This window comes from Mytilus californianus, unplaced genomic scaffold (genome assembly GCF_021869535.1).
Source record: "Mytilus californianus isolate M0D057914Y unplaced genomic scaffold, xbMytCali1.0.p SCAF_12, whole genome shotgun sequence".
Classification (NCBI taxonomy): Eukaryota; Metazoa; Mollusca; class Bivalvia; order Mytilida; family Mytilidae; genus Mytilus; species Mytilus californianus.
Genome location: NW_026262604.1, coordinates 21,319,755 through 21,391,843, shown reverse-complemented (window position 1 = coordinate 21,391,843; position 72,089 = coordinate 21,319,755). Strand labels below are relative to the sequence as shown.

The 72,089-nt window shown below is 30.5% G+C and overlaps 1 long non-coding RNA gene across 1 annotated transcript; it reads right to left on the bottom strand.

Moving 5' to 3' along the window:
• Positions 1–50,428: 50,428 nt before the first annotated feature.
• LOC127721541 (uncharacterized) lies at positions 50,429–55,927 on the bottom strand. The gene is made up of 3 exons (XR_007991299.1): positions 55,886–55,927; positions 51,977–52,171; positions 50,429–50,637 (listed from the first exon to the last, which is right to left on the bottom strand). It is a non-coding gene; the product is annotated as an uncharacterized LOC127721541 (long non-coding RNA).
• Between the last annotated feature and the right edge of the window lie 16,162 nt (positions 55,928–72,089).

Sequence of the window (72,089 nt, the reverse complement as noted above, 5' to 3'; positions counted from 1 at the left end):
TAACATGTATTATATCAATTCTTGTGTTGATTATGTGTAAGTACTTTTGAACAAAAAAAAAACATATAAGGGAACATTTTCCAGACTTTTTTTTATCAATTTTATTCAATGATTATCTCCCTTAGATCATTACCTTTTAAAACATTCATTTTTCCAATATTGTTATATTTCTGTTACCCTTTTATTATGGTAACAACGGTTATATGTATGCTATTACAGGAGGTGTGCGCCTTACCAATACATTTTAAAATTTGTATGCGTTGTATAAAGGAAAAACTTTTAAACTTTGTTCTTTTCAAGTATATTTATATGGTTAAATTCAAGTATACATTGGCAATGTCATCTTATTTATTACAATGTACTGAAACTGATTTAAATGTAAAAGAAAAAAAACCTACTTGTTCTATTCGTACATATTTATTTTTTCATACTGATCCTTATTTCAATAACTAATACTTTTGATTAATGGATAAACACGGGTGTTCCTATAAATGTACTGATATAATTGAGAATGGAAATAGGGAATATGTCAAAGAGACAACAACCCGACCAAAGAGCAGATAACAGCCGAAGGCCACCAATGGGTCTTAACGCAGCGAGAAAATCCCGCACCGGGAGAGGGTCCTCAGCTGGCCCCTAAATCAAATTGTGTACTGGTTCAGTGAAAATGGACGTCACACTAAACTCTATAACATATAAAGGAACTAAAATTAAAAAAGTACAAGACTAACAAAGGCCAGAGGCTCCTGACTTGGGACAGGCGTAAAACTGCGGCGGGGTTAAACATGTTTTGTGAGATCTCAACCCTCCCCTATACCTTAGCCAATGTAGAATAAAGAAACACATAGCAATACGCACAGTAAAACTCAGTTTAAAAGAAGTCCGAGTCCGATGTCAGAATGGGTAACAAAAGAAGCTAAGCAAAATGACAATGATACACAAATTAACAAAGGACTACTAGCAGTCACTGACATGCCAGCTCCAGACCTCAATTAAACTGATTGAAAGATTATGTCTTCATCATATGAAAATAAGGTACAATCCCTCCCGTTAGGGGTTTAGTATCATACCATCATAAAATATATGAGAAGAACATAACCCGTATCATGTTTTAAGATTTTGTATTCAAATCATTTAATGATATTTCGGGTAAGCAGTTTCTTCTTCTCTCAGGTTACACGTCAGTTCAAAACCTGTTATAAATGTTGATGTCAATAGTAAAAACATTACCGGTACCAGTTTTTCTGCACCAGATGCGCAATTCGACAATTTACATCTTTTCAGTAATGCTAGAGGCCAATATATTTGAAAATCGAAAAATTACTAAAACATTGTAAAACAATGAAGAGCTTATAAACAAAAAAGGACAGAAGGTATAAAAAAAGCAGGGATACATTCCTTACTCTAAAATAATAAATAGATGTGATTAAATGACTTTTGGTGTTTTTAAATTTCATTTAAATCGGTCGACAGTGACTTTTCCACTCTTTATACTACACTTATAAAGCCTTTTATCTCAAACGAGAAAGGTAAATATTCTAGATATACTTATTGGAGGTGTTAAACCACAAATTCCTTAAAACCTTTACTAAATTATTTCATAGATACAAAGAATTGGTTTACAAGTTTGGCTGTACCTGTAAAAAACTTATTTCAGACGGAATAGCACATCCTACAATTTACGGTGATGTTGTTTACCGAGTCCCGAAATTTATATACGATCAGGGAAAACTTAGCAATCCTTTAAATAAACTTATTCTAAAATGTTACCTATTCAACACTATAATTAGAACTTTGAATATTGGTATAGATACTGATTTTGCTATCAGTAAATCAAAATCATCATGATCATACTAATAGTTTTGTTATACACATATGCACTTTAACGGTACTACAATCTGTCGATCGTTTGGAATTTTGGCATTGCACAAGGTCATGTTTTTCTCTGACTGTTAATGACGTCTTTACACCAAATTCATTTGATGTTGGATGTGTACTTATTGATATTTAAGTCTTAGATACACGAATTTTTTATTAGATGTTATTGGCTTTGAACTAGCTGTCAGTAACTGTGACTACTTAGTGTCCTTTTTGTTGTTAGGGATGAGGGATGGATAAATATCCTGCCACGTCCGGTCTGATGTTTTCTGCTTTGTATCGATCTGATTACTTAAGCCTTTTTCAACTGATTTATATAGTTTGTTCCTATGTTGTGCTATTACACCACTGGCTCAGGTTAGAGGGAGGGTCGAGTGCTCACAAACATGTTTAATTTCTTTTGTGCCTGTCCCAAGTCAGGAGTGTGTAGGGCAGTGGTTTTCGTTGATTCGTGTCTTTTTTTTTGTTAATTATTCTGTTATAAATTAGGCTTTTAGTTTTCTTATTTGAATTGTTTCATATTTTTCATGTCGGGGCCTTTTATAGCCAGCTATACGGTATAGTTCTCATTGTTGAAGGCCGTACGGCTGCCTATAATTGCTAACATCCACTTTATTTGAACTTTTGTGGATAGTTGTCTCATTGGCAATCTTACCTCATCTCCTTATTTTTATACAGCTTAATTACATAACAAATTTAAAACAAAAAATGGCTAAGAGGGAATATACCGTCAATGTGGATAGATTTTCATACTCTGTCTAATACATTAAAAGTAGAGTCTTCACATCTAACATGGTGTACAGGTTCGAAATTATTTTAATTTGACCTCAACCTTGATTTGAGTAATTCTTTAATTATACCACAATCAAGGTTAGAAATATGCGAGTATACTTTCACCTAGATATTTGTTTTATGTCTAAACTTATCAGCTATTTGATGCAAGTTGTCTTTTTTTATTTTTTAAATACGGCCCAACGGTCATTATTTTAAATCTTTTTCAATAGATTTAAACAATACTTTTACATTCTATAAAGATTATTTTTGACTGACTGGTTTAAAAAAAAACATACATGTATTTGTGACAAAGTAATAAATAAAGAAATACATACCCCCAGATTAATCAATGGTTACAGGCAGTCATCGTGATTTAGACAAGTATTTCAATCCCCAAAATTTTCTTTTCATCAATTGCGTACGTTACATTTTTAACTATTGACAGCAAGTAATTTGCATATCTCTTTTGTTTATTGTTTTCAGAAGCTCATACATGAATATTTGGCCTAAGCATATGAAAAAACTATAAAATTCCTTTTTGCTTACCTAATATATGTTATCAATGATGTTCAAAAGAAGGTTAACAACACGTCAGCAGTAATCTTCTCAACCTTTGTTGTTCCTCCTCAAAGATGTCAGCACTACTGCTCAGTTAAGAAAAATGAAATATTTGTTTTAAGATGCTTCAAGTAATGCAAGTTTCCAGAGATGAGCAGTCAATTCGTTCTGATAAACCAATTTTCTTTAGTTCCTATAAAATTAGAAAATATCATGTTTAATACTTTTGATTTTTTTTAAATTTTTCTTCCGACATTAATATATACTTATACTGAGTTTGATGTTAACAACATGTGCCTAGCGGATTTATAGTTTCATCTTCTTGACTGGCATCTGTGTTTGCGTGTCGCTTCCATATTTTGCTAGTTTGACTATTACAAATATATCACTCACAACACATTGTTTTGTTCTTTATGTTGCTACTTCATTGATGTGTATCAATTTCCATTCCGAATTGCGAAAAGAGCCATGGAGTGCCATATAAATAAACTCATCATAGATACCAGGATTGAAATTTAATATTTGCGCCAAACCCGCGTTTCGTCTACAAAAGATTAATTGATTGATTGTTGGTTGCTTTACGTATAAGTGTTCGTTGGACATCAATAAGCCACATTTTATGATGTTCTATATGTTTGGCTTTCCCAACTGTTTATCATTAGTGTACATGTTGAAGACTATTCCAGAAACAAATGTTATGCGCACAGAAATCGTATCACTCGATATTGTTATAACCACTGTGTCGATAAGTGTTCAGTAATTTAACCCCCCCTTTTAGCCATTAATTAGCATGCTTTTGCACAGTGAGCTTTTCCTATCGTTTGATCAGAGTTTTTTGTGTAAAAAATTGAGATGTTATTGTTATATGTATATGCACATGGCGTAAATGATGATCAGACGATGATGAATATGATGATGTAACATAACAACAATAAACAGTTGTTATTGACGTATACACGGAATTACCAAGTATTCATACCCTTCATTTTTCTATGCACGTATACAGCATTATCTTATATGTTTTCTATTTCATTATTTCATACTTTGATCATTAAGATAACGTGATAAGTACAATGCCAGCTGTTGCATATTAGATTGTCGGTCAATGTTTACATTTTTTATTCTTTGATACTTGAAATTCATTTTCTACTTCAATCTGTACGTCATAACTGTTTTATAACGGATCATTTGTTTCCGTGTGACTACTTTTCAACCATTTTTTTCCGTTCATTATATTTCAAAATTTATGACGGAAACTAATAAACTGACTAATTTTCTTATACTTATATATGTACAAGTGTTACTCTGTGTTTAAACGATTAATACAATCTCATCATAATTGACAAAATCGTTAATTTTTTTAAATAATAATCCAATCTCAGACTCTAGGTAAAAAGAATAATATATGAACATGATGAATGACAATTAGTCATTATTTATTATTAAATAGTACATTGAATTCGATTGTCATAATTCCTTTTATGAATGTCGCAGTCTCTTTTTTTTAATTTTCAGATGGCCGAGTGGTCTTAGTAGGTCTATGTGGAAGGTCGTCTCCAATCATTATTGTTTTCCTGCCAAAGGTTGGTAGTTTTCCCGAGCACTCTAGTTCCCTTCGCCAATAAAAGCTGAACGCCAAAACTAACTGTTAGTGATGAAAGTGGTGTTAATCACAAAACACCAATCATTTAATAAATCTTTTTTTTATGCACAACTACATGAAAAAAGAAAGATGTATTGTACAAAAATGTAAAGATTTTTCTAAGATCATTTACATAGAGAAAAAAAATACTAAAAACAACAAGTGCTTTTAACATGTTTTAACGTGTCAAGATAAAGTACATAAACTAACACTCAACGTATTATGTGTTAGAAATTTTATCATAGTTTTAGGTTGGGAAATGACAATGATATTAGGAATCTCAGTAGGAAGTAAACACTTCATTTAACATTGCATGATGAAATGTCATCCCACACAATTGAATTTATAAATGTACATCTTCTAACCCTTAGAGATTACCAAACGTAGTATATCAAGAGGCATTTGTGTTTATGTTTTACTGAACTATAATTCTCATAAAAGTATATATATATATATATTTTAAAGTATGATGTTATCACTATTCCGTTTCTATGTATGTTGGCATTTGTTTTTGTTGATGTTCAGTGTTTCTGTTGTTCCGTTGTTTTCCTCTTATAGTTGATATGTTTCCCTCGGTTTTGGTTTGTAACCCGGATTTGTTTTCTCTCAATTCATTTATGACTTTTTGACAGCGGTATACTAAGCTGCCTTTATTTAACTACATTAATGTTTTGTAAAGATTTTAAGACATCATTTATGTAATGTAATAACTTTTAAACAGTTATTGTGAAAACAAAACTTGCATATTTTCATTTAACAGTTAACAAAGCAAACTCTTTCATTTATTTTCATACAAAAGAGATCAAATTATTTCATGATTGTGACCGCAGATGATCAGTTTTTCCGTTAGATACATGGCAATATTATCTAGATGTAATCTTTTAAATAAATAATATTTCAACAACATGTATCGTTGTTTATGTAAACACTCTTTGTATTACATATTTCATAGTACACAGGACATGCTTACCTTTTATTACAATACATTTCCACAGCACATACTTAAACAGCATCAAGACAAGTTATGTAATGTGATGAAGACGAATTGAAATCACCAGATTATCAGCTGGATTTTAGGATGAATCACTTCCATGTGTACTATCCACAGAAAACGGAAATGTTTATATTTTATTTTTCATATTGTATTTTGTTGAATTAAGTTTAATATCATCAATCTTAACAATTGTTTGCATGACACTTACTCCGCAAATTTTACTATCCGTTGTCAATTTCAGCATAAGGAAGCAATCATAGTTTTGATTATAATACCACTACACACGCTTATAACTTTAAAACATGAAATAAAACTTGAACTACATGCATATAATATCTGAAATTTTCTTCTAGTATACAAGTATGTTCTTCTTACTGCTCACGTATGAAGGTTTAACTTGACTAGTTTCTCCTGTTCGACGATATAAAATTGTATTTGAAAACAACTTATTGAAAATGTTTACTTTTAATATAATGTGTTATATTTATAATTTCCGTTCTTTTTATACATGTATGTTATTATTGAAAAAAAACCTGTAAACCTGACACAGAAATTTTAAAACCAAATAATCTGATTTTTATTGAAGTGAATTTTAGGTGGCAATCGAACAGGAAGCACATGTTGAATAGTATTTGCAGCATTCTTCTTAGATATAATTTGTTTTCACGTTTAAATCAATAGTTTGTTGAACTAGCCTTGTATTTTGTCGTTTCCGCATGTCTGTGGTTAACAAAAAAAAAAATGACAAACAAGTTATAAGCTCTGGTTAGTTTCAGATTTTAAATATTGCGTAAACATTTTTCTATTGTTGAGGACCGTATTGTATTGATATTGTCAATTTGTGTGTTGTTAGAATGCTTTTTTCAATGTGAATAGTGAAAAATAATAAACACATCGTATGATAATGATATGATTTTTTTCTGTTTTTCAATTGGTATTAATGTCTAGATTTTTCCGAGCGTTGATTTTAACATAAATTGAAATAATGATAATAAAACTAATAATGTGTCATCAAACATCAAACTTTAAAAACACCAATATTTGATTAAAATTGTTATTGTTTTATCAATAGAAACGTGTTTCTTTGTATTAAACTTTTATTTTAAAAGATCGTTCCTAAGTCTGACTGAAGTTCTTCTTTCGTCCTAGTTTGCATATCATTTGTCTTTTCAAAAAGGCTTATTGAGTACACAAGCAATTTAAGATTGTATTAACATTCTACCAGTGTTGTTTTAACAGCTGCATCCAAATCCTGCAAAAAAGAAAAAAAAGATTTTTACATTTGTGGTTTATTTTCAATGCGACAGCTGGTGTATACATAGCAAAATACTAGTATTCTTGTTCTATCAATACCACGTGTTAGATTCACACAATGCACCTAGTTGTCACTCCTTTGTTTTGAATTGTATATATATATATATATATATATATGCTTCTAATATATTAACCAATTAGACATTTAACTTACATACGGAACCACACGCGAAAAAAATGATGAAGAAATCGCTTTCGAGATCCGTAAATATCTGTGAAATCCTACAATAAAATGTCTGCTCATAGATCAAAATAAAAATCTGTGTTACAAACTACTGCTGAAATATGTACATTGCTTTAAAATAATCGATAAACGTATTATTCATTTAAACATATTTTATATTTTATTATATATAACAAAAAGGATCAGACACAAGTTATCACAACTAAGATAGTCCTCTCCTAAATATAACAAGTTATAAAATATAAATATAAAGACACGCAACAACAACATTAGATAATCATAGATTTGTACAATGGTTATAGAAAAAAAAGAGTTCACAATTGCCTAAATAGATAAACAACAGTCCTACGTCCAAAAGCTTATTCATCGGCATACTAAACAATATCAGTTCAAAAAAAAAAATCAAAGAAAAACATCTTTCTAGAGGTCAAAACATTCACTTTTCAGAAGAAAATGAAAGACTTCTTTAATTAAGGGTGCATTTTGACTAAGATTTAAATTTTCGTTTCCATTTAGTTAAGTTCCAAGATCTAAAGACATAAATTATGTTGTTTAAAAGGTGAATTCTGATGTTTGCAAAAAACGGACATTCAAAGAATAAATGAAATCTGCCTTCAGTCAGACTGCCGAACCGACAGCTTTGGTAATTTATTATATTGAATCTAAAAAGGTCATAATTTAGTCCTGAACATGCATGTCTAAGTCTTGTTAAAATAATGTTTGCCCTACGTTCTCCAACATTATAGTATTTTGGGGCTTTAGATTTCTTTCGTGTGGAATACTTAAATTTGGAGATGGAATCTACATTTCTAACAACGCTATCGGTTTCATTCCATTGCCTTATAATATAGGGAAAATAGGAATTTATTGTCAGTTCTAATCCACAAAATGGTACTATGAGGTCAGGGTTGTTTCGAAGATCATATCCAGAAATAGTTGATACATGAGGTTGTATTAGTGTTCGTAAATACTTAGGAGCTTGTCCATTATAGATATTGGAAAATAACGGGTTATTCTATCAGGCAAAGATTCCAAACCCGTTTCAGAATAAAAATCTGTTATAAAATAGCACAGGATAAAATATATTAAAAGCATGCACTGCCCGTGAACTCCAATCAAACATTAATTACCTACAGTAACAAAAGAAATACGTAATGTTCCAATTCCGTCTATATGCATGTTGTCTGTTCAGCATCTCCACCTAAACAGAAAGAAATTTCTTGAATTTTCGCTTACATGAAAAAGCCTCGTGACGTCATAATCGCGCGAGAGACGCACGCGGGACCTGAAATAGAATAAAAAGTTTCCAATCTAAATATAGAAACTTAACCAAATCAAGAATGCAGACCTTTGTATGAATATGTGAAATTTGGTCCCGCCCCTCTTTTTATTTCGATGGGGGTGGGTGTCAACAAACCTTTTTTTTTCTCTTTTACTTTATCTTAATAAATAGGTAGAGAAATATCTCTTACTGGACGGTAAATCTCTTGTATGGGTTTTACTCGTGCTTTTTTTCTCTCCTTGTAATGTAAACAACTGACTGGTAAACGTTGAGATATTAATTGAATAAATAAATAAACAAACAAAAACAAACAAACAAACAAACAAACAAACAAAACAAACAAATTAACAAACAAACAAAGCAAGCTAGCAAGTACAAAAAAAAACAAATAAACAAACAGAGCACTCAATCAATCATGTTTCGAAAGGGGAATGACCGTTCACAATTGCGTTTTTAAAACAATTGATTTATATTATCAATTTGCGTTTTTAACCATTCTTATGTACCGTTCATATCATAAAATATCTTCCTTTCCACCTTTTTTTCCCTTCACTCCCACCACTTACACCTCTGAAATTAAGCTGTATGCTATCCTGTCAAAGGAGAAGAACTACAACTCTATCCTTTTCCATTAATTAAGGTCTTTCCTTCGTAATGGAAAGACCTTAATGTATTTCGTTTGTTTATTATTATTATTAATTTCAAAGTCAAAAGTAAAAAAAAATACGCGACATATTGAAATGATCTTTGGTACCAAGTACCGGGTTACTAAAATCTTTCTTGTGATTAGGGCACCACATTGTACTAATTACCTTATAAGAGTTATCTCCCCAATCCCAAAAACAATGTTATTGCTACTCTTCATAAACTATAAGAGTAAGCGAAAACATTTTTGTTTGAAATGTTCGATGCCACATGTGGTAAATATAAAACATTTTGACCGAAATGATCCGTTGACTTCTTTCGCTACTTTAATATTTTACCTAGGGGTGATGCTGAGGTATCTTATAAACAATAAGCCGTACAGACCTGGGTCTTCAGATTTGAGACCCTTGGACCATAAATTGGAAATACAGGTCAAGGTAAAAGGTCTAGGTCATGTTTTAGATTTTGACATTTCTTTATTTTCCTTATTGTTCTCAAATGGTTATAGATAGAGGAGATTTAAACGGTGAAACTTCACTGGGTCTTTAAGGGGCAACTGTGTTACTTATAACTGTATTGTTTTTACCATTCTGTAATGGGCATCATCCCAGTGTACAGTTTGTTAAAAGACATTATTAGACATAACTCTTGAACAAAAGGTCCTAGTCCCAAAATCTTTCGCAATGACACCAAGGATCAATGACCTTGGGAAAGGTCGAGGTCATGTCTTACAATGTCAAATTTGAGGGTTTTTTTTACCCTATTTTAAGGGTTTCATGCATGTTTAAAATCTTTTTTATTCCTTCTGCGTTTATTTAGATATATATTACTTCCCGTAATGTGTATAAATCCCATTGACGGTGTGCAAAAAGACATTATTAGCTATAACTATAAAACCAAATTTGAAATGATATTAACGATTAATACCTTTGATTAGGGTCAAAAGGTCCAAATTCAAGGTATCATCCTAGGTAATGAACTTTGAGTTTCTGACCCTATTTTAAGGGTTTTATGGGTTATCTTAATGTCTTTCAAAGCATTCTTAGTCCGAGGAAAACTTTTCAATTGTTCCGGGGATACTATCTCTGGCGTTCAAACTTCTTGGATGTCAGAAACACATTATCATATAATAAATTTTCCAATTTTCATTGGTTACCATTTAACTTTTTTCTGAAAATCATTCAAGCAACTATGCAAATAAAGTTTATAGTTTATGGTAACTATAAGACATGTGCGTGCCTATGTGAATATGGAGATAACCTGTAAATTTGGGTGTCTTTCCAGCATGGAGATTTTAAAATTATTTTAAATGCATTGCAAATTACGCAAGCAAATGTAAGTCCCTGATACTTGTTATAATATATATCTTACGTTTTCACTGCGATCATTCATAGTGAATGTTAGACTCAGGAACATGACTCTTCCATTTTGAATTTTCCTTGGAGGTCGGTATTTTTGTTATTTTACGACCACTTATGTGCACTACTAATTACAATTTGGAATGATTCATTTGAAAGTTTCTGCGAAATTTTAGTTTTTTCTTTGAAACAAGCTGACTGAAAATTTTGCTGTGTCATTTAGTGTGGATTTTGGAAGAGTCCATAACAACGGTTATGTTAGGCTATTTCTGCTGCATTAATAGCATCCTGTTTTTTCTCTTACTGAAATAAATTCTTATCATGTTTACTTTCAAAATCTTGCTTTATTACTGTGCAATTTATATGGTTTTTTATTATTAGAATTCAAACAGACAAGGTACTCTGTGAATATTGTTGCATGTGTAAGTATTTTTTATCATATATTTTCATTAATTGAATACAATAAAACTATAACATCCAATGAAGACCTTTTCAAATGATAAATGAAATGTAAAGACGATATTATGTATTCTGTATTTACCTTTCGGATTGGAGTTGTATTCCCAAGTTTTATGTGGATCTCCTCAGGTATTATCCATGGGTATGTCCCTTTATTTTGGTTCTTATGTACAGAATAAAACTCCCCATCTGGTATAATTAGTACTGTTCTACCAATTCTGATAGAAATGCTGTTAATTCTTATCAATCTTCTCGCGCTTAAACAGTTTCCATTCTGAAACAGAAATGTAAAGTATCATTTATTGAGGGATGATTGAATGTAGTGGTTTAACTTTTATTTATCGATATATTCAGTTAAAAAGGATAAATAGATTCTTAACGAATATTTGATTTTGTATTTCAAATGAAAAAAAAACACATATACATGTAATCATTAAATTTGTCATTTTAGACCAGGTACATATAGAAATTCTTCAATGTCAAATGCCCCTATTTGCTGCATACATGTATACAATCATAACATATAAAGGATATGGTATGATAGATAAGAGAAATAACCTAGCCCTAGATATTGAAGAAATAGTAAAATTCACTAATTCTTCCTTTATTTTAGTAAATATACGTAACTAAAAATAAGAATAAAGAGTTGGTCATTTCACACCTAGTCTTTAATAGTGGTAAGTAATCGTTTGACCTCAAGTTTAGTGTTGTATGTCATGCTAATAAACACGTGATTGATGATATCTTTGTCTATTCTGAAGAACTGTGCTTACATTTTAATATATTGTATTCGATAATGTAGAAGTGTAATAGAAAATGTTTCAATTGTTTATCGATTGAAATAATTTTCAACGTTTTACATGATATTACTTATCAACGGATTTCGACGAGGTATTGGATTAGAAATTGTCGATATTTCATCCGAGTTTAGTCCGTGTTTTCATGATGTTCTTTTTGCTGAATCTTTGTTTTTCTGTGAAAATGTTCTTTGTTGGTTGTTATTTCAAACTACATATTTACAATTTTTGTTAACTCTTCCAGCTAATACTAACATAAAAAAAGAGATGTGGTATGATTTCCAATGAGACGACTCTCCAACAAAGACCAAACGACGTAGATTATAACAACTATAAGTCATTGTACGGGCTTATTTTTGTTTTGTTTCTGTGTATCATATTTGTTTTTCGTTCATTATTTTGTACATAATTTAAAGCCGTTAGTTTTCTTGTTTGAACTGTTTTACATTTGTAATTTCGGGGCCTTTTATAGCTGACTATGCCGCATGGGTTTTGCTGATTGTTGAATGCCGTGACCTATAGTTGTTAATTTCTGTGTCATTTGGTATCTTTTGGAGAGTTGTCTGGTTGGCAATTATACCACATCTTCTTATTTTTTATATTTTATGTTTATATGTGCACCTGGATTTGTACACTTTTAATTTGTGAACGTTTACATTTGAAGAGCATAACAATATGTAAATTTCATTATTTACGTTTTCAAACGTTATTGATCTGTTTTGTCCGTGATGTCTATATTTATACAAATAATGAGCACTTGGAAATTATGTTACTTTTTTTTATTTGTAATACCATAGAATTTTAAATATAGCGCGTATTGTTTTTATATTTGACTATACTTAATTGAAAAATAAAATTGAATATCCAGCCTAACAAAAGAGAAACAACTCAAACTAACATATACAATAAAGTAATTGAGCTACGCTTTGGTTAGAGGTTTTACACTATAAATATATCATTGAACAAACGACATCGGTTACAAACGCTACTGCATCCAAAAACTAACCAATTTCCATTATATGCCGGGACCAATAAAAGTAAAATATTGAAATTTGTGTAGACTTTATCCATCTCCAAATAGCTCCTGAATTTTAACAGTCGACGAACACTATCACGCCCTTTTTAGAGTTCATACAACTCTCTCGGGTTTTGTTTGATATTTCATTTATGAAATATGACCACAGGTAAACTATGGTTGCCTACATTTGTAACACGTTGTTTATCAAAAGTTGTCATCATATTTTAAGAACAAATAGAAATATTCTTCAAAATGAGGCTCAAATAGTTCGGCTAGTATCCCATTACAATTAATACTTGTTAAGTATCTTTAACATCATACAAGACAGCAAAACCTGAACAAAACAAAATATCACAAAAATACACATGTTGGCATAAAAGGTATAAAGTTCTAGTGAAATTCACCCAAAGAAAACTTAAAACATTACAATGCAATTATGATTGCACACAAAACAAATGTACCATATCTCAAGGTAAAGTAATAACATTAAGTCGTAAATCTATAAATTCTCTTTTCCTAAAGTATGAATATTTGTATAGTATAAATACTTAATTAAGGAAATTTTTTGAGAGACACAAAAAAACTAAAACTAAAAATACGTTACCATATTAAACATGTTAAAGACTATTTAATTGTATTTAAAGGATAATAAACAAACCATGGTATGTGTGTAGGTCGCTCTCCCAATATCAGGTAAACCAATTCTTATTTCGTTCAGTTTTAGAATCAATGATCTAAATGAATGTTGTAGTGCCCATAAAACAACTACATAAAAATTATTATATTTAGATTAAAACAAGAATCCTCAACATCAACAGACAGTGGAATGATTGGTTTCCAATTTCCGTATAAAATTGTATTTGGTTTGATTATGATGATGAGTTGTGAATATATGTCTATTAAAAGAAAGACAAAAGATACCAAAGAGACATACAAACTCATAAGTCGAAAATAAACTGACAACGCAATGGCGAAATAAGAAAATGACCAACAGACAAACAGCAGTATCCAAAACACAACATAGAAAACTAAAGACTGAGCAACACGAACCCCTCAAAAAAACTGGGGGTGATCTCAGGTGCTCGGGAAGTGTAAGCAGATCCTGCTTCACATGTGGCACCCGTCTTGTTGCCCATTTTAGTACAAACCCGGTAATTTGTCTAATTCGTTAGGTCATACTCGGGAAATGTTGACGGAATTGTTGTTACGATTTGTGGAGCATATCAGCTATCATCTGTGAAACAAATATTCCATAATGGTCAACCAACTAGTTATGGCGTCGGTAAAATTTACGAAGGAATGATTTCAACTTCACCACTTGGAACTCTTGGTTTAATAGCTTCTTTATGAGCATCAACCCTCTATCAAGGTAATCATGATAGGAAATACCAGTCCTGCAATATCGTATCAACTGGGAGATATATACTCCTTATACAGGCGATGCTGGAATGTTGCTACAAGAAAATAGAAAGTTCACAATTGAGAAGCTGAAATCATCTCTTTTGTCGTAAAGTTTTGTTTTCAACCGACCCTCATTGTCCATTTCTAGATGAAAGTAAAGATATGAAGCAGACTTAATTGTATCTGTTGTATCCTTAATCTCAATTTCGATTGGATGTTTTTTGAAATGATACATTCCATGAACTAATTAATGGGGGGGAGGGGGGGGCGGAGGGAGTGATTCCGATGCCTTTTTCCAGGGAGTCTTCGATTTAAACTTTAAAAATATTTCCAGGCAGTTAAGTACAGTTATATATTTATATATATTTTAAAAACATTGCAAATTATGCAAGATTGAGCTAGGTGTTAGACTTGTCTAGGGCTATTAAAAGCAGTAGAGCCCACTTGGTACAATCATTACCACAGTGGGGGTCCAAAAGTGCTCCTGATTTTTTTCGAATTCGACAAGATACACTCCTTAGAATCTATAGCACGAGACCGTACGAATGTTTATTAATTTGTGTCTTACAATATGATATAAGTTACAACAACACAAGTATAAATCAGGCATAGTAACATTGACATCCCGTTAACGGTCAAATAAAGTGTTAGTTCTCTGTGGTCCAGTACATACTGATTTGAGATAAACAAGAATTCCATTTGTTACAATGATTCCTTGATTAGTAGATGTTTGGTTTTCATTTAGTTGCAGGCGTTCATGCATTTTCAGGACGAGAACAAGTTAACAAAAGGTACGTTTTGTAAAAGTGGTCGTTCGGGATGCAATTTGGATTGGCATCGAAAAATGAGTGTATATGGTATAGAACAGAAATGTCGACTTGCAACATGCTACATAGGGGCCACTCAAAGAGTTGTTGCAAGGGTTCTTATCATGCAGGGAGTGAAAAAAAGAGGTATTGGATTTAAAGTCCCAGTTCTGAACGGACATGACTGCATATTTACACATCCCATGCAACCAAACGAAAGCCTAACTGTGGTAAAAGTTTAACTGCTGGTTGAAAGAAGACCACAAGTGACCATACTTCTATTCCCAAGTCACCCTTGGTGTTCCATGTGTTAGAACAGTTTACAACAGTTAAAATATGACGACTTAATTGTGAGGCTAATATGAGACAGTATATATAAATGCCCCAAAAATAAATGTATATTTACCATTTTGATTGAAAGTGTTTCCCTAAAATTGCCGCGCTTTTGAATGTGTACTCTGCAGTAAATGAACGTAGTTGGTTTACCGAGAAAATAACAAAAGTCAAATACAAATATTCTCAAGATTATTTAGAGAACAAAGAATTTATAAAATGCAACTTAAGAAAGGTGTCTTATTCACTTTATCATGTTTATGAAAATATATTTTATTCACTTGATGACAATTATAATAATAAGAGGGCGCCATTTGCATTGTATACTTCCTGTAAATGACGTGAACACACGTGGTCCTAAAACGAAGATGATATGGGAATTTTATCATAGTTTCAAATGTTTAAATTTGGTAAGTAAGTACCATTTGACAATAGTGTGTTATAGCATTAAATACCAATATCTCAGTACGAAGATGAGGTTTCTTGTTTGACGTTCGCACATTTTGCATTAAAAGGGCAGATGGAATCGAGATTCATCCTTAAAGACTAACTACTACAACGAAGAAGAATAATAGTGTTTATCTAAAATCCGAAAGAAATGATCCTGTTTAGATTTAAAGACAAAACCACTTATACTTCTTTTAAGATGCATTATTCATAATATGGTATGTCTTTCTTTCCCTTCAGTCATTTGATTCAACCTCAACTCACTTGATAAAATCAAAAACTTAATTCGAAATTCATAAAACTAAGAATTAAAAAGCAATTGTCAAATACAAATTTGCAGGAACTTGCATGGTCGACAAAAAGCAGACATTAAACTCAACAAATGAAATCAGGAACAGAACATAGAACCTTTGAATATGGAAGAATAACAAAACACAACTATTACCCGAACCACATATTTAGTTGATATATGGTGACAAAAACCAGTATTACCATTTTGATGGAAAACAACGCTGTCAGAACCATGGTTTAATTCTTGAAAAAAACATATACAGAATGAATTACTTTTAAAGCTTTCTCCCTTCTTAGCGTTCTCCCTTCTTAGTTTGTTTTTGCTTTCAATGTATGTTTTATTTCTAAACTTTGACCTATAATTGTTAATTTTTATACATTGTGACTTGGATGGAGATTTGTCTCGTTGGCACTCATACCACATCTTCTTATTGATATTGTTTATTCTAACATCAGAAAACATATCATTGATTTGCATTCGAAATTTACATGCTACTTAGGATGACAAAACTAAATGAAAAAAGAAAAAAAACAAGAGTGTGTTGATACAAACAGTTTATGAACGTCCAACAGAAACATCAACAAGTGTATGTACTCATGTTTGTATATTATCCCTGAAGTCACAACAATGCTCAGGTGATCTGTTTGCTAATGAGTTATCGAATGCAGAATTGTTCACACTGTGTTCTTGGATTGTGCATAACAAAAAGCCTAATTGGTACAATTAAATGCATATATTTTTTTAATTGAAAATGTGATCTTATATTTACGATTGTACTGTTATTGGTGTTACCACAATATTGGCGCGAATTTGAATTTGTATTGTAAACTCCATAAAGACCAACAAAGATATTTCCGTAACTGATACTATTTCTAAAATGAAATTACCCACTCTTATAAATTCATCATGATACCAGGATTAAAATCTTGTATGCCAAATGAGCGTTTCGTCTAGAATTGAATATGACCTAATTATAAATTCAAACAGACAGTGGTACACAAAGGTATAGATAATAATGTACATGATGCAATACACAAGGTTAAAGTTTAAATGTATCCATCTAAAAATCTATTTATAAGTCCTGGTGACACATTCCTCCTTTCTACAAACAAAGAGGCAACCACAATTTTATTTTCATAATAAACAATATATTTTCATGCGTAGCTATTCTTTTAGCATGTCTTCCTTTATCACTTATCACATTTAACATGCCGACTTTGGAATAAGAAAAAAATGACAATAATTAAATACGGTACCGTTGCTATATTGGTAGTATCAAATGTTTCAAACGTTTAATATCATTTAATTTCACTTCATAATTTGAAATCTTGGCTGTTTTCGATGCAATATATTGTTTTAACATGAATATTATTTTTGAATTATGTATTTTCATAATTAGTTGTACACCATGTCTTAATGTTGTAGGTAAAACAAAATTACACCCCCTTCAAATTTTGTTTTTTCTCTTCGTTTACATACAGACCGTGTTATACATTTATACGGTTACCACAGCATAAGGTTTCAAGATTTTATATTGTCCTCAGTTAATTCATTGAGTTATTTCGCTTTGAAGATTCAAATAAAATTCAGTTGAATTGCTTCCTTGGACTTACCAAAACAGTTTTGTTAAAAAAAAACAATAGTATTACACGACTATGAAAAATTTCATAATATCAAGCTCATTATCAGAACAAGCTGTGTCATTTTTTTAATAAAGTAATTCTTCTGTATTCTGAACATCAAATGAAACCCACAACAGTCAGTGCAGTGTCCATATGCCATTTTGTTTTTCTTTGCTGACATAATTGTATGTTTTATAGTGATTAAGATTATAACACATGGTTGACTGCTGTACTCCATTTTTTTTACCCTTTTACCTATTATGTCTGTTTGTTTTGCTCACACATTGATGTCTATATAATAAAACTCTATGCGACTGTCATACAAGTGAGAGGTTAAAGAGAGGTGAAAAGTACCAAAGGGACATTCAAACTCAAAAGTCAAATATAAACTGACAACACCATGGCTGAAAAAGAAACAAACAACAGTACTCTGAACACAACATAGAACACTAAAGACTGAGCAACACGAACCCCACCAAAAACTTTGGGTAAGCTAGCAATAAATCCAGATTTAATCCACCATTTTTTACAAAAGGACATGCCTGTACCAAGTTAGGAATATGACAGTTGTTTTCCATGCGTTTTTTGAGCTTTTGAATTTGTCATTTAATAAGGTAGTTTCCGATTTGAATTTTCCTTGGAGTTTAGTATTTTTGTTATTTTACTTTTTTTCAGATATGATTATGTAGATTATTAACATGAATCAGGTTTGTATACACTAACTTTTTATTGGAAATAATCATTAAAACCAAGAACATTGCAGTTACTATGTTGAGGAAGTTATAAGATAATAACTAATAGCGCCAATTTTTTAAATACAGAATTACTGGCTCAGACAATAAGCATATGATAGGCAGATAAATAGGATGGTAATTGGTGTCTTACTGTATGCCAAGATAAGATCCAATTACAAAATTCTTCAAAAGATACAATAATTTAGCAAGAAATTTAAAAGCAATTTAAATGTCTTAAACTACTTACTTACTTTTATGACAATAAATTATCCAATTAAGAAAAATAAAAGTTTCCAAATTACTAAATAAAAAGAAAAAAATCAATAAAATCAATTAACAAGACCTAAGACCATTACTTTTTTGTTCAATGTATTTCGTTTAAACTTTCATTAACTCGTGATATGAATGGTAAAAATGTCGGTTTTTAAATAGCTTTTCTTACCTTTTTCTTGCTTTAGAGACTGTATGTGATCGCTTAGTATTTGAATTTAAATTACCGCCATGATTGAGAATGAAACAATCGTTTTGATTGGTTCATGATCATTTGAAATACACATATGTAATCCGAAGATCATTTCAATATTATTTTTTAGAACAGATTTACTTTATAGAGGGCATCTAAAAATCTATAAATATGCATACATATTTTTTCTGTATTTAAATGTAATTAATTTAACAAATGGACACGTGTTTCTGTTTCATGCATCAATTAATACGACCATTTTCCATTATTTAAAATAGATATTGATAAATACCGAAATTGCAACGGCTTGAATAGCAGGAGCACAACATGCTAATACAAAACAATACACGATAGATTATAATTCTATATGACAACACCAATTCACAAGTTAAAAAGACCTATCTTAAACTAGTTGTAGGAATTACACGTATTGAATTATGTATATTCTACATACACAATGTTAATCATTATTAGATAAGATTAATGCGGAAGCAAATACATGTAATTAATGTTTAAACGGAAAATATATAACAATTATGAAAACTTCCTATCCCTATTAATACAAAGAGGTATGATTTATGTACACACATGTCTGTTGCATAAATGTGGTTCACCCAATGTTAAAAATTATAATTCAAATCCATATAAAACTTATAACTATCATGTGTCATTTTTCGAATTAAAGATTTTTATACAGATTTTTATCAGTTGCGTTTAAAAAAATATAATGTAAAATGTTTTTTTTAATATACTATCCTTTGTCAAATGTCCGGTTATTATAAATGTAGGCAATTTCCTTGATCAAAATTCGAGTGGTACCTGCAAACATTAGGTTATAAATTTTGAGATGGTAAGAACTCTAATGTTGCAAATATAGTCAAGTGACACTATATTTCTACAAAGTAGACTCAAAAAGAATAAAAAGAACCTAGCCCTATTTATTTAAACGACATCATGATTTGGTATACATTTATGAAACATATGTGGCAAAAATTACCACATATATGTTCCAATTGTAAACGTCATTCTTCGTTTGTGATACCACCGAATAGTTAATGTGTCTGATAAAGCTGGTACATAATCCATACCAAACATATATTGCAACGGTTGAAATGACACAGACTTTTCGACTTCAAGTATAAAGAGTATTTTTGTTAAAGTGAGTTTCTTTTTCAATAAAATAGGTAAAATTCGGCTTGTCACATTTAAACTGATGATTTTAGTATTGTTGACAGTGTCCCCATTAAATGCGTAAGAAAAAATACCGATATATGGTAAATAACCTGAATTCTTCCATTTTATACGTCATTTATTTGTCGCAGGTTAGGGGGAGGGTTGAGCACACACACATGTTTAACTCCGCCACATTCTTTATGTGCCTCTCCCAAGTCAGGAGCCTGTAGTTCAGTGGTTGTCGTTGGTTCATGTCTGTCATATTTTTTTTTTCGTAATTGTTTTTGTAGCAAATTAGGCCGATGGTTTTCTCAATTGAATGATTTCATATTTTTGAAGTCGGAAACTTTTATAACCAACTATACAGTATTGGTTGTTCTCTTTGTTGAAGGCCGTACGGTTGCTTATAATTGCTTACATCTATTTCATTTGAACTTTGGTGGATAGATGTCTCATCGGCAGTCATATCAAATCTTCTTATTTTTATATGTATTGTCTTGCGAAAAAAAGAACCACATATATTTATTTAAAACAGTTGAAGACTATCGGGGATTTTGAGAAAATAATAATAATCTGAACATATACATATTGACTCTTGCAACTGATTTTCAAAACGCCATATGTTGTAATTAGACTTCTTCATATAACGGAGATGGATGCTGACACTTCGTGTGACTAACATGTACCTTCACTACTAGAAAGGCATCTAATATTAATCTGTTTAAATGTCATGTTGAGTCGCAATCAAATATTGAGGACTGATTATATCATCCCTTATGTCTTTACCCGATTATATAATAAACGACGTCAAAAAGAATAAATAGAACCTAGCCCTAGGTTTAACTTGTCACTACATGATGTCCTTCCATTAAATTATCAAAAAGTGTTTATGTTAATCACATCAATATCCTTGAACTTTAGATAAGGTATCACAGCTATACATGGTAAGGCTAAGTCTTCTCCATAGCTTGACTTACAATCTTTGGTGAATTCCTATATTTTTATCTTCCTCGGTTGAAAACTATATGTCACGACTAAATAACTATAAATTATTATAATTTTCGAATTGCAACCCTTTCAATTTAAGTTAACAACATTGCAGAAGCGCCGTCATATACAATGTATTTCCTAGTTGATAAGAAATGTGCATTCCCTATCAAGATTCTAATAAGGGAAATTTGCAAATTACAAAGAATTTGTAGAACAAACTTTGAAATGATTAAGTTCATTATAATGTCAGCTCATTATTAAAACGACATCATGATTTGGTATATATTTATCAAAACATTTTATATAAACGACTTCAGGATTTGGTATACATTTATGTATTATCTGTGTCAATATTAACCACATATATGTTCAAATTTTATACGTCTTTCCTCGTTTGTGACACCATCGAATGCTTTTCATCATTGACCAACACTACAATGCCAACAAGTACTGCATACATTGCTGAGCCTTCCTATGCACATGTTACATATGCATGGGTTCACCTTATTTTTATAAAGGTCTGTGCTTGAAATTTTTATAGTTTTTGTGTTTTGCTATGTATCAATAACTGATTATTTTATATTAATGACGAGCTTTGGTATGCGTTATTTAGAACATGTGGGTTTTTTAAACTTTCAGTTTGTATATAATCGGTCATGATTAAGGTTAGATAATTTTCATGTGCTATATTTGGAACTGTTATAATGTCTGACAGGATACATTTACTGATCCGTTTTTATGATGCCATAACAACGAACATCTGTCATCAATGGATTTTTTTTGGATATCAAACAACTGTTGTCACAAGTGCATTAAGACATTTATACAACTTTGCATTAATTAATTGTTAGTTTAGAAAGGACAACATGTTTATCATGTTTATACTACGTATAACACCACATTTCTGTGATGTCTAAAAAGTATGCAATATATATATTTAAAAGTCTTTACCATTAACTAAATATAGTCATAATGGAGTCCTGTATATACGACAAGATAAACTATAGGTTGTGTAGTGTTTATGAAAAAAAAAAATGAAGTGTTGTATGGCTTTTTGTCAAAATGTATATGCTTCAAACGTCTAGAGTTTGAGCTTATACTAACACTACTACTCCTTCCTTTACATTGATTCCTTCTGATAATTTATTTGTCCACAATCCAACATTATATATACATATACAATTCTCAAGTTGTGTCTCTATAAGATAAAAGATGGGGATCATATCAATGTACCAGTAAGTAAACAAAACCAAAAATATATGAATATTAAGTATCTACTCAAATGAGGGATATTGTGTGAATCAGCTTTTTTTACAGCCGATTATTTGATAACACACTAACTTTTGCGATAGATATGGTATATATAAGTGTCTTGTGATAATAATGAGGACAATCAAATACCTTCGACAATTTTTTTACAAATGTTTTATGACAGCAAATGGTGTTTGAACAACAAAGTAAAATAAGAGTTTCCTTATTCCAATAGAAAATTAAAACACCTAATGGTTCATCAAAAATTAGAAAATATTGAAGTGAGAGTCATCATTAAGAATAGAAATTGTAAGATACTCAATTGTAATTGGACCCGTGCTTTTCAAAAGGTTGATAAATGTAAGTTATGTAGTTTGGGAGAAAATGAAAAACATTCATTACACTATAAACACTTTGATCATTTCCTTTTCCTATTTATCGACCAAAGTTTTAGTTACTTAGAGATATGGGAGTTTTTGAAAGTATTTCGTCTCAGAATTCAGTAGATTACTAATAATATATGTACATATTTCATATACAAGTTTTCAAATAGACTAGACTGTCTTCACGGTCTGCATTGTTTAGCTTCACAGATAAGTGGGGATTTAAACTACAAACTAAGTCAAATATTTTCTACAGATCACATTTGACTTCATAGTTTTTCATTTAATTACTTTGTGTGTTCATGTGCTATTTTCATTTTCAAGGCAACGTGTAAGTTTTTAAATATAATTAACAAGTAATTATTAAATTCCTATTATCAAACCTGTTTATTCAATTAACATAGACACGCAATGATATAACATTTACGATGAGAAAGGGGTTTTATTTGAAATTCATATCTGTATAGAGACTACTAATGGTTTAAATGCTTAATTGGTGCAACAAATTATTAAAATTCAAAATATGTCTCCTTTTCGAGAAACTACATTTTAAGGTATTGTCTACCAAAAAACAATTATATCATCACAGCAAATATAATATCTTTTTTTAATGATTTAATAATTGAAATGAATTTGATAAACGTTTTATCTATATATCACTGGATATGTTAATGACCGGAAATTGGAAAGAACGTGATCAAAGCGAAATAAAAATAAAATTCTATTAAGAAAGTTTTATATTCTCCTTTTAATGCATCATTTCTTGGATTTGAATAAATATATATTTAGAAAATAAGACATTGACAACGGAAAACAATTGCATACTTTACTGATACTTCACTGATATAAATACAATCTTAAAATCAAATTCTGATTCAGCAAAACAAATTAAAGGTTGCACTTTGTAAATACAGCTGTTTCTCAAACCACGCTTGTTTTGGAGAGATATAGAATATTCATAGATAATTAATTTTGTTTACATACTGGTTCCCAGTTATGATCTCTGTGTTTCGTCTCATAGAGACATAACTTGGGAATGTGACCAGTAAATATACATATGCATATTGTTTATATTGAAATCTGTGGTAATCCTACAGTTAAGGTAGGGGTAGTTAAGAAATTTAGTGTTATTTTAAACTCTTAGAAATTCGGGGCATATAAACGTTGGAAATATGCAGCACAGCCCTATATTTTGACCTTTGAATAACATAGTAATGCATATGAACTTTCCATTCTAGGATATGATTTTTTCAAAACTTCATAGTAAAAGTGGTACAGTTTTAGCTGTAAAAGGAGTTCCTACGGGAAATTGCATTGTCAATATTTACAGAAATGCAACCTACATTGGGTGGAAAAAGAGAACATACAGAATTTTACCAAATTTGGTTTATTTTACAGATTTTAATGAAATTCACTCAAATATGAAGTTTTATAAATATTTCATAAAGATTGAGAAAATCCTGGGCATTAACTATGATGACTCAGCATAAATTCACAGTTTACAGTACTCATAGTTTTACTTAAAGTCCTGAATGCAAAATAAACTCATAATATATGCATATTTGTAAGTTAAAATGTTTAGAAGTGCTTATATTTGCTCTTCGCAGTCATTGAAACTCATAGACCTTTCCTGAATATTATTGGTAGGGTGTTTTTGTCCTGTCAATAACCCAAAAGTAAGCCGTAATACCTAAATCTACTTTTTTGTCACCGCGACATAAAAAATACAAGCTAGAAATACAAAAATATCTCAACAAAACTTAAAATAGTGTGTCTTTTATTGAATATGTACTAACTATTCCATATTGCTAGAAACAGCAGAATAATTTAGAAAATTTGAGGCCCCAGGGGCAAAAACAGAGAAAATTGCCTACCCCCTGGTTTATAAAACAAATAAATTAACTTGTAAATGCTATGATTTTATGATTTTAAAGGTCGTTATATAGAAAACAATAACTGTGCTTGGAAGTTATGCAAAAATCAGATGTTAGCAGTCATTTCTATAAAATTTTAAGTGAATTTGTACGTCAGACTGGTATCTGCATACATACAACTATTGCAAATATGGCTTTGTTTTAACACTTGTTGTTCATATATAAGCTAAATTATGTCAAATATATGGTTACAGATGATACTGTTGTGACAAAAATTCTAAACTGACCATTTGAAACAGAAATTGTGAACTTTCATTGACAAATAGGCATACAGTAAGATGTGGACTGGAGACAGAGGTAGGATTGGATACTTTATATAATCATGAATGTTGGAATGATTGCCTGCTAAACATTTCATTTACAGTATTCTGAAATGCTTTCAATTTGTTATCATAACAGTTTTAAACAGACTCTAGGCATTTTATGTCAGAAAACATGCAAATAGGGTAAACTGGCAATAATTAACGTCTTGTATTCAATTCTTTAAAAAACTGAAACAGTGGAGGGGGTATAAAATGTACAGTAAAAGAAAACTTAGAGTATATGCAGTGATTTCGTTAAGGCTATATTTCTGATGAATAAGTGTTAATGTGCGAAAAAGTGTTTTTATAGAGTTTTCTTTTGAATAAATGTCTGTATAGGTTGCAATTTGTAAATACAGCTGTTTCTCAAACCACGCCTCTTTTGGGGAGATATAAAATGTCTATAGATAGTTAATTTTGTTTACATACTGGTTCCCAGTTATGATCTCTTTGTTTCATCTCATAGAGACATAACTTGGGAATGTTACCAGTTAATATATATATGCATATTGTTTATATTGAAAATCTGTGGTAATCCTACAGTTAAGGTAGGGGTAGTTAAGAAATTTAGTGTTAGTTTAAACTCTTAGAAGTTTGGGGCATATAAACGTTGAACATATGCCGCACAACCCTATATTTTGGCCTTTGAAAAAAATAGTAGTGCATAAAATTATGAACTTTCCATTCTAGGATATGATTTTTTTCAAAACTTCATAGTAAAAGTGGTACAGTTTCAGCTGTAAAAGGAGTTCTTATGGGAAATTGCATTGTCAATATTTACAGAAATGCAACCTATAGAATTTTGATAACAATCAGATTAAAACGTCTCATTCATGTGGACATTTTTTTTGCCGAAAGACATGAAGGAAAATAATTAAATCTGCATTATATACCTCATATTTTATCTGAAAATACAGTACAATGTACACCTAAAAATATTTTTAGTTAGACGGAAATGATTCAGTTGATCACGCCAGGTTTCAGTTCTTAATCACGTGATTTCAATTAGTCGTTATGACATTACGTAACTTATAAATAGATAAATAGTGTTGAACATATGTTCTAGATAAATCAACATCTAAAGCGGTAAGGTTTTGTTTTACTTATTGTATAAAGACTTGAGCATGCTCATATTTTGTAAGTCAATGACTGCCAATATGACACCAGTCAGAAAATAATTCTAACCATTCTTTATATAATATCAAAGTTGTTTTACTGATGCCATTTTCTTCAATATCTATCGTCTTCAGATAAAAAAGGCGATGAAGACGATAATGATAAAAAATCAACGAGTAAAGTAGATGGTATATTTAGTGTAAAATGAATAGTTTTCTGACAACAAAGTTTTACCGGACTTTCATATAATTTATAATTTAAGCTTATTTAAAAAGGTCATGTGGTAAGAGTCAATCATTCAGGATCCAAACAATATGCATTTGGTCATAAATCACATAAAATATGTAAAACATAGATTTAAAACTGCATTTTTCATGAAATAAATGTATCGAATGTCAAATATTTTTGAAATCACACAATTATTATTATGACAAACATCATAGTATAGATATATACATTTACACATGTATGTGTTTTAGGAAGTACATTTTGTCAATCTTTTAGGTACATCTAAATTCCTGTTTTATAAATAATATTGATGATTCATAAGTCACAGGGAATGACAGTTTTATAAACATTCTATCACAACACAGGTTATCAAGAAATAAAACCTTAAAGACTGTGTGTAAGTGTCGGTGAATTCAAAATATATTATGTCAAAAAATATGTAGCAAAATATTAGTAAACAGATCACTTAATCTTATTTCATTTGAGAAAGTGATTTATTACTATCTGAATAAAATGGCTAATATTTTCAAATAAATTTCTGCAACTGATATTTGCTTAAATCAGCATGCATTTGATTAATCATAGTTTAATTTACTGTCGAATCCATTCGCCGTTTGCAAAATTATTTTCACAATTCCTTCTACTGTAATAGATAACTATGTTGATATTTTCGTCAATCTTTATTTATAGAATCTAGCTGTTAAGCTTATGTTGTTTATGTGAACTTTTTTTGAATGAAATAAAAACATATCGTATTTTAAAAGACAAATATTTTGTATGACATACACCATTATACAAACGTTTATGTGCGTGTTAAATTGTTTCCGATGTAAATTTTGTTAACATTTTAAATAGATCGAAATAAACTATGACACCTGCATTTGCGTTTTATAAATGATTTGATGAATCATAATTTAATTACACGAACAATGATATAAATATGATAGCACACGAAACGTTATTAGGAAATTTCAATTATTTTCTAAAGTTCTTGTCTTTTGTCTAATTCATTCGCTGTTTATGATAACTGTCTTGATATTTAAGATTGTTTTTTTTTACTTGTAATTAATGCACATTTGGCAATGCCGTTGGCGCACTATTTATGAGATAATTATGCATTCTTGTAATGTCCAACCTCTTTTTACTCTTTTGTTTAACAGTTGCGGCTATTTGTCACTATATGTATATTTTTAAATAATTTTAACTCCATTCAATTTCGCCTGCATTGAACAAACCATTCCCATTACTATGTTATATACAAAATGCTGACGCAAATTATTTTGATATCGATATGGTACAATATATTCAATACTTTGTTCCTCCTTAAAATAAAATAATCGTCTTATTCCAAAAAAAAAAATATTTATCTCTGCTTATATTTGCTGACTTATTGAAAACGATTTTTTTTTATATATTCATCATTCTTATTTCTACTTAGAAAAATTAAAACTGTTTTTACTACAGCCTAAAGAGAAAATTATCTATGTATATCTGAAGCGTGTATTTTTAATAATAGATTTACTTATTTCAATTTTTACGATGATAATCCTGTAGTTTTTAATCTTAAAAATGGTGTGTAGAACTCAATCTGATTTAATTGGTAAAGATTTTTAATGTGTCGCATATTGAACAAAAGTCAAATATGTTCATTCATATAACTTAATTATACCAAATTACAATTTATCACAGTAAACATGGATCTTATAATTTAAATGTACCTATTTGACGCCAGAAAGTGTACTTTTTTCCTTACTATTAATATTCATATTAATCGTGTATTGAACTGTACGTTCCTTAAAATAGAATATAAAATTTTACTGACTTTTGAGAACTGTTAAATGTTTCCTCAAATGTTATCGTCTGATAATGCAATAAAATAATTTTTAAAAAACCTGCGATATGCTTAATTCTCGGCTGTTGAAGAAAATTAGCATTATATATTTTATCTCATATTCAATTTTAAGAGGCGTTATATAAGATTTATCTTTTAAATGTTATTCTTATTAATCAGAACAATTTCAAATAATCGTTGATTGAGGTGTCTATGATCATGACACAACGATTTCTATTACTTTACATCAGTATATTAACCACCTTCCAACAAACAAGTCTTAATTGAAGTCTGGAGCTGGCATGTCAGTTAACTGCTGGTGGTCTGTTGTTATTTATGTATTATTGTCATTTTGTTTATTTTCTTTGGTTACATCTTCTGACATCAGACTCGGACTTCGCTTGAACTGAATTTTAATGTGCGTATTGTTATGCGTTTACTTTTCTACATTGGCTAGAGGTATAGGGGGAGGGTTGAGATCTCATAAACATGTTTAACCCCGCCGCATTTTTGCGCCTGTCCCAAGTCAGGAGCCTCTAGCCTTTGTTAGTCTTGTATTATTTTTAATTTTAGTTTCTTGTGTACAATTTGGAGTTTAGTATGGCGTTCATTTTCACTGAACTAGTATATATATTTGTTTAGGGGCCAGCTGAAGGACGCCTCCGGGTGCGAGAATTTCTCGCTGCATTGAAGACCTGTTTGGTGACCTTCTGCTGTTGTCTGTTCTATGGTCGGGTTGTTGTCTCTTTGACACATTCCCCATTTCCATTCTCAATTTTACTTAAATATCCATCTTTCCGAGGTAAACGGCTTGTAGGAAAATTACTTATTGTTGAGGGAAATCAAATTGTTTCCGATAATACATTACCAGATGTACTGGTGAGGCATAAACTGAATTTTCACTTTTTTAAATAGAAATTGAACTATCTTTAATGATGTTGCCTTATAACCTGAGTGCACATTGAAGTTTTGTCGGGGTTTGTTTCATACAGATATTAGGCAAATATTTCTCTAAATTATTCGATGTTCAAGTATAAATGCATGTTTTGCTATAACGAGTCAAAAGTCGTACTTAAAAAGGTAACTTTGAAAATGATGTGAAAATAATTGTCATACTGAAATAATGATATGATTAATTGTTTAACTGTTATTCAAGTATGCACATTGAATAAGAAAAACAGATAGAATTTCATTATATTAAAAGCCGTGAAACCGATTTTCATGCGTGATATTATACATCCCGGATGTATATGTCACGGCAAGACGTCATGTATTAACCTTTGTGAAATGAAACAAAAACTTTATATAAAATTCTTACAAGTTTAAAAAAAAAAATACAATAATTGTATTGTAAATCTTAAAATAAAAATAAATGTGTGAAATACAAATACTGAAATATGTACATTTTCATAATAAAGATAAAAAAATTTGAACGGAAATAAAATAGATCTTAAGAATATGAAATTGATATTATATCTGAAAAATCGTAAGATGGCTACATTGATTAAATTAAAAATGTAAACAGACATGTATAAATTCTTTAAAAAAAATACCTGTTTTCGCGCTATTTGTTTCCTACTAGTATTATTGTTTTCATTTTAACATCATTTAACCAAATACAATTCTGAACTTGTACCTATGATAATACACCAAAAAAGATTTTAAAAGTACTGATACTATATTCAAGAATATGGCAGTTGCTTCTTACTTGTTCTGTTGGTTGATATCGTTTGATTTCTTCAGTTTTTAAGGACTTCTTCGTAATGAATTTGTCTTAGAGTTCGATATTTTTGTATACATCAAATAAGGACATATAATAACTGTCTGTATACATCAAGTCAGGAATATGACAGTTGTTATCCATTCGTTTGATGTGTTTGAGCTTTAGATTTTGCCATTTGATTAGGGACTTTCCTTTTGAATTCTCCTCGGAGTTCAGTATTTTTGTGATTTTACTTTTTTCAAATTAGTGAATATATTTTTTGACTAGCTAATCGCTAATCCTTGTCTTTGAAACTTCCATATATAATCATTTGGATATGTTAAATATAATATGGGTCATCGCTCAAGGATCATTCAAGGATAATTTGTCCATCAGTACTAGTTTTAATTAACAACTTTACGGTTACATTGACTGTTAATCTGCCTTTTTTCTTCTAAAACCGATAATTTATTTAGAGGATCGATGAAAATCATAAATGAAGAAAGACTGTGTGCCTATTTGATCGATGTACTTATGAAAAGACAGGGACTTGTTATCATAGTTTTTGTCTAGTATGCAATCATATACCTAGAATATTTAAGGTCGCTGTGTTGTATTTCTCCATCTTGGATTTTGAAGTTGAAGATAACAATTGGTTTAGATCTTCAATAAAATGTGCAAATTTTGAGGGTAGTATGTAATTCATGTGTAAAACTTTTCATGTTAATATAGAAAAGTATGTGTTTTATCATATTAACTGCTGTATTTTCTAAAAAAAACACAATATTTTTGTTTGATTCATTTTTTTTCAACCTTGCCACATAGGGGGAGATAACTCATATAAAGTTTTTTTTTATAATCATGATATAGAAAGTGTTGTGAATTTACCTATTTTAATGTGTAACAAGAAAATAAGTCAGGTGACCCACTTTTTTCGTTTTCTTATCTGAAAGCATGTTATAAGAGCTATCTTCTCACATTTTATCTTAAAATTCTATGGTGTAGTTTTCTTTTATCACACAAAATTGGATTTTCCATGCATAATCTTTACAAAATCTGACAATTTTGCACAACCTGAAGCGTAAATAAAAGTCCGGTGACCCATACTTTTTATTATATTTTGATAAAAAACATGATACAAACTACTTTTTGACAAATTATTAAAAAAATCTATGGATTTTAACTGAGACCCCCCATCCACCTTAACACGCATTTTCACAAAGGAAATAAAACCATAAAATTTCCGTTTTTAATTTCCTTAGAGGTCGGTATTTTTGTTATTTTTTTTTCAGAACTTGTTGATACAAATATGTAGCATGCAAAATACCTTTTTATGGTAGTAGTGCTAATGTACGACTAATATAAATATTTACTTGGTTGCATTTTATACAATTATTATCGAGCAACTAGTGTATGGCCTTAGATATATATTGCGTAGTTCATATTTTTTTGTAAAATTGTCTTTTCATAAAAAAAATAGTAGAACTTATCATATATTTTTCCTTTATAATAATAGATATGGATTTCTATGTATAGCTAGTGAATCTGCCCAATAACAGATATAAATGTTATGTGTCTTCACGAATGCACGAGCAATGTTAAAAAAATAATCAAACGTTAAGGGAAATGTATATCAATACCACCACTAAAGTGTTTTATTTCAATATTATATAATTTATCTAGATATTACATACATGTAGACAGCTGTTTCAGAGTTCTTACGGATGTATCACTCGGAAATCATAGTAAAAGGACGGAAACTAAGCTTCCTAGATTTAGCAATTACTTCATATATGTGCTAATTAGCCGACAGTCAGGTATGCTGTACTATGTTATGTTATGATATGTAAAACTAACAAACCAGCTAAAGAAAGCCTCCAGGTGCGGGATTTTCTCGACGTGTTGAAGACCCTTTGGTGTCCTTGGGCTGCTTTCTGCTCTTTAGTCGGGTTGTTGTGTCTTTGACATATTCCTTATTTCTACTCTCAATTTTATGAATATGTATAACAGAAAAAGCCGGACTTTCTTCAATGATACAGAAACTAAACATCAAAAACATATCTCCATAAGATATCAACAATAGTTAAGGTATATACAATATGTCCAGTTCGTAAAATACTTTTAGGTTTGAAAAATTAGGAATAATGCTATGCAAATGTGAGTCTTTTAGTTTAAAATATTAGTGCTAATTGATAGTGTATTTTCATGTCAGGATTTAAATACTTTCAATTAACACTTTAAGACTGTTATGTCCCAGTTTTACTGTTTAACATACGATAATAAAGAGTTATAATACCTATATAAGAAAACAGCCATGAGAAAACCCCCTTAATACATAATTACAAATATCAGCCACACCTTGTTCAATTATTTGACGACTAGTCATTTATGAAAATGCAGATTTCATCAATCAATGAATTCTTTTAATTTGTTAACATTGTTTTACTGTTTAATTTATATTGTGCATGGTCTTCTATTATGCAATTGTAAAAAATTCTTTCAAAAACTAAACTGTTACAAGATATGAAAATAAACAGTTTTCAATTCTTCAGATTTATTACATAGGAAATGTCTGAAAAAATATAACTGAACTATGATAATGTAAGACATTTCTGATTGAAATCTTCTATATATAATGAAATATATTCGATAGAAGTTTTTCCAGTAAAACTATTTTCATTGATTAATGAAACTCGTCTTTTCTATATTAATTTCATGTAAACTGATGAAGGTTCTTTCAGGAAGAAAATTGGCTTCAAAATCACGACCATACGTTATTATCACTATCCCTCCTATAATAGGCCCCTTCATGGTTAGTGCAGCCATGTTGAATAAGGGGCAGATTTTAATAATGGAGGTAAAAATGGTTTAAAAAGTACGAGAAAACATCATTAAAACAGGACAGTTGCTTGGAAAAATGGATAAAATTTCCCGTTCTATCATACTATTTCCACCTCTACCCACAAAATCTCCCCTGTTCAATAATGGTGACCTTATCGTGAAATAGCCTATTTGTCATTCTTCATCAAAGATCACCAATATTTTTTGTTGGGTTCGTGGTAATAAATCTTAGGTTTACTGTGTGGTGTTTTATGAATTGTTGTTTGTCTGTTCATATTACCCTTCTTTTACCCTTTGGTTTCGCCTCCTCTTTTGTAGAGTCGTCATGGTTTATCTGTGCTATGTGTGGTACAGCAGTACCTTTAAATTGTTTACTTTTATTTTTTAAATGATACTGCTTTGTATATTCTTTTCAACTATTTCGGTCACATTCATCAAGAAAGCTCCAAAGAAAACATCATTACTTACAAGATTAAGAAATAATAAGCTTATATATAATATACAATTGATAACCATTGGATGACTACCTACCAGATATAAAGAAATCATTATAGGCGATATTATTTGATATTCACAATTCATAGAACACAAATAGTTGAGATTTACTATTTGTCTTTCATTCATTTCTATTTGTAGTTTACTTTAATGAATGCCTGTCAGAGCTAATTACTTTAGTAATTTTTTCAAATTGTAAAGTCATATAATAAACGACAGAAATATGATTGAAGTTATTTTATCTTTTTTAGAAACACAATTTTAACTTTCATGTCTTACTTTTTAGTTTATATAGTTTATATAATTATAATGTAATTACAATATTTCATTATGACTTAGACACCATTTTTCGCTTACTTAGAAAACCAATGTTGTATGTCCCTTCAAACCTTTTTTTTGTAAATGTAAGATAGAGAACATTTGCTTGGAAAAGAGTATATATTATCAAAATCAAATCATTTCTTCTTGGTTTTTTTTGCAGATTTCCGTCAACAGTCTTAATGAGAAAAATATCAACTGCTCATCTGGAGAAAAAATAAAGCACTTGATACTTTCAAACACGAGTATTTATTTTTTCTTACCTGAGTAGTTTTATGAACAACTTCGAGGAACAGCTGAGATGACAGGTGCGCAACATTTCGATATAAATGAATAAAGCAATGTCTTTCGAGAAGTAATAATATCAATGTTATTCATGTATTTCGACAACGGTAAGCATTTTATCATATAGTTGAGAAAGAACAATATATATGTTTGTTTATTTTGATACATTTCAAAAAATATTTCTGCTAACAACCGTTGTCAGTTTATTTTCGACGTATGATTTTGAATGGCCATTTTGGAATCTTTTGCCTCACTTTTAAAGTGTGTTATAAAATGAAAATTCATTACTAATTTAACTCTTGTCTCATTATGCTGGAACTAACATGAATTTGTAAAGTGAAAGTGAATAACGTTTGAATCTCTTTTCTAAATTTCAGTAGAGTTGTTTCGATTTGAATTTACTGTCCTTAAAACAAAACCAATTGTATTCATACATTTTATTGACAATGGACATAACGTCCAATTGAAGAAATATTTCTCAAATATTGTAGAAGGTCAGAAATCAGTATTAATATGAACCTTTCTTTGTCCTTTGACATACTGAACCGAAGTTTATTGCTTACCTCTTATAATTATGTTTGAAATCGCAGTGAACATATCTCATGATGTCATTTTTATCGTCAATAACCTACTTTTATTTGACCTCAAAGATCCAGGTGAGTTATTTTTAATGAGAAATGAAAGTAGACAATACATGGAAAATCTTTATAAAATGATATATGGTTTTAGTCGATGAGAATATTTTGAAAGATGTAAGATAATTTTTCCTGGAATTGATTTAACTTTAAATTATCTATGTTAGATTGACCCTGGTCAATTTTCCGGGAAATAATTTTAAACCAGGACCATTTTTAAAACAAAATTACAATATGGACTAAAAATTCCGTCAGCAAAGATTCCTGTAAGATTTTAAACTGATATGTGGGTTTATTTTAATATGACATCAATTGAAATGTATTTGAAAATAGCTGCAAACTGCAATTTTCATATAAGTAATACAAAAAGGGTTCAAACCCAAAACCAATATACGCTCGTCCAGTGGGATCAACGTCTTTTACATCAATGGGACAAATTTGCAAGATGTTGTTTTGTTTTGCTGATTTGATTATTTGTTATTAGTGGGGTGATATTGAAGATCTTTATTCCTCGGTATTGATCTGCTTCTTTTTATTATTGGGTCGTTTTTTTTATCAGTAGAATGAGTTTGTAGAAAATTGGTCAAGGTTGTAGAAAATTGGGGTGAATAGGTCTTGGACTGTTTGGTAATGGGGCTATATGACAAAGAATTATCATCCAACAACATACAAAATAGAGGTCAACATATGGTGATCAGGTGATAAGTGACAGTTGTGTGCCAATAGGTATAGATTGTGCATCATTACTGGCCGACTTGTTTTGTACTCATATGAAGCAGATAAATACAGAACCTTCTCAATGACTAAAAAGAAAAAAACTATCTTGAAAAGATCTTTAATTTCACTTTCATTGATGGTATCCCGGTACTCCATTACCCACATTGTGATGAGTGCTAACATTTCATTTATCCCAGTGAACATGATATTTAGGATACTGCTGAAATAAGAAGTCTGATTCATATCTTGATCTTTTCATCGATATTGACACCAATTGACGACTTCGAAGTACAATTTATGACAAACGTGATGATTTCAATTTTCAAATTGTCAATTTCCCATTTCGCAGCAGTAACATACCCTCTGTTCCGTTTTTTATGAGTTTACTTTTATCATTTAACACGTTACGCTCGTGCATGTTCACACAATGCGGAATTTTTTAACAGGGGTGTGCTCCTTAAATAGAAAATTTTCTAGCAAAGTAATAAGGAAATTATTAATCGACATATCATGAGAAAAACAATCCCTATCACGAATTGGTTGATCGGTACGGTGTGTCCGAACTCACTAGCGACATGTTTTTGCAGTCACAGATCTGTAGATACCAGTAAAGTCGTCTGATCTGTAATTTTACAGATTGTGTTCTATTTCAGACTGGAACATTTTGACTGAGTGAGTATCATAATGGCGGGTAATGCTAACCTTGAAGATGTACCTACATGTATTTTCGTTTTTTGAAGTTCATATGAATACTCTTTTTTTTTTCTTAGATTTGCCTATATTTAAGACCGATAAACAACTTATCGCCTAAATCTAGATCATATCAAAAGATGTAATTGAACATTATACTACATATATGTAAAACTATTGAGATATGATTGTCCGTGAGACAACTATTTACAAGAGACCATAGAAAAAGGATATTTTATAGAAACATGTCATCGTCCGGTCTTTAACAATAGACAACACACATACCATATAGTAAATATGCTAAACTTAAGAAAATTCAAACGAAAACTAAAAGCCTGAATTATGCTAAAAAAAATTAACTAAATACTGTTATGGCAGACAGTAAACAATAACAAATATTGGTCTAAAGGCTCCTGACCTTGTTGAGACGGACAGAGAGTGATTATTTGTACATATGTTTATATAGACTTCCAAAGATCTGCTAGCAATAGAAATTATTAAAATGGCAAACAAAACAGACACACGCTCAGAGTTCAAAACTGTAAGATCCCAAATTTACATGGTTAATTTAGAACCAAAAGGTTTTTTAATATGTCTTTGTTAACTAGTACTGTCTGTGGAATAACACATTGGTATTTTTCAAATGAGTTTGTTTTTAGCATAGAAATCCTTTTTTCTTTGAGGATCCAACATTAAATTCTCCCTAATTTCAATTATATGCAATATTACCATTGTTCAAGTTTTCTTTATTTATGATATTTGCATTAAAACAATATTAATCTATGTTTCATTTGCAAATTGAAAAAGACTTAACAGATCTTTTTTAAAATAAATCTGATAAATCACTTCCAAAATATTAATATGATTTGCGTTCATTAAAAACTGAATGCCAAAATTTGCATTTCATTCTGTTAAATTCTTAAATAATTTTATGTATAAGAAATGTTTCATTTCTTTGAGATAAGTCCTTAAGTATCGACCGAATGATCAGTTTTTGCTTTTCTTGTTTGCATTTCCTAGCTTAATTTAAATTGATTGAATAAATAACACAAATATAATATTTCTTTTCATTATTTAATACGTAATATTTCTTCTTCTTTGATCTTGTTGTACATTTTTTGTCATGTTCATTTGTGACAAAATGTACAATTAAGACGAACAGTTTTCTCAAAGTTTCAGCTTTCTTTTTACTTATCAATTTAGAACACGTATTCTATAATGTTTTTTTTTTCAATCTGCAAAATCTGCCATTAATTCAGTATATCTACCACACATATCATCTTACGATTACTGGAAATATCAAGCATGTATTGGATTTCATCAAAAATGGGAACTGTATGACCGAATTTCGTGTCTGATGTCCACTTATCAGCTATTGTATTGCCAAGTCTGGGTATGATAGAACCATCGATGTCTTCCATTAGTTCACGACTGGGGTATACATGATAATTTTCAGATGCTGTTAGCAGAAACTTCTTTCAGAAGGGAATGTGAAGGTCCTGCAAAATAGACGGTAAGATGCATATTTGTAGGAAAACGAATATATCACGCTTTCTGTGAAACATTATTCGGGTATATTGTCTCTTTTAAACTTATGAAAACGTGTGCAATGCACAGAATTATCCAGCAGTTATAACAAAATGTAATAATGTGTCTGTTTACTTCAATATACTTGCAATAGGAGTGTGGTAATGACTGGATACATAATTTTCAAATTAATTTTTTTTTTTTTTATTTTAATAGAATTGGGTTTTTTTTTTTTCGTACGGAAAGGGAAGAGTGTTATTGATCTGTACGTGAAATAGGGATGAAAAGGCTTGATTTAATTTAAATATATTATTCTAATTACACTACAAAATACTACTATTACTCCAAACAAAAACAGCAAGTGGATGACATCACACGTGATTAACAATGCATCTGTAAAATTGACCGAATGAAAGCGAAATATTAAGGTGTACTAATACTTACCATTCTGCGTACAATGATTCTTAAATTTAACCACACAAAATTACAAACGGATTTATTCAAATGTCTCACTAACGTCTTCAACACAAACACGTGTTCGTGACCCATATACTCAATCATCTGTAAAATCAAGTTTCCCCTGTTTGACGTCTCGGTTTAGATTTTATCTGTTTTACTTGTGACCTAATTATTCTTGTTCTTATTACTTTTCAAGATTACAATGTCCCTTGTTAACTTGATCAAATTATTGCACAGTGGATGTCAGATTTGGTACGCTATGTCAAAATACAGTGAAGTGTAGGAACCAAATGCAATATACTGTTTAAGTATGTTTTATGTGTTTAAAGAACTAATTTTCATATATGTTAGAACGTATGTAAAAGGTCTCACAATAAAACTATTGTTATTCTGTTATTAAGTAAATTATCACATTAATAAAGTGTATGTCAGGATATATACAAGTACATAATGTTTGATTTTGTCTTCAATATAAACAAATTTAAACTCAACTTCCATTTTTTCCATGTGTGTTTTACTTATTTGTCATAATATAGAAAGAATAAAAATAAGGAATTGCCAAAATACCACAGACGATCGCATTTCTTTTCATTTGACCTCATTTTATGGTTATTTTTCAGATAATTGTTCATATTATCCCTTTCATTCAAAATGAATAATATAATCGATAATTATTGATATCAACATTCATCATGTTGATAGTATAAAAAATAAGATAGTTTTTATGTCATTTTCTTTAATTAATTTCATATGATTTTTACAAATGTACAATTTATAAGTAATTTTTTGGAACTTTGCAAAATATACTTTTTCAAGTCCTTTAAAACATTATTTTTCCCATCCAAAGTGTACCTGTTATTTAAATGTGACCATGTCTTTCTGCAGGTACAAAAAAATCATAAATAATTGTCAACCAGTGGAGCTTAACTCTATACCTGGATGCGGCCACCTGTTTATTTGCCTTGCATGTAGAACTATCTAACTTCAATAGAAGTCAATGGTTTTATGATTCCTTATTAATGCCTGACATCTCATGTCAAATATAGAGGATACCGGTGACTTATCAGACTTTGTCCTGGTATATACTGTACATTCCTTCTAAAAATACATGAATGTTGTGTCATGAATGGACACAAAATTCCAAAATACGGTCGCATTTTTCCAGGACATGTTTAAAATATCGTGTATGGCCATTTCAAACATATGGTCGGGTAGATTCATATATAAACTAAGGAGTACTAGTAAATGAAAAGACAATATCTTCATTTTTTGGTCGCTTTTGCAGCGTCGCAATTAATTGCATTAAGTTTGAAGCCTTGACATAAATGAGAAAGCACAATTAAAACTTTTAATATTTATGTGTAAAAGACTAGTATTATGTGATTATCTAAAAGATGCCTTCAGAAAAAAAAAAAAATTTTAAAAGAAAGAGACACAAAAAACAGAATGGCATATTTGAAAAAAACCGACAAAAACAACGGTTTAAAATTAAATATCTGCACTAGCAAATGCAGAATACTGAAAGAGACTCCATTAACAAAATACATTTTGCAACTGAAATTGATAGAAATGAATAATTCTTTCTTAGTGATCCAGCTGAGGCTTTCCGGGTGCGAGATTTTCATGCTGCATTGAGTTCTCATATTTGCACTTAAGCTGTTTTCTGCAATTTGTTCTTTGGTCGGGTTGTTGTCTCTTTGACACATTCACCGTTTACATTTTCTATTTTATTATACTGATCAATCCTTATGTCCAGCTATCATCACAGAAACATTGCAATGAAAACACACGGCATCTCGGAATTAATATGGTGCGTTGATAAAGTAACCACCTTATGCAATACATTCATCCTCTATTTCACATTTCAATTTCATAGTCTCTTATAAAATGACAAAATGAAAAGCTCAAACACTTCAAACGAATGGAAAACAACTGTCATATTCCTGACTTTTTACAGGCATTTCCTTACTTGCTTGTGTATGTATTTGTTATCATATATTTTCACAAATCGAATAAAACTGTAATATCCAATGAAAGCCTATTTTTTTATTTCTTTTCATATTCCTGACTTGGTACAGGCATTTTCTTATATAGAAAATGATGAATTAAACCTTGATTTTATAGTTCAAGGATAAAAATCTGATAATTAGTCGCATTTGCTATTGTCATTAGGTGTCATTGCCATTCTGATTGTTCCATCTTTCGAACGTTTTTTTGGAAAGCTTTATCTTTGTATTTATCTATTTATTTATCCTTTTTAATCTAATTTTGAATGTATTGATTTCTTGATTTCTTGATTTCTTGATTGACTGATTGATTAATTGATTGATTGATTGATTAATTGATTTTTAAGTATTTATTTTTTTTCTTCTTATCTATTCATTTATTAAAATATAACTAGAAAAAGTATTCATTCCAAGTACCTGTATGTTGTTTTCGATTTTTTCTTCATATTATCTTATTATCATGATTATTGCATTTGTACAAAAACGAAATATTTTTTTTTTCAAATTATCAATTTCAATATATTACCTTGTATAATCTATTCATGCTGGTGTTTTTTGTGATAAAAATACCTTTGAACAGAAAACATATATGAGAGCAGACTTTTTTCTAATCAATTTCATTTAATGATTATCTCCCTGATTATTTGAACATTAACGCTTCCAATGCTAATTGTTATATTATTGTTTAACTTTTGGTCACGGTAATAATTGTGTAACTTATGCCATTAAATGCAGAAGGCGCCTTACCTATAACTGTAAAAAGTCGTTTGAAAATATTTTTTTTTAGTATACGTTTGGTTATTTTAACGTATACATTGACAGTGTCATCTTAATAGTAAGAGAGTACTGAAACAAATTGAAATTATAAATCAACCAACTTACTCTTTTCTGTTTGTACATATTTATTTTTTCAATAAATAATACTTTTGATTAACAGATATACATGAGAGTTCCTTTAGATGAACTGAAAATAGTAGTGATCAATTTCATGAAACGATTATCTTCCTTCGGCTTATAACAGTATTGATAGCTTGAATATTTTGTATTCTAATCATTTAACGATATATCGGGTGAGCAGTTTCTACTGCTATCATGTCACCCGTATGTCTTGAGGCTGATGTATATCTTTATCTAAAATAATAAATAGGTGTGATTTAATGACGTTTGGTGTTTTTAAAATTCATTTGGCTAACCGATTGTCTTAAATCCTAGTAATGTCAGGAATATGTCGTAATAAAATTGAGAATTATTTATCTTCCTCAGTATATTATGTGGTTATTTTATCTTTAAATCTATACTTATTTAAGTATCTAAGCTATATCAACTTGTATCATTTGCAGCATAATTCACATTGGTTGCTTGTCAAATGTCCTCTTTGTATTAAAAAAGAAAATTAATAAAATAACTACACCAAAATTGATCATATTGTTAGCATTTAACAGTCATTGATCCATGACAATGAGGTAAACAACAATGTACATATACGTATAGCGGACGAGAATATTGGACCAAACGTACATTATTATTCAGTTTTCTGCCTTCAAAAATATAAGGCTTTTATACTTAAAGTTAACACAATCAAAATCACAAGAGCACCATCCTTGTGTGTTGTAGTATATGACAAATTAGGGAGAACCATACACATTTGTGATAGGAAATATTAAAAAAAGTAATTTGATGTGTATATTCGATTTTCTGATAAAACGACATTCCATTTCTGTCTTTAAAAATGTGTATAAATGAAGTAATTGTGAACATACCTATATAATATTTATAATACTACGTTTTCATGTACATGATGTGCAGCTTAAGTGCAATAAAATTCTAAAAAATAAACTAGAGAGAATATATCGTCCAAATGGGCAGAGCTTTATACACAGCTGTATAATGCATTTAACGTAGACACTCCAATTCCAACATGACGTACGAGTAAGAAATGTTTTTAATTTGAGCTCAACCCTGGTTTGAGTAATTCTGTAATAGTATTTCAATCAAGGTTGGAAATCTGTGAGTATATATTTATCTGGCTATTTTGTGTTTAAACTTACAACTATTTGATATATTTATAGATACGATCAAATTGGCATTATTTGAAGCCTTTATCAATAGATTTAAAATTATAGTTTTGCAGAATATCAAGCTTATTTTGACTGACTGGTTTGAAAACATACATAAATATATTTGTAAAAAAATTCAGAATACAGACATACCTCCAGGTTGATAAGTGGTCTTTATGACTGCGCGGGAGGTCTGTACGTTTTTAAAGGATCATTTGCACTATTGTAATGAATGTTTGCGCCTTTTCTACTGGACATTTGCGCGTTTTACAGGACATTTGAGCTTTATAATCATACCATTCCAGTTATCATGGTTAAAGGTTTAAAGATCATTTAATATCAAAAACACAGTACATTCATATATTCATATACAGCTAAAAGTGGTCCTTTTCATTCTTTAGTTGTTGTATTACTTATTCACTGACCAATACTTTTTGGGAGTCGTCTTTTTTAGGGGAAACAATAGTTTCAATAAGACCATGGGAATTTTGAAAATTACATATTAAATAAGTGACATGAAAGAAAAAAAAATGTAATATCTTTTATTTGAAAAAATCAAGTATCTCTAATTTAGTTTATTTTGTGAAATCAAAATAGTCTACTTATAACTGTTGCTCTTTGATAATTTTTGATATCACTACTTGCCATAAAAGAGATTAATGTTGAGTGTTCACAAAGATTTTAATCGCTTCTTTCTTTTAGAGATAAATGGTTATGAAATTTCACATCCGACACGTAGAAAGTTCGAAATCTTAACATTTCGCCTTATAGCAGCAATGCATCTGTCTTCAAAGTCAACATGAACAGCAGGTCGTTACAAATTTAATTTCGGTCTCCACAAATTTAAACAATCTCAGAGAAACTATGATGGAAGAGTTCTTCAGACTTGTATACAATAGCATAAACATATAAGGAATATAGTCTCCTTTTTAAATCCATCAATGGTACAAAGCTGCTTAAAACAATTATTGCAAAATTTTGAATCTTCCACCCATAAAATGTTATCTATGTTTTACTTTAATACATTTTTTTGTGATTGTGTGACCTATACGGGTCAACTTTGAAAAACTGGTGTTTAATTGTCCCTTGACTTTGGTAAATCCGGTTAAGATTCAAGTTAAACTTGCATTGGTAAAAAACGGTTAATTTGGTTCAGATGTATCAAGGTTTAAAGCGCAAATGTACATATTGTTTGAACTCAAGTGTCCTTTTGTGTTACAGGTAAATAGGCGCGAACGTCCCGCGCCCCTTAATGAATGGTAACACGCCGTCATCGCAAATTAGTTAAAGCTTTTCAAGTATTTTGTCTTTAATCTTATTAATTCCCTTCTTATTAATTGTGTATGTTATATTTATAACCATCTGTAGATAGTATCTTACATTTCTCTTTTTAATTGTTTGTCAGGAGCTAGTGAACTTAGATTATGTATATGCAAAAACAGAATATTTCTTTATACTTACCTAATACATGTAATCAATGATATTCAACAGAAAATAAGTAATGTATCAGCAGTAATCTTCTTATCGTTTTGTCAGTCCTCATCAAAGATGTCAACATTACTGATAAGTAAAGAGAGATGAAATGCTTGTTTATGAATGCTTAAAGTAATGCAAGTTTCAATACATGAGCTGTCAATTCATTCTGATTAACATTTTGAACTCCTATAAAATTAGAAAAAATCATGTTTAATACGTTGGATTGTTTTTATTTTTTTTTTTCAAACATTAATATACATGTATACTTATCATACTTAAACTGAATACGATTGTTAACATCACGTGTCTTGCGGGTTTATATTTGCTTCTCCTTGAGTTGTTTTCGAATTTTCTTCAATATTTTTTTAGTAAGACTACCACAAGTATATCACTTACAACACATTGTTTTGTTCGTTATGTTGCTACTTCATTGATGTATCTATTTTTATTTGTGATTGCTAAAAAAGTCTTGAGTGCGATACAATTGTTTCTTTATAAACGACCTCGTTAATAACAAAATAATTTAGGAAAAAACAAATATGACAGACATGAACCAACGACAATCACTGAACTTGGGATAGGCATGTACAGAATGCGGCGGGGTTACACATGTTTGAAGGCATCAACACTCCCCTAACCTGGGATAGTGGTGTAACAGTACAATATTAATGAAATATAATTAATAAAAAAAATTCACGTAGATTTGCACATACATTGAACCTGTTTAAGAGACCACTAAAGAGAGATGTCATAAAAATAGGTGGTCTTTTAATACAAGTTCAATTTGTATAAAATACACTACAGGGGGACATTAAAATAAGAATCTAATAACACAGGTTTTTGCCTAATACAAGTGGTATCTTTAGCAGGTTTGACTGTACACTTTAGCATTTTATTTGGTACTTACAGATATTTTTTTTGATAATCGTGTATCTGCACATTTTCAACAATCTATCCTTATCAAACATGTCAAAGGTGTTGACAGCACTGCTCAGTTGAAAAAAATGAAATTCTTGTCTTCGAATACATCAAGTAATGCAATTTTCCACAGAAGAGTACTCAATTTGTATTGAAAACCAAGTATGGTAATGTATAGTATGTTACCTCATTTGGCATTTTAACTGTATTTTTTGTTTAGGTCGTTCACTGCTATGTGACAGTTGATATCCATTCGTTTGATGTGTTTAAGCTTCTGATTTTTCCATTTGATTATGGACTTTCCTTATGGATTTTCCTCGGAGTTCAGTATTTTTGTGATTTTACTTTTCACTGATAAGTATAACTGTGCACGAACGAATGAGTGCTCAGTGCTTTACGAAACCCCCATCCATACATTGGCATGCCTTTGCACAGTTAGCTTTCTTTGCCGTTTGACATGTTCGATCAGTTTTGTTTGTTTAAAAGTGAGATTCTACTTCTACATTTACATGCAAATGGCGTGGATGATGATCAGATGATGATGTAAGGCAACAACAATAAATAGTTGTTTTTGACGTATATCCAGAAATACCAAATATTCTTAACCTGCATTTATTCTTTTCGTGTAGACAATAATGATATATATGTTTTCTATTTTATCATTTCATACTACGATCATTAACATAATGTGAAAAGTACAATGCCGGATTGAGCATAATAGAATGTCGGTCAATGTTTACACTTTTATGCCCTATAATACTTTTAACTTATTGACACATGTAACTCAACCGTCTGCCATTATCCCGGTTTTTTTTTCGTTATCAATATTAATTGTTTATATTCCCTGGTTTTACATGCAGATATCAACAAATTTGAATTGATTTTCTACTTCTTACTTTACTTCATATTTATTTTTAAGTTGATCATTTGTTTACGTGTGACTAAATATCAACCAATTTCTTCCGTATATTGTATTTTTAGCTTTCAGACGGAAACTTATAAAATGACTAATTTCTTTATACATGTTAACGTGTTACTCTGGATTTAATCCCGATTTAATACAGTCTCATCATAATTGACAAATTTTTAAATGATAATCAAATTTCAGACTTTGGGTAAAAAGAAACGTAAAAAGTATATGAATATTTACAATTATCTTATTATTATGTTATCATTAATTATTAAATAGTACATTGAATTTTGATTATCATAATTGTTTTTATAAATGCCGCAGTTTGTTTTTTTTATACATTTTAGATGTTCTAAGTAGTTCTACGTGGAAGGTGTGTTTGTTTCAAATAATTGTTGCAAGTTTTCCTGGCGAAGGTTGGTAGTTTTCTCCGAGCACTCCGCTTTCCTTTCAATAAAAATTGGACGCCACAATCTAACCAATAGTGATGAAAGTGGCGTTAAGTACCCTGCCACTCTGTGTTTTTGTTAGATGTATTTCTGCTTTGTATCCATTTGATAATTTAATATGAGAATAAGAAAATGTTGTATGATTGCCAATGAGAAAACACTCAACAAGAGACCAAAAAGAGTGACGAAAGATACAAAAGGGACAGTCAAACTTACAGATCGAAAATCAAACTGACAACGCCATGGCCAAAAATAAAAAGACAAACAGACAATAGTACAGATGACGCAACATAGTAAACTAAAGACTAAGCAACACGAACCCCACCAAAAACTGGGGGTGATCTCAGGTGCTCCGGAAGGGTAAGCAGATGATACAGAAATTAACAACTATAAGTCACCGTACGTCCTTCAACAATGAGTAAAACTCGTACCGCATAGTCAGCTATAAAAGGCCCCGAAATGACAAATGTAAAACAATTCAAACGAGAAAACTGACGGCCTGATTTATGTACAAAATAATGAACGACAAAACAAATATGATATACAGCAACAAACGACAACCACAGAATTACAGGCCACGCCAAAAGGATATTACCGAAACTGAACTAAACAATAAAGATTAATAATTTACAAAAACAAATAAAAGAACACTATAACACATAGTTAAGATGATAAACAACGTCAGTATCTATAATCTATACTTCAAGACCATCATGTATTATTTGTGAAGTTGATACGGAATATTTATTAACAAGGTCTTGGTATTGAAAATGATCTCAATATGAAAGGAACACTTAGTTTAACATTGTATGTTCCATTAATAAACATCCGATTGACTAAAAAGCACTCATGAGTTTTTTTAAGTAAGCGTGCTTGCTGGATAAATTAGTAGTTTGATATACTCATATGAAGCTATAAAGTGTAAATATATGTCCTGTAACATACATGTATACTTAAGTTTCCTGAATTATTTCCATAAAAGTGGTTACATTTGTTATTCAAATAGAATGTATCCCATCTTTCTTCTTTTGACATTTTATCAAGTTATATCCTTCATCATTTAGTTTTATCAATAAATAAATTTTAAAGGTCCACCACTGTTTACAATGGTTTCTGAAAGTTTCTCTTATGAATGCAGTTCTCGTGCATATATTGCTATTACAATTACAATAATTTTAATGCATTTCCTGATTGATACTGCACTGACTACTATCATTATTTTTTCTCAAATTTTAAAACACGATATGAAATCCGGATCACGCAATCATCAGTTCACATAGGATAATGACCAGTCATGTAATGTGCTGACGACAAATTACGTTCACCTGCATATCGGCTGATTTTTGGGATTAATCATTTCCGTGTGTATTAACCACAGAAAAAAAGCAATGTTTATTTGTTTATTTTTCATATTGTTTTTAGATTTATTAAGTTTAAGTACATTCAATCTTGATAGTCAGTTGCATGACACTTACTCCGGAAATGCTGCAACCCCATAACACTTACTCCGGAAATGTTACTATCCCATGACACTTACTCCGGAAATGTTACTATCCCATGACAGCTACTCCGGAAAGGTTACTATCCCATGACACATACTCCGGTAATGCTACTATTCTATGACACTTACTCTGGAAATTTTCTATCTCATGACACTTATTCCGGAAATGTTACTTTCCTACGACACTTACTCCGGAGATGTTACTATCATATGACACTTACTCCGGAAATGTTACTATCCCATGACACATACTCCAGAAATGTTACTATCCCATGACACATGTTCAATCCACCATTGTCTACATAAGAAAATGCCTGTACCAAGTCAGGAATATGACAGTTGTTATCCATTCGTTTGATGTGTTTGTTTTTTTTTTTATTTTGCCATTTGATTGGGGACTTTCCTTTTTGAATTTTCCTCAGAGTTCAGTATTTTTGTGATTTTACTTTTTACTCCGAAAATGTTACTATCCCATGACACTTACTCCGGAAATGTTACTATCCCATGACACTTACTCCGGAAATGTTACTATCCCATGACAGCTACTCCGGAAAGGTTACTATCCCATGACACATACTCCGGTAATGCTACTATTCTATGACACTTACTCTGGAAATTTTCTATCTCATGACACTTATTCCGGAAATGTTACTTTCCTACGACACTTACTCCGGAGATGTTACTATCACATGACACTTACTCCGGAAATGTTACTATCCCATGACACATACTCCAGAAATGTTACTATCCCATGACACATGTTCAATCCACCATTGTCTACATAAGAAAATGCCTGTACCAAGTCAGGAATATGACAGTTGTTATCCATTCGTTTGATGTGTTTGTTTTTTTTTATTTTGCCATTTGATTGGGGACTTTCCTTTTTGAATTTTCCTCAGAGTTCAGTATTTTTGTGATTTTACTTTTTACTCCGAAAATGTTACTATCCCATGACACTTACTCCGGAAATGTTACTATCCCACGACACTTACTCCGGAAATGTTACTATACGTTAACATTTTCAGTATAAGTATGTAAAAATTACTACACCAGGGTTTTCGATATCATAAACTAGTCAAAACATTTACTAAATTTTATCATCAGTATAAGGACATCATTCTTAAATACAACTCAACATGCAGACATCTTATACGTTCGGGTATTTCACATCCAATCTTTTATGGTAATATTATTTACAAAGCACAAAAATGTCAGTATTCACCTCAAAAGCTAACAAAACCTTTAAACAGACTTATTAAGAAGGGATATAGTTACGATACTGTTGTCAGGTCATTAAAGATTGCATATTTTGGCTTTAATATTGATTCACTTATAGGGTCTTTGCATCGGAATTAAACATATTTATTCTAAAACCAGTTGTTGGCAAGACACGGGTTATGTTCTTCTCATATATTTTATGATGGTATAATACTAAACCCCTAACAGGAGGGATTGTGCCTGATATTCATATGATGAAGACATAATCTTTCAATCAGTTTAATTGAGGTCTGGAGCTGGCATGTCAGTAACTGCTAGTAGTCTGTTGTTATTTATGTATTATTGTCATTTTGTTTATTTTGTTTTCTTTCCTATTCTGACATCGGACTCGGACTTCTCTTAAACTGAGTTTTACTGTGCGTACTGTTGTGCGTTTGTTTTTTCTACATTGGCTAGAGGTATAGGGGGAGGGTTGAGATCTCAAAAACATGATAACCCCGCCGCATTTTTGCGCCTGTCCGAAGTCAGGAGCCTCTGGACTTTGTTAGTCTTGTATCATTTTTAATTTTAGTTTCTTGTATATAATTTGGAGTTTAGTATGACGTCCATTATCACTGAACTACTTTACATATTTGTTTAGGGGTCAGCTGAAGGACGCCTCCTGGTGCGGGAGTTTCTCGCTGCATTGAAGACCCATTGGTGGCCTTCGGCTGTTGTCTGCTCTATGGTCGGGTTGTTGTCTCTTTGACACATTCCCCATTTCCATTCTCAATTTTAATCAGAGAATGTTAAATATATAAATTTAATGTCTGAAGAAAATAAAAACTGACAGCTATAAAATAAAGGCAACAATAGTTTATCAGTGTATAAAAGTCATACATCGATTGAGAGAAAACAAATCCTGGCTATAAACTTAAACCGAGGGAAACACATCAACTATAAGCGGAAAACAAAGGAACAACAGGAACACTTAAGTGCAACAAAAACAAACGCCAACATACATAGAAACGAACTATTTGAAAACAATTGCCAATTTCCTGACTTGAAACAGGACATTTAAAGAAAAATGGTGGGTTGAACCTGGTTAAATAGCTAGCCAAACCTCCCGCTTTATGACAATGTTAAAAAATATCGCTAAAATGACAATACTACGTGACAGAAATACAGCACAAATACATATTATAATAGTCGACACAACATGCAAACTGCAGAACAACAACGAACATATTCCATCAACGACAGACACCACAATATATCACAATACAGTGACGCGCTTACGTAACTAACATGCAATCTCGAACTTTATACAATTATTTTCACAATACCAGTCCAAACAATTTTCATGACAATGATGTTATGGAAAGGCAATTTTATAATTATTTGGACTCCAAACAGACATAACAGATTATCCAAAAACATATGCTTTTTGTAATGTTAACATAATTAAATATTTTCAGTGTGTTTGTTACTGCATTTAAAACTAACACCTATGCATTTGAACAAAATCGACGTGTATGATAGTTTAAACTACATCCTGTGACGTTTTACAAATCAAATTGCTTTAATCATAAACGTGATTAATTCATCTTTAATATAAGAACAATTCGGACTTGAGTTAAATGCATAATTGATGGTTTTGCTTGTTGCTATGCTATCATGTAGCTATTTGTTTTTCAACTTTTTGATAACCCCTGTCTTAATTTTTATGGTTTTTGGAAACAAATGTTAAAAACATGTAGTAAGTGTAGCATTCTTCCTATATACAATTTCTTTTCACATTTAAATCAATGGTTTGTTGAACAATCCTTGTACATTAAGTTTCCGCAATCCTGTGGTTAACAAAAACTATGACAAACTAGTTATATGTCAAGGTTCATTTAAGATTTAACGTATAGTGTAGATACCGTTCTATTTTTGAAGACCGTATTTTATCAAAATTGTCAATTTGTGTGTTGTTGGAATGAATTTTCTTGAATTTTTTCGAGCATCGATTTGAACATAAATTGAAATTATAATGATAATGATATATCTAATCTATCATCAAAAAACATTTATCCGAAATACTTAATGAAAATTAGTATTGGAAGTTCACTAGAGACGTGTTTTTCGTATTAAGCTTATATGTTGAAAGATAGTTCTCTGGTTTTGCCATATTTTACTGAAGTTCTTCTTTTGTCCTAATTTGCATATCACCTAGTGCTGTTTTCACAGTTGCATCTAAGTTCTGCCAAAAAAATAAGAAAAACATTATACATTTGTAATTTAGTTTTCAATGCGACAGCAACACAACGACAAGCTCTAAACAAAAACAAAACCATAAGTCAAGATCTTTGTTACCCAGAAAGAATCATTTTAAAACAATTTGACACCAGAATAAGTCCGTTATTTTTTTATACATCTGTACAATCTTTTTCATATATCCTTACATATATAATGCTAATGTTTATACTAAAATTGTTTTTCGTGAAGTCTTATGTATGCATGTTAGGAGATGCAAGTTTTGTCGATACCACGTATAAGGTTCAAACAATTACGACAGTTTTCGCCGCGCTCGTATTGAAAACATAGAATGTAGTTAATCCTGTATAAACGCACCCTGTGTAAATCCGAAACCTATTTTAACAGGTTTTATATACCCGTATGTAAAATGACTACTCTTTATTTATTTTAAGGTGTGTCAGCCGGCTCCCTATATCATATGATATGTCAAAATCATGCATGAAGATGCGTAAATCGAGCACCTTCGGTTCGATTAAGCCAGACTTTAAATTTTAACGAATGATTAATTATATAAGAATGAAGATGAGCGGAAACATATATAACAGATGATTAACAGTGACCATATATCTTGTGTTTATCTTTGTTCAAGCCATTTCAGGCCATTTCAGTTGTTATGACTTTATTTATATTTTAAGGATTGCATATGTGTGTGATATTTTAATAAAAGGAGATGTTGGGTATACGTCATTAAATCGATAACAAATATATTTTTCATTGATTTAACACATATTGTTACTAATCTGTATCTTTGGACATGTCTTAAAGACATCATAGGATATGTCTTAAGACACAAAATTGCGCAAGGAAATCTCAAAAACTCTTTTATTTGCTATGAACAGAAAAGGTATATTCCCTCGTACAACAATCGGATTCATTTAACGGATATAGCTATACTTGAGGTTCTTTTTTTGTTTAATGAGCTCTTCAATGTTTGTATTAAATTATGGATATTCAAATAGTTTGGCATCTTGCATCACTCAAGAGACATTAATTGTTAAAATGTACATTTGGTGAAATGAAATTAGAATCGTGAATAATATTACAAGACGGGATACGATTAAAGTTTCACAAAATGTGTGATGTATCATTTGTAGTGAAATAGTTTGTTCAAGATGTATACTATTTTTTACAAGTTCTGCATCTCTACGTGTATTTGATCATATAACTTGATAAATCGAATATAATTTAAACTATAATACATAATGAAGACATTTTAACAATCTTTTATTCCTCTTTAAATGGTGAGTGGTCTTTAGAGACCATTGTTTGTATCTTATATTTACCTTTCGGATTGGAGTTGTATGTCCAAGTTCAATGTGGATCTCATTGGGTATAATCCAAGGGAATGTCCCTTTACTGTGGTATTTGTGTACAGAATAAAACTCTCCATCGGTTATAATTGGTAATGTTTTACCAATTCTGATAGAAAGGTTCTTTGATAACCTTATCAATCTTCTCTCACTGAAACAGTGTCCATTCTTAAAGAGAAATATAAAGCATGATTTTGTAAATGATGATACAATGTAGTGCTTTAACTTTTACTTATCAATATATGCAGTTAAAATAAACAAATAGATTCTGAACGAATAATTTGATTTTGTATTTGAAATAAAAAGGTACATACATGTATACGTATAATCGTAAAATCTGTCATTTGTACACCTGTCACATATAGAAATTCTCCAATCTCAAATGACACTTTTTGCTGCATACATATATACGATCATGATATATAAAGAAGAAGTTATGATAGATCAATTACCTAGCCCTTAATATTGCAGAAATAGTAAAATTCACAAATCCTGTCTTTACTTTAGAAAACACATGTAAATGAAAATGAGAATAAAGAGTAGGTCATTTCACACCTAGTCTTTTATAGTGGTAAATAATGGTTTGACCTGAAGTTTAGATTTGTATGACATGCTAATAAACACGTGATTGGTGATTTTTTTGTCTATTCTTTGTTCTAGAGACCTGTGCTTACATCTGAAACTTTTGCGTTTGATCATGTAGAAGTATATAAGAAAACGTTACAATTGTTTATCGATTTAAATATTTTAGTGTTAGGTAAAAATCAGTTACCAATCCACTTTTGTGTGATCGCTTACCACAAAATATCAACGGATTTTCACGAGGTAATGGATTAGAAATTGCTGATCTTTCATCCGAGTCTAATCCATGTTTTTCATGGATGTTCCTTTTGCTGAATCTTTATTTTTCTTTGATTTTATTGAGAATTGGTATTTTCTAGACGTTATTTGAAACTACAAGCGTACAGTTTTTATTAATTGTTCCAGTTTATACTAATATAAAATCAGAAGATGTGGTATGATTGCCAATGAGACAACTCTCCAACAGAAAACAAATGACGTAAATTTTTAACAACTAAAGGCACCATACGGGCATATATATGTATATGCATTTCTGCTTTTTGATGTGCACGCCTTTAATTTGTGAGCATATTCATATGAAGAGCATAACAATTTGTAAATTTCATTATTTACGTTTTCAAAAGTTTGTTATCTGTTTTGTCCATGATGTCTGTATTTTTCAAATAATGAGCAATTGAAAATGATGTTAATTTCTTTTATTTGGAATACCATAGAAATTCAAATAGAGCACATATAGTTTTATATTTTACCATATAGAATTGTAAAATAAAATTGTAATGTTTTGCTTAACAAAAGAGAAACAACTCAAACTTATAAATACAAAAAATTTATTGAGCTATATGAAATGAATTTGTTTCTTTCGTATTCAAACAGGCGAACAAAAACGCTTTAGTTAGATGTTGTACATTAAATGAAATATCATTGAACAAACGACATCGGTCACAAACGCTAATGCATAAAAAAAAAATCCCCACCATATGTCGTGACCGATAAAAGTAAAATATTGAAATTTCCGTAGACTTTATCTAGCTCCATTTTGCTCCTGAATTTTAACAGTCGACGAACACTATCACGCCCCTTTTAGAGTTTATACAACTCTCTCGGATTTTTGTTTGCTTTTTGATTTATGAAATGTGACCACTGGTAAACTATGGTTGCCTACATTTATAACACGTTATTTATCAACAGTTGTTATCATATTTTCAGAAAAAATACAAATATTCTTTAAAATGAGGCTCAAATAGTTTTGCCAGTATCTCATTACAATTAATACTTGTTAAGTATTTTTATCATCATACAAAACAGCAAAACCAGAACAAAACAAAATATCACAAAAATACGTATGTAGGCATAAAAAGGTATAAAGCTTTAGTGAAATTCACACAAAGAAAACTTAGAACATTACAATGGAATTATGATTGCACACAAAACAAGCGTACCATATATCAAGGTAAAATAATAACATGCGTAAATCTATAAATTATCTTTTCTTAAAGTATGAATATTTGTATAGTATAAATACTCAATTATAGAACTTTTTCGAGAGATACAAAAAACAAATCGACTAAAAATACCTTACCAGATAAAACATGTTACAGACAGTTTAATTGTATATAAAGGATAATAAACAAATCATGGTATGTGTGTAGGTCGCTCACCCATTATTATGTAAACCAATTCTTTTTTCGTTCAGTTTTAGAATCAATGATCTAAACGAATGTGGCAGTGCCGATAAAACAACTGCATAAAAATTAATATATTTGAATTAAGTAAAAAAAACTCAACATCAACAGATAGTGGAATGAATGTTTTCCAATTTCCGTATAAAGTTGTATTCGGTTTAATTATGATAAAAGTTAATGCCCATGTTAGTACAAACCCGGTAATAACTCTAATTCGGTAGATCATATTCGGGGAAAAGTGGACGGGATTGTAGTTACGACATGTGGAGCATACCCGTTTTCATCTGTGAAACAAATATTCCATAACGGTCAACCAATTCATGATGGCGTCCGTAAAATTAACGAAGGGATGATTTCAACCTCACCACTGGGAACTCTTGGTTTAATAGCTTCTTTATGAGAAGCAACCCTCTATCAAGGAAATCATGATATGAAATACAAGTCCTTGAATATCGTATCAACTGGGAGATATATACTCCGTCTGCAGGCGCTGCTTGAATGTTGCTACATAGAAATGGAAAGTTCATAATTGGGAAGATGAAATTATCTCTTTTGTCGTAAAGGTTGTTTTCAACCGACCCTCATTGTCAATTTCTAGATGAAAGTCAAGACATGAGGCAGACTTAACTGTATCTGTTGTAGCCTTAATCTCAATTTCGATGGGATGTATTTTTAAATGATACATTCCATGAACTAATTAATGGGAGGGGGGGGGGGGAGTGATTCCGTTGCTTTAGTCCAGGGAGTTTTCGATTTCAACTTTCAAATGTTTCCAGCCAGTTAAGTACAGTTTTATATACTTAAAAAACATTGCAAATAATACAAGGTTCAACTATATATGAGAGTGGTCTATGGCTATCAAAAGCAGACAACTTGGTACAATCATTACCACAGTGTTGGTCCAAAAGTGCTCCTGATTTTTTCGAATTCGACAAGATACACTCCTTAGAATCTGTAGCATCATACCGTACGAATGTTGAGTAATTTGTGTTTTACAATATAATATTAGTTACAACAGCATACACATGCATAGTAACATTTACATCGTGTTAACGGTCAAATAAAGTGGTAGTTCTCATTCTCTGTGGTCCAGTACAAACTGATTAGAAATAAAAAAGAATTCCATATATGACAATGATTCATTGATTGGTAGATGTTTGGTTTACATCCAGTTCCAGGTGTTCATGCATTTTAAGTACGAGAACAAGTCAACAAAATGTAAATTCTGTAAAAATGGTCGTTCAAGATGCAATTTGGACTTGCAGCGGAAAATGAGTGGAAATGGTATAGAACGGAAATGTCGACTAGAAACAGGCTCCATTCAAGGAGTTGTTGCAAGTGTTCCTATCATGTAGAAAGTGAACACAAGGCATTGGATTTAAAGTCCCAGTTCTGACCGGACTTGACTGCATATTTACACATTCCTCACAACCAAAAGAACGCTTAGAGTTTTACTGCTGGTCGGAAGAAGACCACAAGTGACCATAATTCTATTCCAAAGTCATTCATGGTGTTCCATGTGTTAGAACAGTTTACAACAGTTAAAATATGACGACTTAATAGTGAGGTTAAGATGAGACAGTATATATAAATGCCCCAGAAATAAATGTTTATTTACCATTTTGTTGTAAGGTGTTTCCATAAAATTCCCGCGCTTTTGAATGTGTACGCTGCAGTAAATGAACGTAGTTGGTTTACCGAGAAAATTACATAAATCAAATAAAAATATTCTTAATATTGTTTTGAGAACAACGAATTTATAAAATGCAATTTAAGAAAGGTATCATGTTCACTTTATGAAAATGTATCTTATTCACTTGATGAAAATTATAATGATAAGAGGGCGCCACTTGCATTGTTTATTTCCTGCAACTGACATGAAAACACGTGGTCCTAAGGCGAAAGATGATATGGGAATAATAATAGTTCAAATGTTTCAATCTGGTAAGTAAATACTATTTGACAATAGTTTGTTATCGCATTGAATATCAATATCTTAATACAATGATGAGGTTTCTTGTTTGGTGTTCGCACATTTAGCATCAAAATGGCCGATGGAATCGAGATTCATCCTTAAGGATTACTAATGAACGACGAAGGATAATAGTGTTTATCTAAAATCCGATAGAAATGATATTGCTTAGATTTAAAGACTTGAACACTCACATTTCTTTTAAGATGCACTACTCATAATATGGTATTTCTTTCTTTCTCTCCAGTTATTTGATTCAACCTAAGCTCACTTGAAAAAATCAAAAACTGAATTCGAAATTCATCAAGCTAAGAATCTAAAAGCAGTTGTCAAATACAAATTTGCAGGAATTTGGATGGTCGACAAAAAGCAGACATCAAACCCAACAAATGAAATCAGGAACATAACATACAACCTTACATATAGAAAAATAACAAGTCACAACTATTACCCGATCTAATATTTAGTTGATATATGGTGACAAAATCTAGTATTACCATTTTTAGGGGAAACAAAGCTGTCAGAACCATGTTTCAATTCTTGAAAAAAACATATACAGAATGAATTACTTTTGAGGCGTTCTCCCTTCTTAGTTTTGTTTTGTCTTTCAATGTATGTTTTATTCCATAACTTGTTTATTCTAACATCAGAAAACATGTCTTTGATTTGCATTCGAATTTTAAATGCTACTTAGGATGACAAAACTAAATGAAAAAAGATAAAAAACAAGAATTAGCTGATACAAACAGTTTATGAACGTACAACGGAAACATCAAAAAGTGTATGTACTCATTTGTTTTTACATTACATTATACCTCAAGTCACAATAATACTCAGCTGAGATGTTTGCTACTAAGTTAATCAATGCAAAATTGTTCACTCTGTGTTCATAGAGTATGCATTACAGAAACCCGAATTGGTACAATTAATTGCAAATAATTTTTTTTAATTGAAAATATGATCTTATATTCACGGTTGTATTGTCATGGCCGTTTCCTAAATATTGGCGCGAATTTGAATTTGAATTGTAAACTCCATAAAGACAAACAAAGATATTTCCGTAACAAATATTATTTCTAAAATGAAATTGCCCAATCTAATAAACTCATCATGGTGCCAGGATTAAAATTGTGTATGCCGGATGAGCGTTTCGTCTAGTATTGAATATGACCGAATTATAAATTCAAACAGACAGTGGTACACAAAGGTATAGATATTTGTGTACGTGATGCAATACACAAGGTCAAATTTAAATGTGTCTATCTAAATCTATATTTATTAGTCCTGGTGACACATACTTCATTTCTACAAACAATGTAGCAAGCGATTTTTTTTCATAATAAAGAAAGAAAATTAAATAGAAAAATACTTTCATGCGTAACTATTCTTATTGCGTTTCTTCCTTTATCACTTATCACATTTAACATGCCGACCTTGGAATATAAAAAAACGACAATAAACAAGATATGGTACCGTGCTATACTGGCAATAACAAGAGTTTCAAACGTTGAATACCATTAGATTTAACTTAATAAATTGAAATCTTGGCTGTTGTCGTTGCAATATAATATTTAACATGAATATTATTTTTGAATGGTGTATTTCTATAATTAGTTGTACACCATGTCTAAATGCTGTAGGTAAATCAAAATAACACCCTTTGAATTTGGTTTTTCCGTTTAGATACAGACTGTGTTATAAGGTTACCACAACATAAGGTTTCAATATTTCATATTGTTCTCAGTTAATTCATTGAGTTATTTCCCTTTGATCGTTCAAATTTATTCAGTTGAATTGCTTCCTTGGAATTACCAAAATAGTTTTGTTTTAAAAAATAAAAAAACAAAAAATAGTATAACCCGACTATGAAAAATTTCATCATATCAAGCTCATAAAATATAACAGAACAAGCTCTGTCATTTTTTTTTATAATGTAATTTTTCTCTATTCTGTACAACAAATGAAACCAACTACAGTCAGCAAAGTGACTATATGCTATTTTTTATTGCTTTTTTGCTAACATTTTTTTGTTTTATAGTGATTTAGATTATAACGTTGGTTGACTGCTGTACTCCAATTGTTGACATTTTTACCTATTATGTCTGTTTGCTTTGCTCATTTTTTGTTGTCAATATAAAAGAATCCTACGCGACTGTCATACAAGTGAAAGATTAGAGAGAGGTGAAAGATATTAAAGGGACATTCAAACTCAAAAGTCAAAAAATAAACTGTCAACGCCATGGCTGAAAACGATACAAGCCACAGTACACAAAACACAACATAGAAAACTAAAGACTGAGCAACACGAACATGACGAACCCAACCAAAACCTGTGGGTAAGCGAGCTATAAATCAAGATTTACCCCACCATTTTTACATAAGGAAATGCTTGTACTAAGTTAGAAATATGCCAGTTGTTTTTCATTCGTTTGGAGTGGTTGAGATTCTGATTTGGCATTTGATAAGGTAGATTCCGTTTTGAATTTTCCTTGGAGTTTAGTATTTTTGTTATTTTATTTTTTTACAGATATGTTTATGTAAGTTATTCACATAAATCAAGTTTGAATACACTGACTTTTTATTAGAAATAGTTATTAAAACCATGAGCATTGTAGTTGCTAAGCTGAGGTAGTTATAAGATGATAAGTAATACTGAAATTTTTAAAAAAGTTTGCAGATAAACAGGATGGCAATTGGTGTCTGTATGCCAAGATAACGTCCAAATACAAAATTCTTCTTAAAAGGCAATTTAAATGTCTTTAACTATTTACCTACTTTTATGACAATAACTTATCCATTTGAAAAAAAAACAGAAGTATCTAAATTACTAAATGAAAAGAAAAAAAATCAATAAAATAAGTTAACAAGACCTAACACCATTATTTTATGCAATAAGTGTCGTTTAAACTTGCATTTATTTTCAGTATGAGTGTTTTCAGTATTAGCTGGTAAAAATATCGGTTTTTAAATAGCTATCCTTACCTTTTTTCTGCTTTAAAGGCTGTGTGTGATCGCTTAGTATTTGAATTTAGATTACCGCCATGATTGATCATGAAAAACTTGTTTTGATTGGTTCATCGTCATTTGAAATACACATATGTAATCTGAAGATTATTCCAATACTATTTTTCATAACAGATTCACTTTATAGAGGGCATTTAAATATTTAAAAATAGGCATACATACTTAGTCTGTATTTAAATGAAATTAATTTAACAAATGGACACTTGTTTCTGTTTAATGCATCAATTAACTCGACCATTTTTCCATTATTTAAAATAGACGTTGATAAATATGGAAATTGCTACGGCTTGAATAGTAGGAGGAGAACATGATAATACAGAACAATACACTAGATTATAATTATATAGGACAACACCCATTCACAAGTTAAAAAGACCTATCTTAAACTAGTTTTAGGAATTACACGTATTGATTGATTTATATTCTAAATACAAAATGTTTATCATGATTATATAAGATTAATGCGGAAGCAAAAGCATGTAATTAATGTTTTAACGGAAAATATATCAAAATTATGAAAACTTCCCATTTCTCAATTTTTAATTGTTAGTTTTAGAAAAAGACAACATGTTTATAATATTTATAACACTACAGTTTTGTGATGTGCAAATAGTATGCAATATAATTAAATTTTAAAGTATCTACCATTTTCTAAAAAAATGTTAAAAAGCAGTCCTTTTCATACGACACGATTAACTCTTTGTTGTGCAGTGTTTATGAAAAACAAAATATAGTGTTTTAAGACTTTTTGTCAAAATCTATATGCTTGAAAATTCTAGAGTTTGAGCTTAAACTCAAACTATGTACTACCCCTTCCTTTACATTGATCCATCCTGATAATATATTTGACCACAATCCAACATTATATATACTGATAAAATTCCCAAGTTGTGTCTCTATCATGTCTATGTGATAAAACATGGGAATCATATCATTCGGAGAACCAGTAGGTTTGCAAATTCAAAAATATATGAATATTAAATATCTCCCCAAAGATGGTTGGTGTGTGAATCAGCTATATTTACAAAGTGCAACCAATTAGTTAATAACACCCTAACTTTTGTGATAGATATCGTATATATAGGTCTCTTGTTATCATTATGAGGACAATAAAATACCTTCGAAACATTTATTTTAACAAAGCAAATGGTGTTTCAACGACTAAGTTTAAATAAGAATGTCTTTGTTCAAATACAAAATTATAAAACTAGTCGTTAATCAAAGATGAGAAAATATTGAATATAAGTCATAATTAAGAATACAAATTATAAGATACTCAATTATAGTCGGACCCGTGCTTTTGAAAAAGTCAATAAAAGTAAGTGATGTAGTTCGGTAAAAATGAAATACGTTCAATACACCATATGCACATTGTGCATTTCCTTTTCCTGTTTATCAACCAAAGTGTAAGTTAATCCGATATTCTGGGAGTTTGTGAAGGTATTTCGTATCATAATTCAGTAGATTTCTAGTAATATAAATACAGGTTCTATATACAGGTTTTCAAACATAAATAAGTAAGATTTTAACCACAACCTCAGTCAAACTTTTTAAGAGTTCACATTAATTGCTATTTGTGCTCATGTGCTATTTTTCCTTTCAACCACGTATGACAATTCCTCATATCAACCTGTTTATTCAAAAGAACAAAGACACATAGACACGTAATTACGTAACATTGCCGATAAGATAGAGGTTTTTATTTGACTTCAGGTCTTTATAGAGACAACACATGGTTTAAATGCTTGATTGTATTGCCCTGGTACTACATATTTTGTCAACATAAGACTCATCAGTGGCATTCGTATCAAATAAGTTGGAAGACCAAATTAAATACGAAGTTGAAGGGCATTGCAATCAAGGAATTCAAAAATAATAAGCCTTATACATGTAAGTCAAGGTCACTATATAATACATTTACTTCCGACCATTAGCTACTCTATGTAATACCAATTTTTGTTGGTGTAACAAATATTAAAAAAAAATTCGAAAATGTCTCCTGCGCGAAACTACATTTGACATACAGTTATATGACGGGTGCCACATGTGGAGCAGGATCTGCTTACCCTTCCGGAGCACCTGAGATCACCCCCAGTTTTTGGTGGGGTTCGTGTTGCTTAGTCTTTGGTTTTTTATGTTGTGTCATCTGTACTATTATTTGTCTGTTTGTCTTTTTATTTTTGGCCATGGCGTTGTCTGTTTGTTTTCGATCTATGAGTTTGATTGTCCCTCTAGTATCTTTCGTCCCTCTTTTATATCATCACAGCAAATATGATATCCTTTATAATTTTTTAACAATTGAAATGCATCTGATAAACGTTCTGATACGTTGTATCCCTGGCTATGTTAATGATAGGAAATTGGAAAGAACGTGTGATCAAAGTGATAAACCAGGGAACTAATAGTTATAGTACATTAGCCTAAGATAGGTCCTTTATCTGTAATCAGTTTGTAACTGGATTTATTAACTATCTGTCAAAAGGTGAAGAAATCCTTGTAATTTAAATCTTAAATAATAAGTATGTAACTCGGTGATTTTGAAATTTCAACTTTGCAATTTTCAATTTGTTACAGTGCAATTCGACAATTGAATGTTCGAGAATTGCAATTCGAACTATGCAACTATGTAATTCAAAATTCTTATTTTGATTTTCCATTATTGTTGCTACAAGATACATTTGTGACATGTACTTTCGAATTTTGTACATTTGTGATATGTACTCTTGTAATTTTTGTATTTGTGGGGTGTATATTTGTTATTCGAAATTTTGATATGTCTATTGGCGTCTTGCATTTGTGTTATCTGAAAACTGTTTTCTTCAGATGAATACTTGTAAAACGACATTTAGCTGACGTGAATAAACTGGCAACATTTGTATATCGATATTATGGTACATTTCTTATTATGATAAGAGATGTCGCCGCCGTCGGAACTTTCGATGCTGGATAACTCGGCCGTAAACAAACTCGGTCTGTAAATACTCGGTCTTTAAGAAGAATATGAGTCCGATAGACGATGTTAGTTACTCTATTTAGAATTAATTAGCAATGTTATTAGCAATAATATTTATCTTTTGCCATAGTACAAAGAATTCTATATATGCCTGTTCAAAGTCAGGAGCCTGTAGTTCAGTGGTTGTCGTTGATTCATATCTGTCATCAATGTACGTTTTTCGTAAATCGTTTAGTTACAAATTAGGCCGTTAGTTTTCTCAGTTAAATTGTTTCATATTTGTCATGTCGGGGCTTTTTATAGCAGACTATGTGATATGGTTTTTTTTCTCATTGTTGAAGGCCTACGGTTGCCTACAATTGCTTACATCCACTTCATTTAGCTGTGGTGTATAGTTGTCTCACTGGCGATCATACCACATCTCCTTATTTATTATATAACATTCTATTCTAAAATGCTGTGTTAGAAATGACCGACCGTGCGATACACAAATGGGTAGTCAAGGTCGTTAAACACCCGATAGTGTTAGAAAATATCGCAATTTTCGAAAGGTCCGTTAGAAACTTTTAAATTCATAGTGCTCGGTTTTTACGAAACTTTGTTTACTTTGAAATCTTTCGGGAAAACAAATCGTAAATACATTCCTTTGGAAGCGCATATGTTTTTTTTTTTCTCTACCTTATTAAAAGAGGGACGAAAGTTACCAGAGGGACAGTCAAACTCATAGATCGAAAACAAACTGACAACACCATGGCCAAAAATAAAAAGACAAACAGACAAAAAGTAGTACAAATGACACAACATAGAAAACTGAAGACTAAGCAACACGAACCCCACCAAAAACTGAGGGTGATCCCAGGTGCTCCGGAAGGGTAAGCAGATCCTGCTCCACATGTGGCACCCGTCGTGTTGCTTATGTTATTACAAATCCGGTAATTAGTATAATTCGGTAAGTCACATTCGTGAAAAGGGAAGGGTATTGTAGTTACGACAAAAGGAACATAGCCGATATCATCTGTGAAACGGTTATTCCATAACGGTCAACCAACTCGTGATGGCGTCCGTAAAATTTACGAAGGGATGATTTCAACTTTACCATTTGGAACTCTTGGTTTAATAGCTTCCTTGTCAGCAACAATCCTCTATCAAGGAAATTATGATAGGAAACACAAGCCCGGGAATATCGTATCAATTGGGAGATATATACTCCGTATGCAGGCGCTGCTACATAGAAATGGAAAGTTCACAATTGGGAAGCTGAAATTGTCTCTTTTGTCGTAAAGTTTTGTTTTCAACCGACCCTCATTGTCAATTTCTAGATACAAGTCAAGATATGAGGCAGACTTAACTGTATCTGTAGTATCCTTTATCTCTAGTTCAATGGGATAGATTCGTTCAACATAGTCACCAAATTTTGTATTATTTAGTGAGAGAACATCATCTATATAGCGGAACGTAGAGTTAAAGGACATTGCTAACTTCTTATCTTTCTTCCTAAGAAGTTCCTGTATGAAGTCAGCCTCATAATAATAAAGAAAAAAGTCGGCAAGGAGAGGGGCACAATTGGTTCCCATTGGAATTCCGACAGTCTGTTGAAAAACACGTCCTCCAAACGTAACAAATATGTTGTCAATCAAGAAATCAAGCATCTTGATAATGTCAGTTTCAGAGAATTTTTTGCTTGAATCAGAATGATTCTTTACAAAGAAGGATTTATCCCTCCCCAAGACAAGATAATTGTATCTACGTTCGCCCTTTTTTTTATGAAACAAAGTAATACCAACTCTTTCAATTTGTCTTTTAGTTTGGAATGGAGAATACTTGTGTAAAGTGTGGAAAAGTCAAATGTTTTAATACTATTGCAAGATGAGAGAGTTTTAGATTGTATGTACTCTAAAAGATCTTTGGAATTTTTTAGTATCCACATCTGATTCACGCCACCTCTAGAATAGGCAGTTTCACAATAACTTTGGAGCCCGGGTTTGATTGCTGATAAAATAGATGTTAATAATTTAGAAAGAGGTTTCGTGGAGCACTTGGAAGACCCAGCAAAATATGCAAGCGGGGGTCGCGCTGACGTGTCAGTTTTGTTGTAAAATATAAAAAGTGAAATGTCCTACGCCGCACTGAGTTGAATGTTTTATGAAGTATTATATATATTTTATTTTACTTCCATGTTTTAATGGTGATTGAAAAGGTGTCAATTGTACACATGTCAGGACTAAAATACTTGGATTAAAGGTGATTAAGAGGTGCAGTGGTTGATGCAGGAGCCGGAGAGAGGTGGGGCATTAACGATATGTTTTCAGTTGTTTAGATATCTGAACATTAGGTTTTGTCATAAGTCGGGAGCCTGTTGTTCAGTGGTTGTCGTTTGTTTGTGTGGTTCATAGGTGTTTCTCGTTTCTCGTTTTTTATATAGATTAGACCGTTGGTCTTCCTGTTTGAATTGTTTTACACTAGTTATTTTGGAGCCCTTCATAGCTTGCTGTTCGTTGTGAGCCAAGGCTCCGTGTTGAAGGCCGTACTTTGACCTATAATTGTTAACTTTTTATACATTGTGACTTGAAAGGAGAGTTGTCTCATTGGCACTCATACCACATCTTCTTATTTATATTATCACGGAGGGTTGTCGGCTTTTTTTTTTTAAGGGCCTTCATTTCTATGTTTTAAAATAAATTGTCGGTTTCTATTGAAAATTAGGAAAAGATTAGTACGACATTGCGTTTAAATAAAACCTTTTTGTTTCTGTATATTATTGAAACAAAACTTTTAGAATTAATTCGAACAAATGTGAGTCCCGAGAAAACCACCCATCCAACATACACACACAAAAAGTGAAATGTCGGCGCTTTAGTCATGCAGCAAGACATTCTTTTGAGATTTCTCCTTGGTTACTGTTTTACTACCTCCTTTGTATCATCTTGATTCAGTGTATTCATATCATATCAACAACAAAACAAATGTTCTTAATTGACACTAAGCATATGTTTTACTTATTTTTCTAAAGACATATTTTGGTTTAACAATTCTTTCCTGAACACTGAAAAATTAACATGAGTTGTCAACAGGTCACGTTGCAGTATTCAGCTTGAAGCAAAAGTTATGAACATTTAAATATGCATTATTTAGAATGAAACTTAGGAGTCATGCGAAAGATTGAAAAAAGAACGAAAAGATAAGTAATAATTTTATTATATCACCAGAAATAAGTCTTAAAAGTTTTTTTGGTTTTTTCATTTGTATTTCTTTCTTTGTACTCTAAGATAAATACTATAACTAATTTAATAGATATTATTTTCAAATAGAGAAAATAACATCGTCCATCTTACTTTTATTCTTCTAATAGTCCGAGTTGTTATAGGCCGAGTTTGTTATAGGCCGAGTTACCAGCTTCGAAAGTTCCGACGGCGGCGCCATCTCTTATCATTATAAGAATTCTAGCCTAATTTCGATATACAAATGTTGCCAGTTTATTCACGTCAGCTAAATGTCGATTTACAAGTATTCATCTGAAGAATACGGTTTTCAAATAACACAAATGCAAAACGCCAATTGATATATTACAAATTTCGAATTACAAAATATATACATCTTACAAAAGTACAAATTACAAAAGTACATATCACAAATGTACAAACTGTGAAAGAACATATCACAGATGTACCATGTAGCAATAAGTAACGGAAAATTTAAATTAGAATTTTGAATTATATAGTTTCATAGTTAGAATTGCAATTCTCAAACATACAATTGTCGAATTGCACTGTAACAAATTAAGAATTGCAAAGTTAGAATATCAAAATTACCGAGTTGCATACATACAACTTAAGAATTGCAAAGTTAGAATTATGACTCTTTTGGCTTTCCTTACAAAAGAGTTATTCGTGTCTTTACTGTTTACATTTTTAGTATTTTAATTTTCATCCTAATTTTAATTATTATTATTATTTTTATCATTATTAGTATTATCATTATTATTAATATTATTATTATTATTATTATTATCATTAATATTATTATTATTATTATCAAAGGTGGATGCCGCGGTTTAATACTATCATTTAGTTCTCCATACTATTCTTACGGGGCTAATTCAATATTCATGTAGAAAATTACGCATGGGTAATGGAAAACAATGGCATACTTTACTCTTACTCCATTGATAAGAATACAATCTTATAATCAAATTCTGAAGCAGCAAGGAAAATAACAAGATTTTGTCAACAACCAGAATAAAAGACTGTCATTAGTATCTAGATACATTTTTTGCTAAAAAACATGAAAGAAAATTAATTAAATCTGCAATATACACCTCATATTATTTTAAAAGAATTATCAAAAAAGAAAACATTATAATACAAAATACAATACTATGTACATCTACAAATATTTGTAGTTAGACGGAAATGATTCAGTTGATCACGCCATGTTTTAGTTCTTAATCACGTGATTTCAATTAGTCGTTATGACATTACGTAACTTGTTATAAATACTTGTAGATAAATAGTGTTGAACATATGTTCTGGATAAATTATCATCTAAATCGGTAAGATTTGTTTTACTTTTTGTATAAATATTTGACCAGTTTCAGTTTTGTAAGTCAGTGACTACCTATATGTAACCGGTCAGAAAATAATTTTAACCATTCTTCATATAATAAAGTTGTTTTAATGATGTAACTTCCTTTATAAAATCTATTGTCGTAAGATGAAAAGTCGGTGAAGGAGATAAGGATACATAATTAACGATTAATGTAGTTGGTATATTTAGTTTTAAATGAATAGTTTTCTGACAACAAAATTTTACCGGACGTTCATATAATTTATAATTTAGGCTTATTTAAAAATAATATGAGGCAAGGGTCAATCAGTTGGGATCCAAACAATATGAATTCAGTCAAGAAAGGAAAATTTTAAATCGGAATTCTTCATGAAATAAATATAATGAATTTAAATATTTTTTAAAACATACACTTTTTATTATGACTAACATCATAGTATAGATACATGTACGTGTTTTTGGAAGTACATTTTGTCAATATTGTAAGTACATCCAAATGCCTGTTTTATAAATAATATGGATGGTTCATAAATTAGTGAAAATGACAGTTTTTATAAACATTCTATCACAACACGGGTTACCAAGAAACAAAATCTTATAGACTGTGTATCTAAATTTCGGTGAATAGAAAACAAATAATGTAAAAGGAGATATTAATAAACAGACACAGACATCTTATTGTATTTTTTGTAAATGATTTATTATCATCGGAGTGAAATTACTAATATCATCCAATATATTACTGCAACTTATATTTTTACATCAGCATGATTTTAAATCATCATAGCTTCATTTACTGTCGTTTACATTCGCCTTTTGCAAAATTATTTTTATTCTATTTACTGTTAATGATAACTGTTTTGAAAATTTCGACATTCTTTTATTTTATAGTATCTGGATGTTAAGCTTGTATTGTTTATGACAATTTTTTTAATATTAAATATATTATATTTTGAAGGACAAGTATTTAGTATGACATAAACCATTATACATAATATATGTGCGTGTGAATTTGTCTACAATATTTAACATTTCAAGCAGATCGATAAGAATTATAACAGCTGCATTTCCGCTTTATAAATAATTTGATGAATCATAATTAGAAATGATTGACAGTGTTATAAATATCATAGCACAAGAAATTTTATCAGGAAGTTTCATTCACAATCTTTATCAAATGAATTGAGAACTAGTTTATTCGAATAATATATTGAAACATATTTCAAAAATCTTCTTTTCTAAAGTTCTTGACTTTTATTGTATTCGCTGTATGATAACTGTCTTGATATTTTCGAATTTTTATTACTTCTAATGGACGTAACATTGATTTATTAGTTAATAATGATCTCTGATCTTTTGTAATTTTCAGCTTCTTTTTTCAGCTTAGAGCTGCAGCAATTTTCACAGTAATCAAATGTAATTGATTCCTATTACTACATGTATGTAGTATACAAAATACTGAAGAGATTGTCATATCGATGTAGTAATATATATTGAATAGGTTTTTCCTCCTCAACATAAATATCTCATTGGTAAAATCGTTTTTCTATTAAAAAATAATTCGAAAAATTGAAAAATTAATCAAATACAAAAGAATTGTCGCTTACTTAATGTGCTGATTAATTGAAAATGACTGTTTTATATTGTATATTATTGTTCATCATCATACATTTACTACATGGTAAATTTTCAAACTGTTTATACAACAGTATTCACAGAAAATTATATATGTATAACTGGGTCAATCTGATAATAACCTTTTAATTTTCAATCTATTAAATTTTGGAGTAATAAATTCTGATTTAAGTGATAAAGAATTATGAGATTTCACATATGAAAGAATATTAAATATATGTAAACAATAATAGTATGCTCTTGCATTAAACTTAATAATATTAAATTACATTATACCACAGAATACACTGATCTTATTTTACAAATTTGACGCTAGCCAGTTTACTTTGTCTTTACAATTCAAATTGCTATACATACTGTCTTAATCTTGTGCACAGCACTTTTTTTTAATATAAAATTCATTATATTTTAGTAAGTTGGTTAACGACTGCTAAATGTTTTCTCGAGTGGGACCGTCTCATAATGCAATGAAATAATTAAAAGCTACGCTAGCTTAATCGTATATTCTTGAAGAAAATTGACATTATATATTTTATTTTTATTCGATTTTAAGTGTCGGTGTATAGGATTTATCTGTGAAATGCCATTCTAATTATTAAACCAATACTACAACAGCTTCTAATATTCTCTGCCTAAATATCCCCTTTTCCGAAGCAAAACTGATTGTAGAAATAATCATAATTATTTAGGAAAACCTAATTATTCCCAATAATATATAACTAGATGTACAAGTAGAAGCATTAGCTAAATTTTCAGTTTTTTAATAAACAAATCTTTAATGATGTTGCATAAAAAACTTAGTGCAATTTGTTTGTTTGTCTGGACTTGAAACTTTTATATATTCAGTAAAAGTTATTCAATGTTCTGTTGTAAATTGTGGTATATGTAAATGAATGCTAGCTAACATATGTTCGGCAAAAACAATTCAAAGTTCTATATGTAGTGTGAATGCGTGGTTTATCCAAAAAAAAACGAGTTCTTCTTTAGATAAAACATCTGTTAAACAATTATGTGAATACTGCAGTAATGAAAGTATTAGTTGAATGACTGTAATCAAAATAATCAATATTAATTTTAAAAAAATAGTTCCTCTGTCATCATAAGTTTGTTACTATACTAAACAACTTTGTATCTGGTGTATCTATCACTTTAAGATGTCGTTTATTAATATTTGTGAAATATTCATCGGAAAAACATCCTTACACGGTTTATAAAATAACTAAGTCAAAATTGGTACAATAATTGTTGATTTAGAAATATGAATAACTATGTGAAATGCAAATACTGAAATGTGTGCATTATTTAAATATAAATCAACTTGTGTTTGAATTATTGAAAAGGGAATTATATTGTTTAGATTTTATCAATATAAAATAGATGCATATATTTTATAAATAAACGTAAGATGTATAAATTGTTTAGTTAAAAATACAAACAGATATGTATAAATTCTCCAATAAGATATACGGCTTTTCACGCTATTTTTTTTTCTCTTGTCACGTAAAGACACCAGTAATATTGCTTCCCTACTTACATCATATCATTATAATAAAATTCATAATTATCACCTACGATGCACCAAAGTATATTTTTGAAGTATCGAAACGTTCAAAATCAAATATATTTTCATTGTAAAAATATTGGTACTTTTTCATTGACATTAATGAAATTCTTCAAAAATATCAAACATTTGTTAAAAATGTTTTCTTCTTTTAATTATTTCATCATTTCTTTGTCGTTTATATCCCTGCTAACTTAAGCGAGAATATAAAGTGATAGTTTGGTCTTTTTGCTTAATTAATCATGTTTTTCATGTGTGTGCGTGGTCAAATATGAGAGAACCGCCATATTTAAGCTAATATTTAGCGATAAGTCATCGCGATATCCGAAGATTAATAAGTCAGACGAGTTCTCATCATTGGTACTTCGGTATATGGTCTGATTAAACTGATCTGTCTGAACAATTAATTATTTAAAATCTGTGTGTATACATTAAATTAATGCATAGATTTTTTGACTGATCGATCTCTAATCCTTGTCACAAAAATCCTCACATATAATCATTTAAATGCATTAAACACGATACGATATGATAATCGATCAATGATCATTCAATTATCATTTGTCAATCAGTACATTTCTAGAAAATAACTTCTGTTACATTTACTGCTAATCCGACTTTTCTAATGAACATGATGAAACCTATAATATATTCCCATAAATTCTGACAATCTGTAACGAAAAAAGACATTATGCGTCCTTTTGTTTTGTCCATGTACTCAAAAGAATTTTGAAGATTTTTTAAGGAATAACATGGACTTGTTATCATAGTTTCTTTGGTGTGCAGTTAAGCATCAACAATATTTAACACTATAAATAACACGCATTTTCACACCGGAAATAAAACTTTATTTAAAGACTCATTAATGAAATAATTTCGCTCTGGTATTAGTGCTACTGTAAGGCTAATATGACTTGGTTGTACTTTCTGAGTATTTTCAGTAACTCAGTCTTTAGTTTTCTGTAATATATTTTGTGTACAGTTGTTTATCTTTTCATCGTATTTCGTTTTTTGCCTTGGCATTGTCAGTTTGTTTTCAAATTATGAGCTTGAATGTCCCTTTGGAATTTTTCGCATCTCTAGTATACGACAACAATATATATCTATATGTATTTATAGATATAGGCTCTCCATAATGATGAAAATTTTTAAGGGGATAGTTCCTGGACAAATAAGTTCAACCTACCAGATATTTTTCATTAATATACAGTAATACGGATTTCTAAATACAGCTACCGAATCTGCCTATTTAAGAAAGCCCAAACTTATTTACATAAGGCTGATACTATTAATACGGGGTTATACAGGTTGCACTTTGTAAATGCAGCTGTTTCACAAACCACACCTCTTTTGTGGAGATATATAATATTTATAGATATTTTGTTTTGTTCAAGTACTGGTTCCGCGATATGATCTCTAGATTTCATCTCATAGAGACATTACTTGGGAATGTTACAAGTATAAATAAACATAAATAGCGGCTGCCTTAAATTCGGATGAAGACTCAACGTGAAGGGAGTGGTAGAACAGAATTTTAGTATAAGTTTAAACCCCTTAAAAATTGAGGGCATATAAATGTTGAAAATATGCCGCACAGCCCTATATTTTGACGTTTGAAAAAAATAGTAGTGCATATGAGCTTTCCATTCTAGGATATGACTTTTTACGAAACTTTAAAGTAAAAGTGGTTCAGTTTTAGCCGTAAAAGGAGTTCCTATGGGAAATTGCATTGTCAATATTTACAGAAATGCAACCTACATGTATTTATATACAACTACTTATAGTCATTTTAAAACTCAAATTATTTCGGTCATAATATAAATATATATATACGAATGCACTTTCTGCATTTTCATAAATGACTAGTCGTCAAATAATCGAACAAGGTGTGACTGATAATTGTAATTATGTATTTAGGGGATTTTCTCATGGTAGTTTTCTGATATAGGTATTACAACTCTTTGTTCGCGTATGTTAAACAGTTAAACTGGGACATACAAGTGTTACAGATTATTCGTTAGATTGATAGTTCACATTGGTACATAATGTCTACTTTGAAGAAACCAAAAGCTTTCAATTACAAGAATATACAATTTTCTGTGAAGATTTATTAA